Below are 72089 nucleotides of genomic sequence, written 5' to 3'. Positions count from 1 at the left end.
AATAAAAGGCTATCTATCTATCTAGGTTACAACCACTCGTGTAGCACTATCAAACCTGCCTGCCAGGATATTGCATCTCCTCCAGTTCAGATGATGGACAGACTTGGGTTATTTTCTCTGGAACACAGGAGGGGGAGTACTGATAGAAGTATATACAATTATGAGAGGCATAAATAGAATAGACAGTCATTACCTTTTTCCTGGGATGGAAAAATCAATACTAGAGGGCACTAGTTAAAGGTGAAATGAGCAAAGGTTTTTTTTAATATAAACACAGAGTGGGGCAAGTGTCTGGAATGCGTTGCTAGGGGTAGTGGTGGAGGCAGAGACCATAGTGGCACATGGATATGCAGGGAATGGAGGGATGTGAATGCATAAAACTTGGCATGATGGTCAGCTCAGACATTGTGGGCCAAATAGCCTGTTCTTGTGCTGTACTGTTCTGTCGTCTATGTCTAAGTGAAACCAGAAGTGTACGGTTAATGTCATATCCTTTAACAGCATTGTTGTACAGAGGGATCTTGCAGTCCAACTCCATAGCTCTTTAAAAGTGGCAACACCTAGATAGTGGCAAAGAAGGGGTATGGTCTGCTTACCTTCATTTGTCAGGGGTTTGAGTATAAGAGTCAGGAAATCAAGTTGTAGCTTTATTGGGCTTTGTACAGGCTGCATTTAGATATTGTGGAGAAAAAGGGAACTGCAGATGCTGGAATCATAAGCTAATTCAAAGTGCTGCAGGAACTCAATCCACTGAGTTCCTTCAGCACTTGTGTTTTGCTTTGGAATATTGTGTACAGTTCTGATCACTGTGTTACAAGACCTGGAGACTTTGGTGAGGATGTAGAAGTGTTTACCTGAATGCTGCCTTGGTTAGAGGGTATTATCCATAAGGAGAGATTGGACAGATGGATTGTTTTCTCTGGAACACCAGAGGTTGAGGGGAGACCTGATAGAAATATATTAAATTATGTGAGGAATAGGTAGGATAGGCAGTCAGAATCTTTTTTTTCATAGGGAGGAAATATCAAAGACTAGAGGGCAAGATATTTCAGATAGGTAAGAATGTGGAGAGAGATGGACTTCAGATCGCTAAGTGGTGCAGTTAGGCCAGTATTTCACTGAAGAATGAAGATGACTTGTAAGGCTGCAAGTCCATGAATCAAGAGTTTATTGTCATATGTACCGAAGTGGAACAATGAAATTCTTACTTGCAGCAGCACGACAGCTTTGTAAACACTCAATAGACATAAAACATAACAAATAAAAAAAAATCCCAATACAATGCCAAAAACATAAGCCCAAAATCCCCAGTAAAACCAAATCAATTTGCAGTATATTGGAAGTTTGTAGTGTTCAATAGCCTGATGGTCATTGGGAAGACATTCCTAAACCTGGGCATTATGATTCCGGGGCAGTGTGGGTCCTTGATCATGCTGGCCTTCAAAAGGGGCAGTCAGTACCTGTGATGGAGCGGGCAGTATTCACCACTTTTTGCAATATCCTTCATTCCTGGGCATTCAAGTTGCCGTACCAGGCCTGATGCAATCGGTCAGTATGCTCTCTCCCGTACACCTGTGGAAGTTCAAGAGAGTATTCATCAACTTACCAAATCTCCCCAATCTTGCAAGGATTAGAGGTACGGTTGGGCTTTCTTGATGATTGCATCATTGTGCTGGGTCCTGGACAGATCTACAGAGCTATGCGTGTCTAGAACATGAAGTTTTTGACTCTCTCCTCCACCACCAACCCATTGATGAAGATGGGTTTGTGGATCCTCAGCCTTCCTCTTCAAAAGTCAATACTCAATTTCTTGGTTTTACTGTCGTTGAGGTCAAGATTGACAAAAGTGCTGGAGAAACTCAGCGGGTGCAACAGCATCTATGGAACGAAGGAAATAGGAAGGGTTTCGGCCCGAAACGTTGCCTATTTCCTTCGTTTCATAGATGCTGTTGCACCCGCTGAGTTTCTCCAGCACTTTTGTCGACCTTCGATTTTCCAGCATCTGCAGGTCCTTCTTAAACCTTGAGGTCAAGGTTGGTGTAGCATCATTCAAACAGACGATCAATCTTCCTCCTACACTGACTCATCATTATCCATAATTCGTCTCACAAAAGTGGTGTAGTGGTAAATTTAAAATCGAGTTGGAACTGTGTCCAACTATGCAATCATTGGTATAGAGTGACTGGAGCAGGAGGCTGATGGTCATTGAGAAGGAAATGTTGTTGCTAACTCATACTGAATTGCATTTTGTTGAGGAAGTTGAGGGTCCAGTTGCAAAGGAATGCATGGAGGCCTAGTTCTCAGACCTTGGAAACAAGTTTGGAGAGGATGATGGTGTTATACGCCAAGCTGTATTGAATGAATAGCTTGATGTATGTTTTTTATTGTTTAAGTGATCCAGTGCAGGTGGAGTGCTAGCAAGATCACATCACCCGTTGATGATCCACAATGGCAGTAGGCAAATTGTAGAGGCTCTGGGTTCTTGCCGAGGCAGAAATTGATATACACCATAACCAAACTCTCAAAACGCTTCATCACAACAGATGTTATTGACACCGGCTTGTAGTCATTGAAACATTGAGACATTGAAAATGTCCGCGAAATCTCCAGCCAGTCGGTCCGCACCAGTTTTGAGAACACGATCAGCGCACATAATCAGGTAAAAAATACTTTCTGTAGATTCATCCTTCTGAAGTATCTTCTGACATCAGCATCGATGACTGAGACAGCAATACCATCAGAGGTATGGGGCCTGAGAAGGCAGGTCAGTGTTGTCCCTATCAGAGCGTGCATAGAATGCATTGAGCACATGTCAGTGGAGGCCAATTCACTGGATGTATTTAAGAGAAAGTTAGATACAGTTCTTTGGGCTAACAGAATCAAGGGATATGGGAAGAATGCAGGAACTGGGTACCGATTTTGGTTGATCAGCCATGATCATATTGAATGGCGGTGCTGGATTAAAGGGCCGAATGGCCTATTCTGCGCCTATTGTCTATGTTTCCATGAGAAAATTGAGGAGTGCCTTGCTATCACTTGAACTGCTCCCTGGTTTTGCCTTATGAAGTGATAGAGTACAAGCCGTACCTCAGCTGTCGAATGTCCAAATCATCCTTCAGTTTAGAGCAAGTGTCCCTTTTAACCTTTTTGATGGCCTTATTAAGGTCGTATCTGGACACTTTATATGAATCTGTGTTACCAGACTTGAATGTCCGAGATCTGCTGGTTGGACTGAGAGAAATGGAGCAATCGGCATCGGACTAGCAGTGGACAAATGTGTTTGATTCTCTGGTGCTGAAAGACACGAGCTGGTGGTGGTTTAGGTGGTTTAGGAGTGATTTCTTCAAGCTGGTCTTCTTATAGCCCCAGGCTGTGATATGAAAGGCATCGGGGTAGGCTGTCTGGTGCTTGACCATGGCGTGCAACTCCTCCAGTGGCAGATAGCCACCCTCTGTCTAGGATGGGATGTAGACCAGTCATGATGATAGACGTATAAGACGTTGGTGAGGGCTCATTTAGAGTATTGTGTTCAGTTCTAGGCACCGTGTTATAGGAAAGATGTTGTCAAGCTGGAAAGGATACAGAGAAGATTTATGAGGATATTGTCAGGACTAGAGGGTTTGAGGAAAAGGCAGAGGTTGAGTAGGCCGGGAGTCTATTTCTTGGAGTGCAAGAGGATGAGGAGTGATTTTATAGAGGTGTATAAGATCATGAGAGGAATAGATCGGGTAGATGCACAGAGCCTCTTGCCCAGAGTAGGTGAATCGAGGACCAAAGGACATTGATTTAAGGTCTATTTCTTGGAGTGCAAGAGGATGAGGGGTGATTTTATAGAGGTGTATATGATCATGAGAGGAATAGATCGGGTAGATGCACAGAGTCTCTTGCCCAGAGTAGGTGAATCGAGGACCAGAGGACATAGGTTTAAGGTGAAGGGGAAAAGATTTAATAGGAATCTGCGGGGTAATTGTTTCACACAAAGGGTGGTAGATGTATGGAACAAGCTTTCAGAGGATGTAGTTGAGACAGGGACTATCCCAACATTTAAGAAGCAGTGAGATAGGTACATGGCTAGGACAGGTTTGGAGGAATATGGACCAAATGCTGGCAGGTGGGTCTAATGTAGTTGGGACATGTTGGCCGGTGTGGGCAAGTTGGGTCGAGGGCCTGTTTCCACACTGTATCACTTTATGACTATGATAGAAGTGAATTCCCTCGGGAGGTAGCAGGGATGGCACTTCAACACTAGGTGTTCCAGGTGTGGAGAGCAGGAACTGGACCACTATGGCTGAGCACCACAAAGACATTACCATGAGGCAGATGCTACCACTTCTTTCTTTCCCCGATGTTTCTGCTCAGCCCATGCAATGAATGGAGAAACCCTTAGGCTGGGATGGATGGGTTTGGGGAGTTGGGAGTGAGTCATGTCTCTGTGAAACAGAGCACACAGCATTCCCTCGTCTTTCTTTGATAAAGCAGCTTTGCACTATTTTTAACAATAAAACATTTTTACTGTGGGCTTCCTGTGCTTCAAATTCTTAAATAAAGAACGTGGTACTGATTTATTATCAAATATTCCTGGAATACATTCAACCTGCAAAGAAAAAAAGTTGCTGTATAGTGAAAGAGATCAAGTTAAGTTTATTGTCATATGGACAAGCAATGTGAGGTACAGCTGCACTGTACATCTTGGAGACATGAGACTGAAAATGCTGGAACCTTGAGTAAAACAAGGTGCTGGAAGTACTCAATGGATTAGGCAGCACCAACAGTGTATATCACGAATGGACAGATGACATATCAGTTTGGGCACTTCTTCAAACTGGAGGTGAGATAGCTGGTAGAAAAAGGTGGAGGAAAGACGCAGAGTTAGTAAACAAGACTGGAGGTGATAAGTGGAGGACAAAAAAGGAAAACTCATGATCCTTCCTTTGGTTCGACATTTCACTCCCCACCTTCCTTTCTTATCGGATTCCACCATTTATACTCTTGTCTCTTCTCCGTTTCACACCTCTGCTCATGGTATCTATTTTAACGCATTTGCCAACCCCGACTCATTTGCCAACCCCTCCTTACCTGGATCCACCTATCTTACTCCCCGCTTCCCCTCCCCAGCTCTCCCACAGCCTACTGTCTCTGCCCCTTAGAAACATAGAAATTAGGTGCAGGAGTAGGCCATTCGGCCTTTCGAGCCTGCACCGCAATTCAATATGACCATGGCTGATCATCCAACTCAGTATTCCATACCTGCCTTCTCTCCATACCCTCTGATCCCTTTAGCCACAAGGGCCACATCTAACTCCCTCTTAAATATAGCCAATGAACTGGCCTCGACTACCCTCTGTGGCAGAGAGTTCCAGAGATTCGCCACTCTCTGTGTGAAAAAAGTTCTTCTCATCTCGGTTTTAAAGGATTTCCCCCTTATCCTTAAGCTGTGACCCCTTGTCCTGGACTTCCCCAACATCGGGAGCAATCTTCCTGCATCTAACCTGTCCAACCCCTTAAGAATTTTGTAAGTTTCTATAAGATCCCCTCTCAATCTCCGAAATTCTAGAGAGTATAAACCAAGTCTATCCAGTCTTTCTTCATAAGACAGTCATGACATCCCAGGAATCAGTCTGGTGAACCTTCTCTGCATTCCCTTTATGGCAATAATGTCCTTCCTCAGATTTGGAGACCAAAACTGTACGCAATACTCCAGGTGTGGTCTCACCAAGACCCTGTACAACTGCAGTAGAACCTCCCTGCTCCTATACTGAAATCCTTTTGCTATGAAAGCTAACATACCATTCGTTTTCTTCACTGCCTGCTGCACCTGCATGCCTAGAAGAAGGGTTTCGGCCCAAAACGTCGCCATTTCCTTCGCTCCATAGATGCTGCTGCACCCGCTGAGTTTCTCCAGCAATTTTGTGTACCTTTGCCTACTTTCAATGACTAGTGTACCATGACACCCAGGTCTCGCTGCATCTCCCCTTTTCCTAGTCGGCCACCATTTAGATAATAGTCTGCTTTCCTGTTTTTGCCACCAAAAACCTTTATTCCTTTATCCCCCCCCCCCACCCCATCAGTCTAAAGAAGGGTCAGCCTATTCCTTCGCTCCATAGATGCTGCCTCACCCGCTGAGTTTGTCCAACTTTTTTGACTACCTTCGATTTTTCCAGCATCTGCAGTTCTTTCTTAACCATGGGTTGTACAGTCACATCCAAATCATTAAATAAATGATGTACAACAATGGGCCCAACACACATCCCTGTGGCACAACACAAGTCACAGGACTCCAGTCTGTCACCCTTGGTTTCCTAGCATAAAGCCAATTATGTTGGAAATACCAAAACTTATTTTTTCAAATATATAAAGAGTAAAAGTGAGGCAAGAACTGAGATCAGACTGGTGGATAATGATGCTGGGGAAGGAGGAAATGGGGAGTAAAGAAATTGTGGATGAACTAAATAAGTCTTTGGCGTCAATCTTCACTGTGAAAGACACCAGCAACATGCTAGAAATTCAAGAGAGTCAAGGGGCAGAAGTGAGTGCAGTCGCTCTTACAGAGATGTTTGAGAACCTAATTGATCTGAAGGTCAATGTCTCCTGAACCAGATGGACTCTCTTCCAACCTGTCTTGTCCTCGGCCTCCTCCACTGACAGAGCGAGGCCACACTCAAACTGGAAGAATAGCCCATCATAAACTGCTATCTCACATAACTCACAGACCTACTCATAAGGTATAGCAGTAGAATTAGGCCATTCGGTCCATCAATTCTACTCCACCATTCAATCATGGCTAATCTATCTCTCCCTCTGAACCCCATTCTCCTGTCTTCTCCCCATAACCTCCGACACCCGTACTAAGCAAGAATCTATCCATCTCTACCTTAAAAATATCCAAATGACGGCCTCCACAGCCTTCTGTAGCAAAGAATTCCACAGATTCACCACCCTCTGACTAAATAATTTATTCTTCATTCTTTGAACTTCAATAGAGGTCATTGCAGAGAAACAAAATATTTTAAGCTGTTAATCATTGGGTAATTTCCCTTGAGGGATGATCTGATTGTGTGGAAATTTCACATTCAGTACCTTTCAGTCTTGCTGCAATTGTTTAATGTCCTAGTTCCAATCTGCAGAGCAACATCCAGGCAGCAAACCCAGAACAATCATTATTAACTTAAATGCTTCTGCAAATTATAGGCCATGTCATCTCTGTTTCAGAGTACTTTGGCAGTCAATGCTGTCATGATTAAGAAACAGTGAATTAAAATTAAAATATGGATACAAATCATCCAGTTTAAAAAAAGCAAGCAACTAATACTGCAAAAGCTGATAACAGCCTCTATCTTTATTTGCATCCTATAAAATTAATATCACAATGTGGAAACGAATGATACATTTTCATTTACTTTTGTCTCAAGTAATAGTCTGATCCTGAAGGCAGAGCACAATTTAGCGACCCTCACCCAAACATATTGTTAATAAGTAAAATCAACCGTTCATAAATGATAAAATTAACTAATAATTCTTCACCTGCTGTTACTCATTCACCATGGTATTTTGACCTAACGTTTATGAACCAGAGTAACTGATCTATGTAGGCAGAAGGAACTGAAGATGCTGGTTTATACAAAAAGACGCAAAATGGTAGAGTAATTCAGCTGTTTAGGCAGCATCTAACCCGATTAATTACTCCAGCACTTCAGTCAATCCTTGCTGAGACAGGGTTGCCCTCTGCTGCCCATTACAAAGCCTTCCGGAAAAATAACCCAAGTTAACTCCTGCTGTCGGAACCTGTGCGACAACATCAATGTCAGTAAGCACCGTGGCAGAAATAACCGCGACGGTAGTAAACTATCCTGTGTAAGAAGGAAAACTTCTTCAGATGTGTACACTTGCTGCAGTCAAGCAAGCGCTGCCCTCTGCTGCCCACCTTCACAAATCGCCTTCCTTCAAAAATTCTGCCATCCAACTTAACTACACCTGCCCTGTCGGCAACCCCCCTGTGCCCCAACCCTGCCCCCACAAGCACCCACCACCCCCTCACTAGCAGCCCACCCCTGGCAGAAATAACCGCACCCCACCCCCTGCGTAAACCATCCTGTGTACCAGAAGGACCAAACTGTCCCCTTTGCATGTGACCCCCACCCTAACCAGCATTGTCAAAGCACCCACCCCTTCAGACACCCACCCCGCCCACGCACCCCACCGATACCCACCTTCAACCAGCACCCACCGGGTCGATCCCCCCCCTTCAGCAACCCCCTCTGATTCTGCGCATCCAGCACTCCCCCACACCAGCCCTGACCAGCACCAGCACCCACCCCCCTCCCTAGCACCCCCCCCCTCACCAGCACCCCCCCCCCTTCACCAGCACCCACCCCCTCACCCCCCTTCACCAGCACCCACCCCCCTCACTAGCACCCCTGCCCCCCACCAGCACCCACCCCCCTGCCCACCCACCCCCCCTTCACCAGCACCCACCCCCCTTCACCCCCCACCCCCTCACCCACCCCCCTCACCAGCACCCACCCCCCCCCTCACCAGCACCCACCCCCCTTCACCAGCCCCCACCACCCCTTCACCAGCACCCCCCCCCCTCACTAGCACCCCCACCCCCCTCACCAGCACCCACCCCCCTCACTAGCACCCCACCCCCTTCACCCCACCCACCCCTTCACCCCCCACCCCCCTCACTAGCACCCACACCCCCAGCCCCCACCAGCACCCACCCCACCCCCACCCCCCTCACTAGCACCCCACCCCCCACCAGCACCCACCCCCCTCACCAGCACCCACCCCCCTCACCAGCACCCACCCCCCCTCACCAGCACCCCCCCCCCTTCACCAGCACCCAGCACCCCACCCCCCCCCTTCACCAGCACCCCCCCCCTTCACTAGCCCCACCCGACCAGCATCCCCCCCTGCCCTGCCTGGTCCCTGCTCGGTCCCATCCTCTGCCCCCACCAACACACCCCATCTCATGCCGCTCCTGTCCGCCCGGGGGGGGGGGGGGTGGTGACCGTCGGCCCGGGGCAAACACCTGGACCCGCCCCCGCCCCGCCCTCGGGACCGACCCACCGCAGAGCTCCGCCCCCGGGCCGCCGGCACCAGAAGCCGGGCAGGTGTCCCCGCCCGGGGGCAGTGTGTGTGTGGGAACCTATGGCCCGGGCGGGTGAATGGAGAGCGGAGTCCGGTTACCTTCTTCAGCGCCGCCATGGTGCAGGTGCACGTGCCGCCGTTCACCTGGACAGCGTCGCCTCGCCTCGACCAGCGCGCGCCCGCCCGCCCGCCGGCACCCGCGCCTCCCCAACTGTCACTGCGGCCGCTCGCGCATGCCCCGCTCGCGCCCCCCCCCCGCAACGGCCACGGCGGCCGGTGTCACACGTGCGCATGCGGGTTGCCGGCGGTGACGTCGACGGATTGCCGGCGGTGACGGTTGGGTGCCGGCGCGCTGCGCAGCGTTGGCTGAACTCCCGCCCACGGAGCGGGACAGCCAATCAGCTGATAGAGTGTGGTCACGGGACCGGCCTCAGTGTGACCCCGGGCCCGGAGCCGAGTAGAGCCGAGCGGGGCCGAGTGTCGTGGCCGAGCCCGGGGCCGGAACAGGAGCGGACTGGTCCAGCAGCGGGAGCGGCCTGCGATGGTGGACAGGGCGCGGGGTGAGTCGCTGGCTGTTCTCTGGGAGGAGGGTGGCCATGGGGGCTGGGGCTGGGCTGGGCGGGTCGGTTCTGTTCCGTTCCTGGACCGGGTGTGGGACAAGTTACAACGTTTCCTCCACAGTAATTCTCAACTCCTGTGCTCAGTCCCCCCCCCCTCCCCCTCCTTTAAACTCATCATTGTAGACAGTGTGGGGCCACGGTCAACTCTATTCCTATCTACAACTTTGCATGTGTCACCATCATTGTGTGCAGTTTTGGTCCCCTAATTTGAGGAAGGACATTCTTGCTATTGAGTGAGTGCAGCGTAGGTTTACAAGGTTAATTCCCGGGATGGCGGGACTGTCATATGCTGAGAGAATGGAGCAGCTGGGCTTGTACACTCTGGAGTTTAGAAGGATGAGAGGGAATCTTATTGAAACATATAAGATTGTTAAGGGCTAGAGGCAGGAAACATGTTCCCGATGTTGGGGGAGTCCAGAACCAGGGGCCACAGTTTAAGAATAAGGGGTAAGCCATTTAGAACGGAGACGAGGAAACACTTTTTCTCACAGAGAGTGGTGAGTCTGTGGAATTCTCTGCCTCAGAGTGTGGTGGAGGCCGGTTCTCTGGATGCTTTCAAGAGAGATCTAGATAGGGCTCTTAAAAATACGAAGTCAGGGGATATGGGGAGAAGACAGGAACGGGGTACTGATTGGGGATGATCAGCCATGATCACATTGAATGGCGGTGCTGGCTCGAAGGGCAGAATGGCCTACTCCTGCACCTATTATCACTGTACTGAGCTGAGTGGGAATGGTGACAAGACGGAGTATATGACAGATAGAGAACTCAGTGACATGGTGACAGGAGAAGTTTACTTTAGTTTATTGTCATGTGTACCAAGGTACAGTCAAAAAGCTTTTGTTGCATGCTAACCAGTCAGCAGAAAGACTACATTATTACAATCGAGTCATTTACAGTCTATAAATACATGATAAGAGAATAACGTCTAGTGCAAGGTAAAGCCAGCAAAGTCCGATCAAGGATAGTCCAAATAACATCTCCTTCAATGTCAACAGGATGAACAAGCTTGTTACTTTGCACTCACTTGTAATTTCCATCCTGCACCCAATTTCACAGACTATCTCCCACACCTCCCTCCCCTTTCTTGATCTCACAATCTCCATCACAGGAGACATAGACTATTGACTGACGTCTATTACAAACCCACTTACCCACTCCCACAACTATCTTGACTATACTTCTTCCCACCCTGCTTCCTGCAAAGACTCCATCACCTACTTCCAATTATTCTACGCCAAGATGAGGTGTTCCATACCAGGACGTCGAGATGTTATTCTTTAGGGAACGGAGGTTCCCCTCTCCCGTCATAAATGAGGCCCTCTCATGTGCTCCTTGCTCCCCCTCCCCTTAGTAGCAACAGAGACAGTCCCCCTTGTCCTTACCTTTCACCCTATCAGCCATCACGTGTAACACATAATCTCTGACATTTTCACCACCACTAGTCACATTTTCCCATCTCCAACCCTTTCCGCCTTCTTCAGAGACCGTTCCCTCTGCAACTCCCTGGTTAACTCATTCCTTACCTTCCAAACCAACCCCTCCCCAGGTACCTTCCCCTTCAACCGCATGAGATGCAACACCTGTCCCTGCACCTCCTCCCCAACAGTCCTTGCAGGTGAGGCAGAGGTTCACTTGCACCTTTTCCAACCTCATCTGCTGTATCCATTGTTCAAGATGTGGACTCTTATACATCGGTGAGATCAAACGTAGACTGAGCGATCGTTTCACTGGCCGGACTGGACCTACCTGATCTCCTGGTTGCTAAACACTTTAATTCTCCTTCACATTCCCACACTGACCTTTTTGTCACAGGTCTCCTCCATTATCAGAGTAAGGCTAAACGCAAATTGGAGGAACAGCATCTTATATTTCACTTGGGCAGCTTACAGCCCAGTGGTATGAATATTGATTTCTCTAACTTCAAGTAACCCCCACATTCCCTCTCTCTCCATCCCTCCCCCACCCAAGTTGCACCAGCTTCTCGTTTTCACCCAACAAACAGCTAACAATGGCATGTTTCCTTTATCATCATTACTTTTTTGAATATCTTTCATTCACTGTTCTATATCTCTCTACATCATAGTACATGTATCTCTTGTTTCCCTTTTCCATGACTTTCAGTCTGAAGAAGGGTCTGCAACGTCATCCATTCGGAGTAGAATTAGACCATTCGGCCCATCAAGTCTACACAATTCAAACATGACAGATGTATCTCTCTCCTAATCCCATTCTCCTGCCTTCTCCCCATAACCTTGAGAGGAATAGATCAGGTAGATGTAAAGAATCTCTTGCACAGAGTACGGGAATCGAGGATCAGAGGACGCAGGTTCAAGGTGAAGGGGGAATGATTTAATTGGAATCTGACGGGTAACTTTTGAACACATTGGGTGGTGGGTGTATGGAACAAATTGTCAGGGGAGGTAGTTGAGGCTGAGACTATCCCAACGTTTAAGAAACAGTTAGACAGGTAGATGGATTGGACAAATTTGGTGGAAATGGACGAAGCGCAGCAGGTGTGACTAGTGTAGTGGGACATTGTTGGCCAGAGTGGGCAAGTAGGACCGAAGGGCCTGTATCCAAACTGTATCACCCTTTAACTCTCTAACCTCTGATGCCTGTACTAATGAAAAATCTATCTCTGCCTTAAATCTCTAGAGATGCCTGTCTTGCCTGAACCTGCTGCTCCTTCAATGACTGGTGTACAATGACAGACTGTCTCGCTGCATCTCCCCCTTTCCCAATCGGCCACCGTTTAGATATGTTTCCAAATGTGCTGCTATCCCATCTTTAATAACTGACTCTAGCAGTTTCCCCACTACCGATGTTAGACTAACTGGTCTGTAATTCCCCGTTTTCTCTCTCCCTCCCTTCTTAAAAAGTGGGGTACGTTCAATGGTGTGGAGCTATTCCTGGGGAATAGTCGAATTTACCCAACACCCACTTCCCGACTAACCTGACCTCCTTTGACCCGCGGGCCCCTGCTTTCCGGCAGATCAGTTTTCTTGGCATTAATGTTACCAAAGATCTTCTGTGGAGCAACCACATTGATGCAATGCCAGTGCTCTAGTGACTCGTATAAACGTATATATGTACTGTAGAAAGCATTACTGTTTGATTGTATCACAGCCTGGTTGTGCAACAGTTCTGCCCAAGACCAGGCAGAGTGGCGCAGTAAAGAAGGCACCGTGGCTTAATGCTGCCTGACAGTGCCAGAGCCCGGGTTTGATCCTGACCTTGAGTGCTGTCTGTACGGAGTTTGTAGGTTCTCCCTCTGACTGCGTGGGTTTTCCTCCGGGTGCTCCGGTTTCCCCCAAAGACGTACAGGTTTTTTAGATTAATTGGCTTCAGTAAGTTGTAACATTGTCCCTAGTGTGTGTAGGTCAGTGTGTGGGGTGATCACTGGTCGGCTTGGACTTGGTGGGCCGAAGGGTCTGTTTTTCTTTAGTCAGATGTTGATGAATCTGTGGAATTCTGCCATAGAAGGCTGTGGAGGCCAACTCAGTGGATAATTTTAAGGCAAAGATAGATAGATTCTTGATTAGTACGGTTGTCAGAGGTTATGAGGAGAAGGCAGGAGAAAGGGGTTAGGAGGAAGAGATAGATTAGCCATGATTGAATGGCGGAGTAGACTTGATGGGCCAAATGGCCTAATTCTATCACGTATGACCTTAAGACCACAAGAATTTTCAGTGTTGTACATTTCCCCCTTGCTGCTGCTCGGGACTTGACTGGTCAGCACTCTTCTCTTTTGTCCTTCTCACTGAAGCCTCTCGAGTCAAAGCCTCAAGTGCACTTTTCCTCACCACGGCACTTCAACTCAACAGGCCCACCGCAACAGGCCGATCTGTTGCACCATGCCTTTTTATTTGCTACTCTGTCACATGCTAAAAAAAAACCGAGTGCTTGCGTCAATCCATGTCTCGCCTCCTCAATCATCAACACACTGACTGAGCAAAAACACTCCTGCTTCTTTCCGCCGATTCTGAAAGTTGATTTTTAAATGCTGAAAAAAGGATAAGAGTTTTAGGACCGAGATGAGAAAATCATTTTTTACACAGAGAGTGGTGAATCTGTGGAATTCTCTGCCACAGAAGGTAGTTGAGGCCAGTTCATTGGCTATATTTAAGAGGGAGTTAGATGTGGCCCTTGTGGCTAAAGGGATCAGGGGGTATGGAGAGAAGGCAGGTACAGGATACTAAGTTGGATGATCAGCCATGATCATATTACAGACCAGTTAGTCTAACATCGGTAGTGGGGAAACTGCTAGAGTCAGTTATTAAAGATGGGATAGCAGCACATTTGGAAAGTGGTGAAATCATTGGACAAAGTCAGCATGGATTTACGAAAGGTAAATCATGTCTGACGAATCTTATAGAATTTTTCGAGGATGTAACTAGTAGCGTGGATAGGGGAGAACCAGTGGATGTGGTGTATGTGGACTTCCAGAAGGCTTTCGACAAGGTCCCACATAAGAGATTAGTATACAAACTTAAAGTACACGGCATTGGGGGTTCAGTATTGATGTGGATAGGGAACTGGCTGGCAAACAGGAAGCAAAGAGTAGGAGTAAAACGGGTCCTTTTCACAAATGGCAGGCAGTGACTAGTGGGGTACCGCAAGGCTCAGTGCTGGGACCCCAGCTATTTACAATATATATTAATGATCTGGATGAGGGAATTGAAGGCAATATCTCCAAGTTTGCGGATGACACTAAGCTGGGGGGCAGTGTTAGCTGTGAGGAGGATGCTAGGAGACTGCAAGGTGACTTGGATAGGCTGGGTGAGTGGGCAAATGTTTGGCAGATGCAGTATAATGTGGATAAATGTGAGGTTATCCATTTTGGTGGCAAAAACAGGAAAGCAGACTATTATCTAAATGGTGGCCGACTAGGAAAAGGGGAGATGCAGCGAGACCTGGGTGTCATGGTACACCAGTCATTGAAAGTAGGCATGCAGGTGCAGCAGGCAGTGAAGAAAGCGAATGGTATGTTGGCTTTCATAGCAAAAGGATTTGAGTATAGGAGCACGGAGGTTCTACTGCAGTTGTACAGGGTCTTGGTGAGACCACACCTGGAGTATTGCGTACAGTTTTGATCTCCAAATCTGAGGAAGGACATTATTGCCATAGAGGGAGTGCAGAGAACGTTCACCAGACTGATTCCTGGGATGTCAGGACTGTCATGAAGAAAGACTGGATAGACTTGGTTTATACTCTCTAGAATTTAGGAGATTGAGAGGGGATCTTATAGAAACTTACAAAATTCTTAAGGGGTTGGACAGGCTAGATGCAGGAAGATTGTTCCCGATATTGGGGAAGTCCAGGACAAGGAGTTACAGCTTAAGGATAAGGGCGAAATCCTTTAAAACCGAGATGAGAAGAACTTTTTTCACACAGAGAGTGGTGAGTCTCTGGAACTCTGCCGCAGAGGGTAGTCGAGGCCCGTTCATTGGCTATATTTAAGAGGGAGTTAGATGTGGCCCTTGTGGCTAAGGGGATCAGAGGGTATGAAGAGAAGGCAGGTACGGGATACTGAGTTGGATGATCAGCCATGATCATATTGAATGGCGGTGCAGACTCGAAGGGCCGAATGGCCTACTCCTGCACCTAATTTCTATGTTTCTATATTGAATGGCGGTGCAGGCTCGAAGGGCCGAATGGCCTACTCCTGCACCTATTTTCTATGTTTCTATGTTACAGTGGCTTTGGAGTGTCGATTTTCTAATAATAGTACCTGGATTCTTTGAATAATTTCTGAATAATTGCCTCTGTTGTATATTTATTCATTGCTTTTCTTGAACTACAGCATTCAAGCGAAGGGTATTAAAGAAGTTATATTGTTCATCACTTGAAGAAAAGATAAAAGAATCAAGGGCAGAGCAGGAACAGAGAGAAGCGGAAAGAAAAACAACTAACAATGACGCAATAGGTAACAGTTGAACAATGTATCTATGTTGCAACAAATGAGTTCTGGTAGATATCTACTCAAATAACTTCATTTTACAAACTGATAATAATCTAATACTATTGCATTATCTTCTCTATATGTTGTCTATGCCCCTGCATTTATCCACTTTGTTTCTGTATATTATATCTTCCTGTTGGCTTTGTGTCTTACTAACTCGATCGAGATTTGTGAGGAAGAGGTCAAGGTAATTGATGAGAGTGCAGCAGTGAATGTTGCCTAGGTAATAAAGTTGATAACGTTCCACATGGTAGGCTGATCCGGAAGATGCATGGGATTCATAATGACTTGGTCAAATGGATACAGAACTTATTTACTGATAGAAGACAGAGGGGCATGGTGGAAGGATGTTACCCAGGCCGGATATCTAATCATTGGATTTCCACAGGGATCTCTGCTGTTTGTGATGTATGCAAATGATCTAGATGTAAACATTAGATTGGTTAGTTAGTAAGTTTTCAGACAACACCAAGATTGTTGGAATTGCAGATTCTAAGGAAACCTATCAAAAAGTGTACAGTGGGATTTAGTTCAGCTACAGAAATGTGCAGAAAAATGAGAGTCGAGTTTGATACAAGCAAATATGAGGTGTGCGTTTTGGGAAGTCAGATACAAGGAGAAGGTATATGGTCGATGGCAAGACTATGAACAGCAATAATGGGCAGAGGAATCTTGGGTCCAGGTTCATAGCTCCCAGAAAATGGCAACAGAGGTTGTTAGAGGGTTAAGAAGGCATATGGTATACTCATCTTTATTGGTCGGGGCATTAAGAGTCAATAAATCATGATACAACTCCATCAGGCTACACCTCAGCCCCCTGCTCTACCCACTCTAGACCCATGACTGTGTAGCCAGACACAGTTCCAACTCCATCTTTAGATTTGATGACAACATCACCGTTGTTGGACGAATTACAGCTAATAATGTGTCAGAGTACAGGTGGGAGATGGATCATATGATTGAATGGTGCCAGAATAACAACCTTTGTCTCAACGTCTGTAAAAACTAAAGAGCTGATTGTTGATTTCAGAAGAGGAAGGCTGGGGATCCACAAACCTCAAATAAAACCATCAATGGGACAGTGGTGGAGAGAATCAACAACTTCAAATTCCTGGACTTGCATCTTTTGTAGTTTTTTTCACAATCCGCAAGCATTGCCACTTTTCATTTCACTGCACATCTCAGAATCAGAATCAAATTTATTTGTCATTTGGACCCCTGGAGGTCCAAACGAAATGCCGTTTCTGCAGCCATACATAACACACACAAAGAGACCCCAGACACAACATAATTACATTTAACATAAACATCCATCACATAACTGGAGGCAAATAAACGTATCTCTCCACTGCACTTTCACCCCCGGCTGGCAATGGCGATTGTCCGCGCGGCCATTATAGCCACGCCGGGTGGTGCGAGGTCGCACACCGGGTCTTGGTGTTGGAGCCCCCGGTGCGCGCCTCGCAGCTCGCAAAGTCCGCAGACTTCCAGCCGCGCGGGGCAGTGGTGAAGAGCTCTGACCCGCAACTGGACCGCCGCCGCAGAAGCCCCGAAAAGCGATCTCCCCCTAGGGAGCCGTGGGCTCGGCGCCGTCGACCACAGACCCGTAGAGAGCCGCCAACTCTCCGGCAGCAACAGCACCAGCAGCAGCAACAGCAGCAACAGCAACAGCAGCAACAGCACCAGCAGCAGCAGCAGCAGCAGCAACAGCAACAGCAGCAGCGCTCCTCCACCGCTCCGGACCCGGCAGCCCCACGACGCTGACGGTGAGTCGACACCTGAGTCCCCGCCATATGTGTATGTGATGAATAAACTTGACTTGACTTCTGTGAAGATCTGTCCTGGACCCAGCACATTAATTCAATCATAAAGAAAGTCTATCAATGCCTCTACTTCTTTAGAAGATGGAGGAGATTCAGTATATCAACGAATACTCTCTTGAACTTCCATATGTGTATAGTAGAGAGCATATTGAATAGTTACATCACGGCCCGGTTCGGAAACTCGAATGCCCAGGAATGAAGAATGTTACAAAACGTGACTGACTGTCACGGGTACTGACCTCCCCAACATTGGAGGGATCTATAGGAGATGCTGCTTCAAAAAGGCAGCCAGAGACCCACACCTCCCTGGCCACGATTGCATTTCAGTACCACGATGTCCAGGTTCAGCACGGCTTCTTCCCAACATCTAGACTATTTAACACTACAAACTCGAACTAAACTTTTTACTACAATCAGTCTTGGTTGCACGAGGGACTTTGAGCTTTGGATGTTTTATTAATTGAGGTTTTTTTTGTTTTTTATGTTGTTTACTGAGCACTGTGTTTACAAATCTGTTGTTCTGCTGCAAGTAAGAATGACATTACTTCATTTCAGTACACGTGACAATTGAACACTTGACTCTCTTGAATCTTGACCAAGGCTTTGGCTAGACTGCATTTGGAATATTGCATGCAGTTATGGTTGTTCCATTATAGGAATGATGTGGAGGTTTTGGAGATAACCAAAATGCTGCCTGAATTAGGAGGGATTAGCTGCAAACAGAGGTTGGGCCAAACTTGATTTGTTTTCTCTGGAATGCTGGAGGTTTAAGGGGGGCATGATATAGGGATGTAAAATGATGAGGGAGACCTGACAGAAGCATACAAGTGGCATAAATTGGCTAGACAGTAGCAATCTTTATTCTAGGGTGAAATGTAAAAGATTAGAGGGCTTTAAGGTGAGAGAGACAAGGTGTAAAGGAGATGTGCGGGCCAAGTTTTTTTTTATACAGCTGGGTGTGAGCTTGGACCATGCCGTGAGGGTGATGGTGGAGGCAGATACAATCGGGTTGTTTAAGCGGCTCTAGATAGGCATGTGGATTTGTAGGGAATGGAGGATTATGTAACAGGTGCAGGCAGTTGAGGTTAGTTTATCTTGGCATCATGCTCGGCACAGACATTGTGGGCCAAAGGGCCTGTTCCTGTACTGTACTTTCCCATGTTCTGTGACTGATCCAAGTATATATTGGAATAATCACAAGTATAGAGGGGTTATACTCCAAGGAATGGTTATGGGGGTTGGGACTGTACTCATTGGAGCTGTAAAGAATGAGAGACGCATTTAGTGAAATGTAAGGGAATATTCAAAGGACTTGAGGAGAGGGTAATGCAAATATGTCCTCTTGTAGAAGAGTTCACAACTAGGTGAAGAGGCATTTGAAGAGAGGGACACCTATTTAAGATGAAGATGAATCTCTTCTTTCTGATGATTGTATGTCCTTGGAACTCTGCTGCAGGGAACTGTATGTGCAGTATCTTTCGATATATTTAAATATAGTGAATAAATTGTGGGTTATAGTGAAAGGACAGGAAAGTGGACGAACATTCCATCTGCACTGATCCTTCTGAATGGTGGAACAGGCTTGAGAATTAGAACGTGAACTTCCTTTCCCACATGGCCTTAAACTGCATTTATTTTGTATTTAATTGTTGACAACTTGAATCATGACAGTTTTATTTTTCAAGTAACTTGGAATAACAAGTAGAGAAAATACAAACAGAAAGTTCCAATCTTCCACAGGTGCTGCACAAATTGTTCCTGAAGGCAGAAAAGTCTATACCGTGAGCTTGCCCTCTGGATATGAAGTGTGTGCCACCAGACCCAGTGAAACGGATGAATCTGAAGAGTCAAGTGAACAATCAGAAGGTAGAAACAACTTACGTTTTTTTCTCCCAGTGCATTTCTATCGGTAAAGATAGGTTGAAATGAACAGTGCTTACCAAGTTTGTATCCTTCAAGCATGACAGTTTCCAAACTTTTGATGCAAATAATTTGTTTCCTTGGTTAATACATGCACTCTCCTTCAAATTCACTTGGAGTTATAGAGTAATACAGCAGGTTAACAGGCCCTTCGGCCCAATTTCTCCATGCCGACCAAGATGCCTGTACAAAACTAGCCCCAGTGATTAGAACCCAATGATATTAACAATGAATTCACCAATTTTAGGCAAATACATAGCCCTATCTCATTCCCATCATCCTCCAAATAACCCCCCCCCCCCAAATCTCTATTCCCTTGTCTCACACCTTTCGTCTTTTCATCTCTGGCCTTTGTCCAACCATTTGCCTATCAAGGAACCTTCCTCACTTTGTCAGTCTATTATCTGGAGTCCTACCCCTCCAGTTTTCCAGCTTTAAGTCTGAAGAAGGGTCCTGACCTCAATCATCACCTATCCATGTTCTCCTGCGATGCTGCCTGGTCTGCTGAGGTAATCCAGCATTTTGTGCCTTATGTAAACCACCTTCTGCAGTAGAAAAGGAAAATGCCATTTGGAATTTCTGCACTCAACTAGATTCTGTGCTTACTGATATTTACAGAATAATGATGGTGATTGATGATAGTTTTACTGTTGTTGAAACTACAAATTTCACGCTAATAACTTTGTAAACATTTGGTTCGAATTTGCAATTTATCATTGATCTAAATCATCTTCTTGTTACAACAAGTAAAAATCAAACTATATTTGGGAAATCCTTATTAGTTCACTTTTGGACTAAAAATGTTGGTTCCCCTCCTTTCGTTCTGCGTAGTACAGATGTAACAGAAATGGAATTTCATTGGCATCTTGAAGTTTTCAATTGGAGTTCTTAAAATGTCCTTGTCTCCAGGTTTTTATCTATAATTTGGTATAATAGTAAATTCATTTTAATTCCCAAGAGTGTTACTTGTATAAAGTTTACTTCTAGTGTTCATAGACTGCAGTTGACAAATGGGTGGATCCATAGAAATTGTAAGCATCCTATTACACAAATATTTGCTCAATATAGGAAGACATTCTACAAAAAACTTCCAGAGAAAGCGCAAGCGGCAGAGGAAATGCAAGAGCTCAGTGCACGAGGGCCTGAGTGAAAAGGCACAAACCGAATTCCAGCAGCCGCGGAGGGTGCAAACTGACAGTCTTCAAGCAGTGACATTGGATTCTGCAAAGCCTGAAGCTGAAATATTAACGAAAAACAGGAGAAGAAAACTAAAGAAGAAACGGCATAAAGAGAAGCTGAGGGCTGCTGGACTGGTGACCAAAGCCATAGCTGTTGAATTAATTTATCAACCAGATGAGAACAGTAATGATGATATTGCTGAAGGTGGGAAAATAGTTGGAGTCATGGACTCAAATGAAACCTAGGAATTGTGCCTCGCTGTTTACCAGCATTAATTTACTTTCCTTACACCCCCACCAAATCAGAGTGCAAGGCATACAGTGATTCCAGAATTGAAAAGTTTCATTTGTTATCATTTTGGTCAGAAAGTTTGGGGAAAAAGTAACTTTTTAAAAAGTAGATAAATTTATACTATTTAATGGAGAACCTTTTAATGACTTTCCCATCCTGCCTTCTAGCTTAAGCTGATGACTATTTTGCCACATTTACTGTCTTTCATAGAAACATAGATAATAGATGCAGGAGTAGGCCATTTAGCCCTTCGAGACCACAACTGGGGATGATCAGCCATGATCATATCGAATGGCGGTGCTGGCTCGAAGGGCCTACTCCTGCACCTAGTGTCTATTGAGACAACACCCTATTCAATATGACCATGGCTGATCATCCACAATCAGTACCCCGTTCCTGCTTTCTCCCCATATCCCTTGATTCCATTAGCCCTAAGAGCTAAATCTAACTCTTGAAAACATCCAGTGAATTGGCCTCCACTGTCTTCTGTGGCAGAGAATTTCACAGATTCACAACTCTCTGGGTGAAAAAGTTTTTCCTCATCTCAGCCCTAATTGGCCTATCCCTTATTCTCAAACTGTGACCCCTGGTTCGGGACTCCCCCAACATGCTTCTACCCTGTCCAATCCCTTAAGAATTTTATATGTTTCTATAAGATATCCTCTCATCCATCTAAATTCCAGGGAATACAAGCCCAGTCGATCCACTTTTTATTTGTCATATTAACTCTATTTAATTATTGGACATTTGTGTTTGTTTTGATTTATTCCATCAGGGCAAAACAAAGGATGTTTTTTTTGTTGGTAAATACTTTTATATCATTATGCAGTTGTCATTGTAAAATTAAATCTTTTGATTGCAACTTGTTTCTTCATATTTAGGTTGAGCATAAATGATTAAGAAGGAACTGCAGATGCTGGAAAATCAAAGGTACACAAAAATGCTGGAGAAACTCAGCGGGTGCAGCAGCATCTATGGAGCGAAGGAAATAGGTAACGTTTCGGCCCGAAACGTCGCCTATTTCCTTCGTTCCATAGATGCTGCTACACCCGCTGAGTTTCTCCAGCATTTTTGTGTACCCTCTGAGCATAAATGATGTTGCAATACACATTATAATTACTTCTGTGGTGCAAAACTGAATGTCATCTTGCTGCACCGTTTTCACCTGTCATACTTCAATATTTTTTTTAATGTTTGATCATTTGTTTTGTTTTTTGTTCAGTGAAAAGCTTTTGGTGCGTGTTGGCCTAGAGTGTACAGATGCATGATAAGGGAATAATGTTTAGTGCAAGTTGAAGCCAGTGAAGTCCGATCGAAGATAGTCCAGGGGACACGAGATAGATAGTAGTTCAGCACTGCTCTCCAGTTGTGGTTGGATGAATGGAATATCAGTGATGGTCAGTTGGACAGAGCGCCTCGGACTGTCGGCAATGTGGGCGGAGATTGTGGTCCGCGGGGGAGAGACTAGGGTTGAGGGATTGATACTCTGGGAATGAGCAAGTCAGTGGCCCCGAGAATACAGAGCAGACAGTCACAGCACTCTTCTATAGCCTGGTAGTGGGAGCTGAAGATCCAACGGTGAATGTATGGAACTGGTCCCAACACTGGACACACTGCAGCCACTTCTGGCGGGCGCTCGGGGCGTGTATTTACTAATGAGCTGAAGCACTGAGGCGAGTGGATATTTCATCACCATCTTAAATAACTGCAGTGTTAATTAATTGACTTTATTCTTGTGTAATGATCATCAGTTGGGAAGTTTGTAACGTGATCAGAATGAGGTAAACACGACTGATTGACCATATGGTGCCAGCACAACAACCTGGCTCTCAATGTCAGTAAGACCAAGGAACTGATAGTGGACTTTGGACAAGGAAGAATGAGGATCCACAATCCTGTTTATATCAATGGGACGATGGTGGAGAGAATCAAAAGCCTCAAATTCTTAGGAATACATGTGACTATACGATAGAACTTTATTCATCCCCGGTGGAAGTTGGTCTGCCAACAGTCACAACATACAAGGTACATGAAAACTTGAAATTACAATTAAATTACAAGTGAAAAAAAGACAAGCGACTGTTGTCTGGCTGCCGTGTGCACAAGGCCTTCTCCAGCATGAACAAACGAACAGACAAACACTGGCTTATCCCCTGGACAGAAGATTCTAAAACTAGAGTGCCCCCCCTCCCCTTTGTTCTCCCACTGTCCACCACGTTGGGTTCCCCCACGCCAGCTCTTCCATTGTTCTTCATGGCGGTCCCCCCACGGCGGGACCCCATTTCCGAAGATCTTTCCTGGACCCAGCACACTGATGCAATTATAAAGAAAGCACATCAATGCCTCTATTTCCTGAGAAGGTTACGGAGATTTGGTATGTCAGAGAGATTGAGCTTCTACACGTGTAGAGTAGGGAGCATATTGACAGGTTGTATCACGGCCTGGTTCGGCAACTTAAATGCCCAGGAGCAAAGAAGACTACAAAAAGTTGTGGACACTGTCCAGTCCATCACCGGCTCTGACCTCCCCACCATCGAAGGGATTTACCAGAGTCGCTGTCTCAAAAAGGCAGCCAGCATTATCAGAGACCCACACCACCCTGGCCACACACTCATTTCACCCTGCCATCGGGAAGAAGGAAAACTGTAACGTCCAGGTTCAGGAACAGCTTCTTCCCTGCAGCCGTTCGGTTACTAAACACGCCGACCTCAAATAAGCTCTGAACTACAGAGACTATTATTGTTATAATATACAGTAAACCATTAAGAATAAAACATTAAAACTAAAACATAGTTTAAATAAAATACCAGAGCAAAGGGAGGCTACAGATTTTTGGCTGTTGAGTAGAGCTACTACTTTTGGGGGAAAAAAGCTATTTTTATGTCTGGCTGTGGCAGCTTTGACAGTCCGGAGTCGCCTTCCAGAGGGAAGTGATTCAAAGAGTTTGTGGCCAGGATGAGAGGGGTCAGAGATGATCTTGCCCGCTCACTTCCTGGCCCTTGCGGTGTACAGTTCATCAATGGAGGGAAGGTTGCAGTCAATAACCTTCTCAGCTGATCGGACGATTCGCTGCAGCCTCCAGGTGTGGTGCTTGGTGGCTGAGCCAAACCAGACCACGATGGAGAAGGTGAGGACAGACTCTACGATGGCCGTGTAGAATTGGACCATCATTGTCTGTGGCAGATTGCTTTCCTCAGCTGCCGCAGGAAGTACATCCTCTGTTGTGCCTTTTGGACTGTGGAGTCGATGGTGGCCCCTGCATTTAAAGTCCTTGGAGGTAATGGTTCCCAGAAACTTAATGGACTCCACATATGTGACCGTTTATACATGCATATATACACCCAGTGATCTTTTTATTTCTCTTGTTATTATATTGTTTACAGTGTACAATACTTACATTCCAATTAAAACACAAACTCCAGGGTAAGTGCTCAACTAAGAAAACTAAGCCCAAAGCCAAAGTATTATCTAACTAAATACACCAACTTACAATAAATGACTCCATTGTAATTGTAATTGTAATTCAAATTTATTGTCATTGTCTCAATTTGAGACAACGAAATGAATTTCCCTTACAGGCAGTATCATTAAAAAAATCACATAAAAATAAATAATAAATAAATAATAAAACATATTAAAAATAAAATTGAAATTGAATTAAAATTTAAAAAAAAGCACAAACACAGAAAGTCCACGACACAACATAACATATATGGCACCAAGGTGAGGAAGGCACCATAGTCCAGCCAGCCTCTCATCCGTGGTTGGGGCCTTCCGAGCACCCGCAGTCGCCGCCCCGGGTGGCCCGATGTTCAGGCCCTCACGCCGGGCTGGTGGAACGCCGACGCCGAACCCCGACGGTGAGCATCTTCCTCCTCAGCGGCCCGGACCTCCTGATCAGCCGTCTCCCGCTGCCGGAGTCTGCAGCTCCTGAGTCCGCAGGCTGAGCCGGGCAGAGTCACAGGACCCCGCGCTGTCCGTCAGCGCCGCCCGCGTTGGGAGCTCCGCAAACCGCAGCTCCATGATGTTGGTGCAGCAGGTCCAGCACTCCGGGCTCCAGACGGCGACCCCCGGTAAGGCATCGCCAGCCCCGCGATGTTTCAGCGCTGTCCCGCCGCTGCTGGAGCTCCGGTCGATCCCGGCAGGAAAGGCCGCGCCAATCCAGGTAGGTAGGCCGCTGTGGGGGGAGGGGGGGGGGGGGCGAGGACGCGACTCGAATAATAGTCGCGTCCTCACCAGGAAGCGGCTGAAGGACGGTATCCCCCGCACCGTGCCCTCTTCCCCCCACATAAAAACACCAAAAAAACACAAAAAAATACACTTTTACATAACTAAATAAACAAAAAAACAAAAAGATACCGGGCTGTAGGTGGAGGCTGCTGGCACCAGCGCCACCGGAAGTACAATCCTTTTCCATGGCTACATACATATTAATTAACTCTTAAAAATAAAACCTATTTGTGTAGATGCCAGTATATCATTGGGGTTATCAAGTGGGCACCTCCATTTATTGATGTTTCATTGAGTTAGGCCCACGACCACTCGAGAAGGCTCAATAGTTGATTCTGGTGTCCCAGAACAACCCCCCTCAATACCTGCTTTCACAACCAATGCCACTAGTATATTCTATGAAGGAAGCTGTAACCAATTAACTCACTAACAAATGCTAGATATCTGCATCCTATCTTCCACTAACCCTAGCCCATCATTAAGCTTGTAACACCACCAATATCACCCTTGTGTAAGACCGGGATACACTTGTATAGACTTCAATTACAAAGAAATACACATGCATCATGTCATACATTTCCTTTCTGCCCCCAACTGACACTATTTCTACCCCAGCAAATCTTGCCTGCTGCCTTGCTCTGCTGCCTCTGACATCTCAAGTTCAAGTTACATTTATTGTCACATGCACCATTTGGTACAGTGAGATTTTACTTTGTGAGTGACTACGTGAAGAGACTCCGTCCAGGCGCACACGCGTCATATCGTCAGACACACAGCGACTGTGACTGCGTTGGGAGGAGCAGAGCCGTCCAAGCGGTGAGTGAAAGAAAAACCTGAAGGTATGTGTAGATCAGTGCATGTTCCTTTAACCATAGTGACCTCCCCATTACTAACCACTCCCCATTGTCTCCAGTATAATTGTAGTGTCCCCACCTCTAGCTCGCTCTCTAGCTCCAGTGATGACCACGGACAGCTACAGCCTGGTGTTAACTCTAAGTTAATAAACAGTTATAGTAAAAAGACTTGTGTGTGCAGTAAGTCATTTTACATGGTGCCAGAAGTTCGCTGCCCTCTGTGATATACCCACCAACAACATCATAGAACGCTTCAAATTCTTCCAGAGGCAGCAGCTGCCAGGCGAGCCTGTCGGCACTTATATTGCCGCCTTGCATCACCTGGCTCAGCGCTGCCGGCTTGACACAATCACCCCTGATGAATTAATTAGGGACGTCCTGGTTAATGGTCTCCGCAACGATAGACTGCGCGAGCAGCTCCTAGTGAAACCCGATCTCACACTGCGGGATGCTATGTATGCTGCCCGCATGTCCGAAGCCGTTAGTTCCGTGGCCAGACAGGCTCCCCAGGACATTAATTTCACCGGTCAAGCCGGTCGCCTGACTACACGACGCAACCCCGCAGCTCTCCCCATAAAGGTCGCCACCTCGACTGTCCCGCGCCGCTGCCCTAACTGTCATTTTGCAGCACATCCCTCAAACGTTTGCCCCGCACAGGGCAAGACCTGTCTTTCCTGTGGCAAACTAAACCACTTTTCTGCCGCCTGCCGTTCCCGTGGGAAGCCAGTGCCTGCTCCGAGAAGGAGTCTAAACAACCTAGCCGATCTAAACAACCTTGCACTCCCTGATAGCGCTCTGCTTCCTCAGTACGAGCTGGAGGAGCTCCCAGACTCTGATGCAGTCACCGTCCCATGAAGATCCAGCTATTTTTTCACTCTTGGGTGCACCTGCTCTGATTACGGATCCCTCTGTGCATGTTACTGTGAACGGCCATTCCTTTTCAGCCAAGGTCGATACTGGCGCTTTCGCCAATGTTATGTCAATAAGCCTTTTCAAGCAGATCAGATCTGGTGAGAAAGTTCTTCCTGGCGACACCTGCCTCCATGCCTACGGGGGGGGGCGTCCTGGTTCCCGTGGGAAAGGCAACTCTTATCTGCACAGTTCTAGAGACCTCTCGGCCCCTCACTTTCCACCTTCTGGACTCTGACAACGTCACCCTGCTGGGCGCCCGTGCGTGTCAGGACCTGGGGCTAGTCTCATTCCATCACAGCATTCATCTGGTGCAGGCCCCCATGGACCCCCTGGCCGAGTACCCCGACCGTTTTGATGACGTTCTGGGCAAGCTGCCCTGCGACTATAAGATTGTTGTCGACCCGAGCGTCGACCCGGTGATTCGGCCGGCACACCGCGTCTCCTTTGCCATGAAGGGCCGCGTGGAGTCTACTCTGCGCGATATGGTGACCATGGGCATCCTCAAGGAGGTGAGCGCTCCCACCAGGTGGGTCTCCACCATGGTCGTCGCCGCCAAGAAGGACAAAAGCGAGATCCGGATCTGCATCAACCCCAAGGACCTCAACCTTGCCATCAAGCGCCCCCACTACCCCATGCGGACGGTGGAGGACGTTGCTGCACAGGTCGGCCCTGCCACTGTCTTTTCTGTCCTAGACGCCAAGAGCTCCTTCTGGCAGATCCCTCTGGACGAACGCTCCTCATTCCTCACTACCTTCAGCACTCCCTTCGGCCGGTTCCGTTTCCTCCGCATGCCGTTTGGGATCAACTCTGCCAGCGAGGTTTTCCAGCGCACCATGGAACAGCTGTTTGCCGGCTTACCGTGCGCCATCATCGTGGATGACATTTTGGTGTACGGGAGGGACGTTGCTGAGCACGACCTGAACCTCCGCAAAGTCCTGGACAGGGCGCGGGTGATAAACCTCAAGCTGAACCCAAAGAAATGTCGATTCCGGGTCCCGGAAGTCACTTACGTTGGCCATGTCTTCACGGCAGGGGGTCTCAAGCCCGACCCCCAGAAAACGTCGGCGGTCACAGAAATGCCCGCTCCTACCGACGTCCCTGGCCTGCAGCGCTTCCTGGGCATGGTCAATTACCTGGGTAAGTTTATACCCGACCTCAGTGAACTGAGTGCCCCCCTGCGGGAGCTAATCAAAAAGGACTCCGCGTGGGTCTGGCTCTCGCACCATCAGTCGGCTTTCGTGACTCTGAAGTCGAAGCTTGCCGCTACCCCCACTTTGAAATTTTTCGATCTGCACCGACCTATCATCCTCACTTGCGATGCCTCCAAGTTTGGTCTCGGTGCCGCTTGTCTGCAGCTCTACGACGGCCTTCAGCTGCCCGTCTCATACGCTTCTCGCACCATGACCCCTGCCGAGCAGCGCTATGCCCAGATTGAAAAAGAACTGCTTGCCGTGGTCTTCGCTTGCTCCAAGTTTAAAGAGTACATCCTCACCCACTCTTTCACCATCGAGACTGACCACCAGCCGTTGGTGACAATCCTGAATAAACCTATCCATGTTGCTTCTTCCCGGTTGCAGCGCATGATGCTGCAGCTCCAGCGTTTCACGTTCCAGATCGTCTACCGTAAGGGCAAAGACATGTTTGTAGCTGACACCCTGTCCCGTGCTCCGCTGCCCTCCGTTGTCCGCCACCCGTACGAGTCCTCGGACCTTCTGGTACTAAACGTCAACATTGTTCCTTCACAGCAAATGCAGTCTCTGGTGCAACACACTGCTGCTGATCCTGCCCTGCAACAACTTGCGGATGTTATCCGCCGTGGTTGGCCTGACCGTCGCTCCGAGCTGCCTGCTGGCGCTGTGCCTTATTTCCTCGTTCGCGATGAACTGGTGCTTCACGCCGGCGTGGTGGTAAAGGGTCACAAAGTCGTGGTGCCTGCCGCACTGCGGGATCATTACTTCCAGTCTGCTCACAGCGGCCACCCTGGGGTGGAAGCTACTTTATCCCAGGCCCAGTGCCAATTCTACTGGCCAGGTATGGCTCAGGACATACGTGACAGGGTCTCCGCCTGCGCTGCCTGCAACACCCTGCACCCCCATCAGCAGCGCCAGCCTCTCCTGCAGCCGCCGGCTCCAGAGCTCCCATGGATGGCCGTTGCCACCGACCTCTTTGAGTGGCGCGGAAAGCACTTCCTGGTCCTGGTGGACTCCTATTCCAGCTGGTTCGAGGTCGATCAGCTGACCTCCATCACCTCTGCCGCTGTCATCGGGAAGCTTCGCCACCACTTCTCCACCTTCGGCTCCCCGGTGACCCTCCGGTCCGACAACAGCAGCCAATTCTCCAGCGACGAGTTTAAAACCTTTGCTGCCCGTTGGAACTTTCACCACATTACCAGCAGCCCCGAGTTTCCTCAGAGCAACGGACTTGCTGAACGGGCCGTACGTAGCGCCAAGGAGCTGCTGGAACACTGCCGCCTGTTCCGTGCCGATTTCCACCTTGCCCTGCTTAACCTCCGCAACATTTCCCGCGACCCCGCGCTCGGTTCCCCTGCCCAGCGCCTTATGTCACGCACCACCAGACCTCCCCTGCCGGTCTCCCAGCAGTCCCTCAAGCCCTCTGTACAGAATCCTGCCACTGTCACTGAGCGCATTGTCAAGAAACAAGTGATCCAGAAGCGCTCCTTCGACAAGTCCGCCCGGCCCCTTCCACGTCTGTTCCCGGGGCAGGTTGTCCGAATGCAGTCCCCCTCTGGCCACTACCGCCTGGCCGTTGTAGTCGGCAACGCCGGTTCTCCGCGCTCCTACTTCGTCGACTACGAGGGGGCTATCTACCGTCGCTCCCGCCAGCACCTGCTGCTTGTGAATGAGCCCGCTCCGCCTCCCGCGGATCCTTCCCACCCCCCCCCATTTCTTCTCGGACTCCCATTGCCTCTCACGCCCCGACTACTCCTCGCATGCCGCGCACCCTACCCTCACAGCCGTCCGCCCGTTCCCCTGCCTCGCCTGTCAAGTCGGCTTCGCCCGTCAAACCTGCCTCACCTGCCAAGCCTGTTTCTCCGCCCGGTGCCCCGCTCTCTCCTCCGCCCGCCTCTCCTGCCACTCCCCCGGCTGCTGTCCCTTCTGTTCCCAACGATGAGGAGGAGGGCGGCTTACGCACCCGCTCTGGCCGGCTGGTCAAGCCGCCTGTCCGTTACGGGGAGCTCGCATAGTTTTATACTGTTGCCGGTGCGATTAGTGTTCGTAGCGTATGAGCCGTGGTCACTCTGTATAGTACCTGCCATGCTTTTGTTTCTAAGAGGAAGGATGTAGATCAGTGCATGTTCCTTTAACCATAGTGACCTCCCCATTACTAACCACTCCCCATTGTCTCCAGTATAATTGTAGTGTCCCCACCTCTAGCTCGCTCTCTAGCTCCAGTGATGACCACGGACAGCTACAGCTTTTTCTTCCGTGGAGACCGTGCTGGAGAATCAGGCAAGTCTAATTATGGAGAAAAGTGGGAAAAGTAAAGGGAAGTGCATCGCAGTTAGAACTCAAGAGGACAGAGTGTCTGAGAGTAGCGGGCGCCCCGTTAAAAAGTCTGCTGTAGAAAAACCAGCGACTGCCAAAACGGGAGAGAAAAGTTCAGTTGAAACACCCACTGGGTGTAAAGAATTAGAATTAGGTTCCTTTATTGTCATTCAGACCTTTCGGTCTGAACAAAATTATGTTGCCTGCAGTCATACACAGAACCAATAAGAACAAAACATACAATAAACACAAATTAAACATCCACCACAGTGAGTTCACCAAGCACATCCTCACTGTGATGGAGGCAAAGTCTTAGTCTCCGTCTCTTCCCTCTTTGTTCTCCCTCTGCGCTGAGGCGATCGATCTAGGCGGGAGATGCAGCTCTCCAGTTCAGTGGACCTCCATGGTGATGTCGCTGCCACCGAAAGCCGGAACGCCGTCTCCGCTACAGCATCAGTTCCGGGCAGCCGCCCCAGCTCCAGGCCGCCGCCCCAGCCTAGGGTCCCGCAGTCTCAGCTCCGGGCCGCCGCCCCAGCTCCGGGTTCCGCAGTCTCGGCTCCAGGTCCCGCAGTCTCCGCTCCAGGCCACTGCCCCAGCTCCGGATCCCGCAGTCTCCGCTCCGGGCCGCCGCCCCAGCTCCGGCTCCCGCAGTCTCCGCTCCGGGCAGCCGCCCCAGCTCCAGGCAGCCGCCCCAACTCCGGGTCCTGCAGTCTCAGCTCCGAGCCCCACTGCATCAGCTCCAGGCCGCCGCCGAAAGCTGGAACGCTGCACCAGCAAGTCGGGCCACTGCTGCCCCAGCCCCGAAGACAGCCAGCCTCTTGTTGGTGAGTACTGGCTGGCTCTGCCTCCGGAGCCTCGGGGTCGGTTGCAGGCTGGAGGCCGCCAGCTCTGCCATTAGGCCTCAGCGCAGACGGAGGCAGAGAAGGGGGATACGACACGAAAAAGCCGCATTCTCCTGAAGGAAGAGACAGAGAACATGTTTCACCCCCTCTAACACAACCCAACAAACTAAAACTTAACCAAAACAAGACAAAAAAAACAACAACAGACGGACTGCAGACGAACCGCAGCTGTTAACAGCGCCACCACTTCCGGAAGCCAAAAAGAAAACAAACAGGACAGTGGACTCGGAACCGGAGGTCATGTCAGACCGGGTTTCACAGTTGGAATTCCTCATGGGGAGAATGATATATAAAGGCAAACTCCACAAGGAGTACAGTTACTGCGGGCCTACAGGAGAGGCCAGCGTATGGAACACCCAGGAGAGGTCCTGGGAAACGTTGGCCTACAAGCGAGCCAGCGCCAGAAATGCCTTATGAAGAAGAATATATGTGTTGGACTGGCAAAGAGTCAGCACCAGAAATGTCTGAAAGACAATACAGACGTTGGTCTACAGGAGAGCCAGTGTATGAAGCAGCATCCAAAAAAGGGCTGCCAGAATATGGTTCTATGGAAGAGCATGTAATACCCCAAAAAGGGTTGATTAAACATAGGCCTATCAGAGAGCCAGCGCGTGAAATACCTGAAGATTAAATACCAGGTAAAACCCAGTATGAGGAGGAATATCCAGAAGATTCTGACAATGAATCATATGAAGACCAGAGCCCAATAACACAGCTCAGAGTACCAGGTCTGGCCCAAAAATGCTCAAGTCCTAGACACAAGGGACAACCTCTGCCAGAGGAAATAGCAGAAAGTATGAATTACCTGCTTTCCCATCACTTGGAAGAACTAACGATGGATGAGACTATTGATAAATATGAAATCCTGCAGCATTGCACACTGCTAGCAGTCCCAGCACTAAACAGAGAAATGTGGAGTTACTTGGACACCACAGTATGCACATAAGAAATTAGGTTACAGGGTACTGAGATTAATGGGCTCAAGCATTACGGCATTTGCCAGAGACCTGGAAGATGGAAATGTGACACCGTCACAACAGGATGTTTAGGGACTAATGTGTAATGCACACTTTGAAATAAACTGTATTCGTAAAAGTGCGATAAGCCCTAACATACATCCTAAGTTTGCAGGGCTCTGTAAACCATCGAATATACAATTGCCGAACTTGCTCTTTGGAGAAGATCTAGCAAAAAAACTGAAAGTCCTGAATGAAGAGGCAAAAACCATGGGCATGATAAAACCCCCAATGTTTGGCAGATCAGTTCGAAGGCAATATCCATACCGAAGGGTGGCTGGAACTGGTGAAGGGACAAGTCGCTCGTACCCGTATACACGTTATTGGTGCGCTGCTCCAGGATGTGGAGGACATGGCATTCCCACAAGGCGCAAGGTACAAAAGGTGACACCAGCAAACCCTGAGGTAGGTGGCTCTGGTTCTGAAAGAAACATATCAGATGTTTCACACTCACAAATTGGGGGAAGGTTACAATTCTTCCTAAAAGAATGGCGGAAAATAACATCTGATGCATTTATACTGTGCAGTATTATGGGGTTCAGAATTGAATTCTACCCACATTTAAATCCTCCAAATCAACATGTTCCTAAAAGAATACATGTTTTCTCTCAAGAAGAGAATAGAAATATTCAAGCAGAACTTGACATTTAGAGTAAAAAAGGGGTTATTGAGAAAACCACCAATTTATATCTAGTATATTTTCTAGACCAAAAAAGGATGGTGGCTGTAGAATCATTCTAGATCTAACAAGTCTTAACCCTTTTGTACAGTGTTACGATTCCCGAATGCGGGTACTTCAGAGCTGCGTAACATAATTCAAAAACCAGGTTCAAGTTCAAAAATAGTTTTAATTATTCAATGCAACACAAAAACCCAAACCTGATTCAATCAACCCAGTCAGGGATATGGATGAACTGACAAACAATTTAACAATGCTCCAGCCAGCCACGTGATGGACCATCGAACCGGAGACTCTAAAACCTGCCTAAAGAGATATAGCCCTGAAACAAAATACACAAAAACACTAAGGTCAGCCCTTATCCGTCCCAATTCAATATTTGTTAACAAGTAATGGTGAAAGTACACAAAGTTCTATGCCATGTGGCCAGGCCTTCTGCAGCTCACACCAGCAGACTGCTCACAGGTCAGGGTCGATGAAAAAGAGAGAGAATCCTGGGAGCTTCTGGTATTTAAGCTCAGGTGAGTCACCTGACGCAGCTTGGCCAATCGGGTACAGGAGCCTTTAACCCCGTGATTCCTGACTCACAGCCACGCCTGCACTCAGGAGAAAACAGAAACAGGTGAGTACCCTATAACACCAGCAGAGGGAGCGCATAACACCCCCACCCTAAGATACTGAATAAGTTTCTGAAAATGAACTAAAAAACACCACCAAATTTCAGCAACTATTCAGTAGCACAGACATCACTGGCGCGACAATGCATCAGCCAAAACATTATCTTTGCCACGGATATGCCTGATCTCCAGGTTGTAGTCTTGCAGCTGCAAACTCCAGCTCATTAACCGCTGGTTCTTATTCTTCATTCTACTTCCCAAGATTGATCGTTAGGTTTGCCTCCGCTAGACGATGAAATACCTCCTTCAGATGACCGATGTGTTCGATCCACGACCTGGAGCACACAACCAAATCATCAAGGTATGCCTCACAGAAGGACAAACCAGACAATACAATGTTCAGAGAAGAGAGAGAATCCTGGGAGCTTCTGGTACTTAAGCTTCAGATGAGTCACCCGTCACCTGACGCAGCTTGGCCAATCGGGTACAGGAGCCTTTAACCTCATGATTGCTGACTCACAGCCACGCCTGCACTAAGGATAAAACAGAAGCAGGTGAGTACCTTATAACACCAGCAGAGGGAGCGCATAACATACAGTATAAACATTTCAAAATTGAGACATTTATTAATGCTTTGCAGCTAATTTCAACAGAATGCTATATGACAAGCATAGATCTGCAAGATGCATATTACTCTGTGGCTGTGCATTGTAATGATCGCAGATATTTGAAATTTAACCTGATGAATCAATTGTGGCAATTCAACGCATTGCCTTAATTTATTAACCTCAGCCCCTAGACTGCTACCAAAATTGCTAAAACCAATCTTAGCATTGTTAAGAGCCCAGGGCCATTTGATAATGGCTTATTTGGATGACATTTTAATTGTGGGGGACACTGAAGCTACAACAAAAGCATCAGTATCAGAAGTCAAACTCACATTTCAAAATTTGGGCTTTCTCATACATCCAGATAAATCTAGACTGTCTCCAAACAAAACAATTGATTACTTGGGGTTCACTATTAGTTTAGAACACAATGACAGTGACTTTACCCAAAGACAAAAAGCTGCAGCTAATTGAGGGTTGTATCAAACTAATTACAGAACATCAACCATCAATTAGGCAAGCAGCAAGCCTGCTTGGCAAACTGATTGCTTTCCAGCTGTACAGTTTGGTCCACTGCATTATCAGCAACTGCAGCGAGCAAAGGGCCAAGCATTTAAAAGACATTCAAGGCATTTTGATAGGCCGCCCTGCGAGGCTTGGAATGGCTGCGGGACTTTGCTAGTGCCCGCCGGGGGCTCCAACACCAAGACCGGGAGCGCAGCCTTGCATCACCCAGCGCAGTGTAAATGGCCGCGGGCCATTTACCATCGCCCACCGGGGGCTTTGACTTTGACTCTGACATCGGGAGGGGAATGGGAAGTGCAGGGGAGAGATAAGTCTTTGCCTTCCATCACAGTGAGGAGGAGATGCGCTGTGAGGGACGTTTGTGTAAATTGTGTTGTGTCTTGGTTCTTTTTTTATGTGTATGACTGCAGAAACAACATTTCGTTTGAACCCCAATGGGGTTCAAATGACAAATAAATTGTATTGTATTGTAACTATCAAAAACGGCAATTGATGATATACAATGGTGGATTAAGAGTGTTCCTTATGCTTCCAGAAAAAATCTGGTTGAATCACTAGCTATCGTTCTACAGACTGATGCAAGAGCGCTCGGTTGGGGCGCTGCTGATACCAATTCCAGCTGTCGAGGTAGTTGGAATGTGGAAGAGGAACCTTTGCTCGAAGCACATAGAATTAACTATCTAGAATTGTTAAGTACATTTCATCAAAAGCTTAAAGCTTTTTGCTCTAATGTGCAAAATCTGCATGTGCAGGTTCAGATTGACAAAATTACGGCAGGAACATATGTCAATCATATGAGTGGAATCAAGTCAGAAGCTTGTGACAGATTGGCAAACATGATCTGGCACTGGTGCATTATTAGAAACATTTGGCTTTCGGCAATTTACCTCCCAGGTAAATTCAATATAATTGCAGACAGTAGGTCACAGAAATTTAATGACAATACAGAACGGATGTTAAATCGTGACATTTTCAATAACATTGTTCAAAAATTTGGAAAGCCAGAAATGGACTTGTTTGCATCCAGACTGAACCATCAATTACCTCAATATGTTTCATGGGAACCAGATCCAGGTGCAACAGTGCTGGATGCATTCTTGCTAAATTGGGGTGGAATATTTTTATATGCATTTTCTCCCTTTTGTCTCATTAGTAGACGTCTACAAAAGATCAAGCAGGATGATGCTTCAGGATTGTTGGTGGTCCCAGATTGGCCTACACAACCATGGTATCCACTAGTGTTAAAAATTGTGACAGAACCTCTAATGCATATTCCAAGACAAGAAAACCTACTCGTGCATCCTGTAACTGGTTGATTTTCATCCTTTACATGATCGTATTGATTTGTTGATTTGCAGGTTCTAAAAAGGCCATATGTCGGAAGAGGACTATCAAATCGCACTATGGATGTAATTGCAGGAGCCTGGAGGGATAGTACTCCGAAGCAGTACATTTCTTACATTAAGAAATGGGAGGAGTTTTGCTCAAGACAAAACATTTCATACCACACTGCAGACATTTCAGATGTTTTAGAATTTCTGTCAACATTACATTTTGATGTAAATTTAAGTTATAGTGCGATCAACACTGCAAGGAGTGCCCTATCGACATATTTATGGAGAACATCTGAACAACAGGTTCTAGGATCACACCCCTTGGTCTGTAGATACATGAAGGGAATCTTCAATGCTATCCTCCCAGTCCCAGATATACAGAAATCTGGAATGTGAGGGATATACTCATGTTACTTCGGGAATGGAGTCCCATTTCAAATTTGTCTTTGGACAAAATTACCATGAAATTAGTCATGTTAATGGTATTAGTTTCAGCACAGAGTACAGACATTACACAAATTATGTATAGACAGGATGGGAATGACAACAGAGGAAATTACATTCTATGTCTATCTATCTATTATTATATAAAACTCTCGTGCCATCCGACCGGCTGCTGTCCGCTGCCTTTCTGCCTTTTGATTCATTCCATCGTGTGATGTCACAATGCCCAATGCTTGCAGATGTCCAATCGGAATGGCCGATGCTCGCAGATGTCCAATCAGAATGGATCCATTTACATGTACGGCTGTCGGCTGCCTTTCTTCCTTTGATTCTTTGCCACGCCGAATCCAGACGCACAATCGCTGACATCTTTTCCATTTCGGGAGAGATTTCACTTTTCTTTCTGAGTATCCACTCCTCATTACATTTCGTCGTGTTTAAGTACACGTTTTTAATCAAATCCTTCTTCCCCCCCCCCCCTCCCCCCACCCCACCCTTCCACCCCCCAATATTTCAAAAATAAACTGGCTTCTCACCCATAGAAGCAGCCATTTGGGTACACATTTCACTTTTCATTCCAACTATCCACTCCTCATTAGATTTCGATATGTTTATGTCCACATTTTTCATTAAATCCTTCTCCCCCCCCCCCCCCCCCCCCCCCGCCCCTCACTCATTTTTGTTGCCTCCTGCTGGCCAGCGACCATAACGGCTGCTGGCGCCCGCATCTCAACCTCAAAGACGCCATTTAAAACCAGCCGCACTGCTCATTCCTGAGCCGCTTGAGTTGGAGGACCACGTCTCCCTTGGGGGCTACGGGTAGGGAACGGCTGCGTTGGGGGAGCAGACCCAACGGGTCTGCCCTTGGTCTAGTGATTTACTAACACAGAGACCAGGAGTGGGCAGGAGGTTGAGTAGGCTAGGACTCTATTTCTTGGAGCGTAGGAGGATGAGGGTGATCTTATGGAAGTGTATAAGATCATGAGAGGAATGGATCTGGTAGATGCACAGAGTCTTGCCCAGAGTCTTGTCCAGCACCCGACTGGAGACCGCCAGATGAGTCGCGGGGTTGGAGACCGCCATCCGACCCGCGGAGCCCAACCGACCCTCGGCCCTCACCCGACCCTCGGCCCTCACCCGACCCCCGGTCCTCACCCGACCCCCGGCCCTCACCCGACCCTCGGCCCTCACCCGACCCCCGGCCCTCACCCGACCCCCGGCCCTCACCCGACCCTCGGCCCTCACCCGACCCTCGGACCTCACCAGACCCTCGGAGCCCAACCGTCCCGCGGAGCTGGAGAACGCCACCCGACCTGTGCAGCTGGAGAACGCCACCCGACCCATGGAGCTGGAGACCGCCACCCGACCCGCTGGGCTGGAGACCATCAGCAGAGCCGCAGGGCTGAAGACCGCCTGCGGAATAACGCAGACGCGGAGCAATGGAGCGGCAGAACACCAGCCGCACCAAGCCAGCTCGGCCCACCAGAAGCACCAACAGACGGCGACGCGTACGAAAACACCGCCGGGGACGCAGAGGTGGGTTAAAGGCCAGGTTAGAGCTAGCCCCACACAGGGCAGCGATTCCTAGCCTTTTCCTCGCCAATGTGCGCTCACTGGCAAACAAAATGGATGAACTACGGCTAAGGATCACCTCCCACAACTGGATCAAGGACTCCAACATCCTGATCTTCACGGAAACTTGACTCAACACTGACGTTCCTGACAGCGCCATCCAGCTATCGGGGCGTCATTTACTCCGAGCGGACAGGACATCAGACTCCGGTAAGACCATGGGTGGGGGTCTGTGCATTTATGTAAATAAAGTATGGTGCACGGACTCCACCATCATCAAGAGTCACTGCTCAGCTAACCTTGAGTTCCTCTTGGTTAGATGCAGACCGTTCTATCTGCCCAGAGAGTTCACCTCCACTGTTGTGACTGCAGCCTATATCCCTCCTGATGCTAATGCCAAGCTTGCAATGAAAGAGCTGCATACTGCCATTAGCAATCAACAGACGCACAACTCCGAGGCAGCCTTCATTGTTGTGGGTGACTTCAATCACTCTAACCTGAAGACTGTACTCCCCAAATTCCACCAACATGTATCCTTCCCCACTAGAGTAGACACTGGACAAAGTCTACACCAACATGGCTGAAGCTTACAAAGCTATCCCCCTCCCCCACCTTGGTCAGTCTGATCACGTCTCATTGTTCCTGCTCCCTAAGTACTCCCCACTCATCAGACGGGTTAAACCAACTGTGAGGACAGTTAAAGTCTGGTCAGAGGAAGCGGACTTCACACTTCAGCAGTGTTTTGGAAACACTGACTGGAAGGCGTTTGCAGCCCAGGCCACCCTTGACTCCCACACGGACATTGATTCCTACACATCCTCTGTTCTGGACTTTATAAACTCCACCATCAATAGTGTCACCTCCCTCAAACAGGTGACCATATACCCAAATCAGAAGCCATGGATGAACAGCGAGGTCAGGCTACTGCTGAAAGCACGGGACACCGCTTTCAGGTAACGCGATGCTCGAGCCTACAGTTCATCCAGGGCTAACCTGAAGAGGGGCATCAGGAAGGCCAAGCACTGCCATAAGCTCAGGATTGAAGAGCACTTCAACAACAACTCCGACCCCCGACGCATGTGGCAAGGCATCCAGGCCATCACGGACTACAGACCCTCCAACACCACCCCCACATCCAGCGACGCCTCCTTCCTTGAGGAGCTTAATCACTTCTATGGCCGCTTCGACAGGGACAATCTAGAGACAGCCATCAAGGCTGTGCTACCTGCCGATCACCAACCCCTCACACTCACCCCCTACGACGTATACGTGGCACTAAGTAGGACTAATGCTCGTAAAGCTGCTGGCCCTGACGGCATCCCCGGGCGCGTGCTCAGGGCCTGTGCTGCGCAGCTGACAGACGTCTGGACTGACATCTTCAGCCTGTCACTTGCCCAAGCAGTTGCCCCCACTTGCCTTAAAACCACCTCCATCGTGCCAGTGCCAAAACACTCCACTGCGGCAAGCCTCAACGACTTCCGCCCAGTTGCACTTACCCCCATCATCACCAAGTGCTTCGAGAGGCTGGTCCTGGCACACCTCAAAAAGCTGCCTACCCCCCAAACTGGATCCCTATCAGTTTGCCTACCGCAAGAACAGGAGTACGGAGAATGCTATCTCAACGGCACTTCAGTCCGCCCTCTCCCACCTCGACAACAGAAACACTTACGTAAGAATGCTGTTCATCAATTACAGCTCAGCATTCAACACCATTATACCATCAAAACTGATCACCAAACTCGGTAACCTGGGCATCAACCCCTCCCTCTGCAACTGGATACTGGACTTTCTAACCAACAGACCCCAGTCTGTGAGGTTAGACAAGCACACCTCTTCAACCCTCACCCTGAACACCGGCGTTCCACAGGGCTGTGTGCTGAGCCCCCTCCTCTACTCCCTCTTCATCTATGACTGCACACCTGTACATGGTACTAACACCATCATCAAGTATGCAGATGATACAATGGTGATTGGCCTCATCAGCAACAACGATGAGCTGGCCTACAGGGAGGAGGTCCAGCACTTAGCAGCATGGTGCGCTGACAACAACCTGGCCCTTAACTCCAAGAAGACCAAGGAGCTCATTGTAGACTTCAGGAAGTCCAGAGGTGGCACGCACACCCCCATCCCACATTAACGGGACGGAGGTGGAACGTGTTTCTAGCTTCAGGTTCCTGGGAGTCAACATCTCCGATGACCTCTCTTGGACCCACAATACCTCTATTCTGATTAAGGAGGCTCATCAGCGTCTCTTCTTCCTGAGGAGACTGAAGAAGGTCCATCTGTCTCCTCAGATCCTGGTGAACTTCTACCGCTGCACCATCGAGAGCATCCTTACCAACTGCATCACAGTATGGTATGGCAACTGCTCTGTCTCCGACCGGAAGGCATTGCAGAGGGTGGTGAAAATTGCCCAACGCATCACCGGTTCCTCGCTCCCCTCCATTGAGTCTCTCCAAAGCAAGCGTTGTCTGCGGAGGGCGCTCAGCATCGCCAAGGACTGCTCTCACCCCAACCATGGACTGTTTACCCTCCTACCATCCGGGAGGCGCTACAGGTCTCTCCGTTGCCGAACCAGCAGGTCGAGGAACAGCTTCTTCCCGGCGGCTGTCACTCTACTCAACAACGTACCTCGGTGACTGCCAATCACCACCCCCCTCCGGACACTTATTATTATTTATTCAAATCATTTGCTATGTCGCTCTTCCAGGGAGATGCTAAATGCATTTTGTTGTCTCTGTACTGTACACTGACAATGACAATTAAAATTGAATCTGAATCTGAATCTGAGTAGAAGAATCGAGGACCACAGGACTAGGATTTAAGGTGAAGGGGATTTAAAGGAATCTGAGGGGTAACTTTTTCACACAAAGTGGTGGATGTATGAAACAAGCTGCCAGAGGAGGTAGTTGAGGCTGGGACTATCATAACATTTAACAAACAGTTGGACAGGTACATGCATAGAACAGGTTTGGATAGATATGGACCAAATGCGGGCAGGTGGGACTAGTGTAGTGTAGCTGGGCATGTTGGCCGTGTGGGCAAGTTGGGTCACAGGGCCTGTTTCTACACTATCACTGTATGACTATATCACCTACAGCCTGCAATCTCCTGGCACATTTGCTCTTCTATTTGGGGGCCTGCAGTACATTCCCAACAAGGTGATCATCCCTTTCTTAGTCCTCAGCTTCACCCATGTAGCCTCACTGAACCAACTGTCCGTCATTTCACCTCTGGCCACTGCCATGACATCACTAGGTCTTGCCCCTGCCAATTTTCCCATCTTTTACCCAGAGCACCCAGTCTAACCCCCACCCATATACTAATCCTTACCCCCCCTCCTCACTGAACCCCCACCATCCATCCACAGTACCTTGCCTAATGCTCCGTACGCCCCCCTGCTTCCTGACCCCAACCATCATCCTTGTCATGTTTTTACCATCTCTCCTGACCTCCTCCATTCCAATGCAGAACAGTCTGCCCTCAACGTAGGCCTCACCTTCGCTCCCCTCCGCCCCCAGCTCAATGAGTTCCGGGTCCACCATGACATAGAGCTTTTCTTCTCACATCACCACCTCTGGGCCGTTTTCTAAGGGACAGAGTCCTCACCACCCAGTGGTGACCTCTTCTCCCTGATCCACGAGTGCCCCTTCTCTTGGACTCCCCCGGATGGCCTTCCATCCTCTCTAGATCTTTTCATTTCTAACTGCCAGCATGTTGTCAACCATATTAACTTTTCCACTCCCTTCAACTACTCTAACCTCACCCCCTCTGAACATACAGCCCTCCGCTCACTCTGTAGGGATGCCGTAGTTATAATCAAACGCGCCAACAAGGGAGATGCCGTGATAGTCTGGCGCGCTGATCACTACCGGGCTGAGGCCAGGTGACAACTCTCAGACACCTCCTCCTCCTTACCCTTGGGCCGTGATCACACAGATGAGCACCAGGCCTTGATCTCTTTGACCATTTTTGATTTTATCACTTCCGGATGTCTGCCCTCCAAAGCCTCCAACAATATCGTCCCCCAGCCCCACACGGCCCAGTTTTATCTTCTCTCCAAAATCCATAAACTGCCCTGGCAGACCCATTGTTTCTGTCTGCTCCTGCCCCACTGAAATCATTTCCACAGACCTCAACTCCATCCTATCCAATCCTTTCCATCTATGTTTAAGTTCACATTATCCACCCTTCGTTTCTTGAATGACTTGTGTTTTCCAGGCTCCCACTCCCTCATCTTTACTTTGGAGGTTCAGTCACTCTGCACTTTCATCCCCCATCAGGAAGGCCTTCAAGCCCTTTGTTTCTTACCTGCAAAGCCAGCCAATTTTGCTCTACTAACACTCTCCATAGTTACGCATTTGATTTGAAAGTCCTCACCATTGACAACTTCTCCTTTGAATCCTCCCACTTCCAAATCAAATGCGTAGCTATTGGCACTCGCATGGGCCCCAGCTATACCTGCCACCTTGTAGGGTTCGTCGAACAATCCCTGTTCCAGGCGTACACTGGCCCTATCCCGAACTCTACCTGCGCTATATTGACGTCTGCACCCATGCAGAACTCATGGACTCCATCATCTTCACCACCAATTTTCATCCTTCACTCAAATTCACCTGGACCATCGCAGACACCTCCCACCCCTTTCTTGATATCACCGTCTCCATCACAGGAGACAGACTATTGACCAACACCTATTACAAGGAACATGGATTGAACAGGTTGGGAGGGATATGGACCAAGCACAGGCAGGTGGGACTACTGTAGCAGGGAGATGTTGACTGGTGTGGGCAAGTTGGGCCAATGGGCCTGTTTCCATGCTGTATCACTAGATGACTAGTGTAGCTGGGACATGTTGGCCGGTGTGGGCGTTGGGTTGAAGGGCCTGTTTCCACACTATCACTCTATAACAATGAGCCATTATGTGCTCCACCCTTCATTGGTCATCCATATAACCATATAATAATTACAGCACGGAAATAGGCCATCTCAGCCCTACAAGTCCATGCCGAACAATTATTCTCCCCTAGTCCCATCTACCTTCACTCCGACCATAACCCTCCATTCCTTTCCCATCCATATACATATTTATTTTTAAATGTTAAAATCGAACCTGCCTCCACCACTTCCACAGGAAGCTCATTCCACACCGCTACCACTCTCTGAGTAAAGACGTTCCCCCTCATGTTACCCCTAAACATCTGTCCCTTAATTCTGAAGTCATGTCCTCTTGTTTGAATCTTCCCTACTCTCAATGGGAAAAGCTTGTCCACGTCAACTCTGTCTATCCCTTTCATCATTTTAAAGACCTCTATCAAGTCCCCCCTTAACCTTCTGCGCTCCAGAGAATAAAGACCTAACTTATTCAACCTTTCTCCGTAACTTAGTTGCTGAAACCCAGGCAACATTCTAGTAAATCTCCTCTGTACTCTCTCTATTTTGTTGACATCCTTCCTATAATAGGGTGGCCAAAATTGTACACCATACTGCAGAATTGGTCTCACCAATGCCTTGTACAATTTTAACATTACATCCCAACTTCTATACTCAATTCTCTGATTTATAAAGGCTAGCATACCAAAATCTTTCTTTACCACCCTATCTACATGAGATTCCACCATCAGGGAACTATGCACAGTTATTCCTAGATCCCTCTGTTCACCTGCATTCCTCACCACCATTTACCATGTTCATCCTATTTTGATTTGTCCTGCCGAGATGTAGCACCTCACACTTATCAGCATTAAACTCCATCTGCCATCTTTCAGCCCATTCTTCCAAATGGCCTAAATCTCTCTGTAGACTTTGGAAATCTACTTCATTATCCACAACACCACCTGTCTTAGTATCATCTGCATACTTACTAATCCAATTGACCACACCATCATCCAGATCATTGATATATATGACAAACCATTAATCTCTGGCGTCTCCCATTCAGCCACTGTTGAATCCATCTTGCTACTACTGCATTTATACCCAACAATTGAACCTTCTTAACCAACCTTCCATGAGGAACCTTGTCAAAGGCCTTACTAAAGTCCATATAGACAACATCCACTGCTTTACCCTCATCAATTTCCCTAGTAACCTCTTCAAAAAATTCAAGAAGATTAGTCAAACATGACCTTCCAGGCACAAATCCATGTTGACTGTTCCTAATCAGACCCTGTTTATCCAGATGCTTATATATATTATCTCTAAGTAAGTCTTTTCCATTAATTTGCCCACCACTGAAGTCAAACTAACAGGTCTATAATTGCTAGGTTTACTCTTAGAACCCTTTTTAAACAATGGAACAACATGTGCAGTACGCCAATCCTCGGGCACTATTCCCCTTTCTAATGACATTTGAAATGTTTCTGTCATAGCCCCGGCTATTTCTACACTAACTTCCCTCAATGTCCTAGGGAATATCTTGTCATGACCTGGAGACTTATCCACTTTTATGTTTTTCAAAAGTGTCAGTACTTCTTTTTCTTTGAATCTCATAGTACCCATAGCTACTCTACTAGTTTCCCTTACCTCACATAATTCAATATCCTTCTCCTTGGTGAATACCGAAGAAAATAAATAGTTCAATATCTCCCCCATCTCTTTTGGCTCTGCAGATATCTGTCCACTCTGTCTCTCCAATGGACCAATGTTATCCCTCATTATCCTTTTGCTACTAATATAGCTGTAGAAACCCTTTGGATTTACTTTCACCTTACTTGCCAAAGCAACCTCATCCTTTGCCAGGCTGCTTTGTTCGGCCTTTTCTTACCTCCAGTCCCCTCCCCTCTACTTTCAGTCTAAAGAATGGTCATGATCCAAAATGTCACCCATCCATTTTCTCCAGAGATACTGCGTGTCCCGCTGAGTTACTCCAGCACTTTGTGTCCATCTTCGTTATAAATTAGCATCTGCCGTTCCTTTCTACTCATTACATTATTTCCAGATTTATTCCCAGACAATGGAGAAACAAAGACTGCCCTGAACATACGGATCAAATGCTCGCTGTTCATAAGGTCAAGTGTAAGGAGCAGAATTAGGCCATTCGGCCCATCACGTTTACTCCGCCATTCAATGATGGCTGATCTATCTCTCCCTCCTAGCCCCATCCTCCTGCCTTCTACCCATATCCTCTGACATTGGTACTAATCAAGAGTCTGTCAATCTCTGCCTTAAAAATATCCACTGACTTGGCCCCCACAGCCTTCTGTTGCTAATAATTCCACAGATTCACCACCCACTGATTAAATAAATCTCTCCCCATCTCCTTCCTTTAATTCTGAGGCTATGACCTCTGATCCTAGACTTTCCCACTAGTAGAAACATCTTCGCCACATCCACTCAATCAAAGCCTTTCACTATTCTGTATCTTTCAATGAGCTCCCCTTCGGAACACCGGCGAGTACAGACCCGGGTGCCGACAGACCAGTCTCTGTTTAACCCGCTTCTCTCAGTGAGCAGTCTGCGTTCATGGAGACACCATGAACGGTACGTGTTGAATTCTGGGAGGTTCTACTGAAGTTGTACAGGGTCTTGGTGAGACCACAACTGGAGTATTGCGTACAGTTTTGGTCTCCAAATCTGAGAAAGGACATTATTGCCATAGAGGGAGTGCAGAGAAGGTTCACCAGACTGATTCCTGGCATGTCAGGACTGTCTTATGAAGAAAGACTGGATAGACTTGGTTTATACTCTCTTGAATTTAGGAGATTGAGAGGGGGTCTTATAGAAACTTACAAAATTCTTAAGGGGTTGGACAGGCTAGATGCAGGAAGATTGATGTGCAAGACTGGGGGGAGTCAGCACAAGGGGTCCATCTTAAGGATATTCAGAAATCAGCAGCCGTCTCGAGGAATGATTTTTTCACGTTTCAGTCGTGAATCTCTGGAACTCGCACGTTTCACAGGTAGTTGAGGCCAGTTTTTGCAACGTTAAAGTGTGGGAGTTAGATGTGGCCCTTGTGGTTCAGCCCAGAGGGTATGGGCCCCAACTTGCCCACACTGGCGACTGAGCTTGGATCGTCACCATATCATATTCCATGAGATGCTGTCTCGACCCGCTGTTACCCCTGCACCTAATTTCTATGTTTCTATGTTGCTAACAGGCCCCTTATTCTTGCTGAACACCGGCGAGTACAGCCCCGGGTGCCGCCAGACCGGCCCAGTCTCTGTTTAACCCTATTCCTCTGAGCAGTCTGCGTTCCATGGAGACACCATGTCCGGTAAATGTGTTGAATTCTGAATAAAAGAAGGAACTTATTGCCATTTGTGGAGGGAAACGTGCATTCTGAGACGGTTCACCGAGGTGATTGTGGGATGTCAGGACTGTCTTATGAAGAAGATGCAGGTCCGGATATACTTGGAAGCTACTCTCTAGAGTTTAGAAGATTGAGCCAGAGGATCTTATAGAAACTTACAAAAACTGAGATAAGGGGTTGGAGACAGCTAGATGCAGGAAGATGGGCTTCCCGATGTTAGGGAAGTCCATCGGTACAATGGGTCAACGCTTAAGGGATAAAGGGGAAATCCTTTAAAACGAGATGAGAAGAACATTTTTTCAACACAGAGAGTTTCACAATAGGTTCAGAACTCTCTCACACGTTAAAGTGTGAGTGAGGGTCAACCCTTGAGGCCCATACTTTGCCCACACTGGCGACGTCGCTTATCGTGGCATATCCTTGTGGCTAAGATGCTGATCAGGGGTATGGAGAAAAGGCAGGTACGGGATACTGAGTTGGATGATCAGCCATGATCATATTGAATGGCGGTGCAGGCTCGAAGGGCCGAATGGCCTACTCCTGCACCTAATTTCTATGTTTCTATGTTTCTATGTTTACCTGTCTAACTGTTTCTTAAAGTCGACCTGGTTGGATAGCAACTGATTCATGTTTTTAGCAATCAATTAATTTAAAAAACAAACTATTTTCCTCAGTTCTGGCCGCCCAAATCGTTCAAGTGGAGGATTTGATAACTGGAACCGCTGGGGATGAGGTCAGGCTGCCGTGTTACTTGTCCTACAACGCGGGGAACGTAAGGTTGGTGCAGGTGACCTGGTTGAAGCGAGCTGAGCAGGGCAACGTGAACTTGGCCGTTTACAACCCGCGACTCGGCACCAGTTACCCCGCTGCCATCGACAGGGTGACGCTCACCAACGTAACGGCTCCTAACTACACGCTGAGCATCAAGCCCTTACAGCTGCCCGACCAAGGTGTTTACAGCTGTGAGGTGAACATGTTCCCCAGCGGAAAGCACGAGTCCCAAACACGGCTGACGGTTCTGGGTAAGGACCAGCGTCACCGGAGCTCGGTCACCGCACTGACTGGGCTCACGGGACAGAGAATACAGTGGGCTCCGGGCTTTCACTTCTCCAAAACTAACTCGATCCGGGGAACTCCATTATAATGCAACATTGACTCCTCAATATCAAACCACTCCTTTGTTTCCAACACGGTGGGGGTGTTGGTGGGGTGTGGAGGCGTTGGTGGGGTGTGTGTGCGTTGGTGGGGTGTGGGGGCGTTGGTGGGGTGTGGAGGCGTTGGTGGGATGTGGGGGCGTTGGTGGGATGTGGGGGCGTTGGTGGGATGTGGAGGCGTTGGTGGGGTGTGGGGGCGTTGGTGGGGTGTGTGGTGCGTTGGTGGGGTGTGGAGGCGGTGGTGGGGTGTGTGTGCGTTGGTGGGGTGTGTGTGTGTGTTGGTGGGGTGTGTGTGGTTGGTGGGGTGTGGGTGCGTTGGTGGGGTGTGGAGGCGTTGGTGGGGGTGGGGGTGCGTTGGTGGGGTGTGGGGGCGTTGGTGGGGTGTGGAGGCGTTGGTGGGATGTGGAGGCGTGGTGGGGGGTGTGGGGGCGTTGGTGGGGTGTGTGTGCGTTGGTGGGGTGTGTGGGGTGGGGGGGGTGTGGGTGTGGGAGTGTGGGGGGGTGTGTGGGGTGGGGGGGGGGTGGTGAGTGGGTGAGGTGTGGGTGAGGTGTGCATGGGCGTGGGTGGGTGGTGTGTGGGTGAGGTGTGCGTAGGGCGGGGGTGGGTGGGGTGTGGGTGGAAGTGTGGGTGGTGAGGGGTGCGGTGTGTGTGTAGGTGGGGGGGGGTGGTGAGTGGATGAGGTGTGGGTGGGGTGTGGGTGCGTTGGTGGGATGTGGGGGCGACTGCTGTGGATGGGTGGATGATGGCTGTCCAGAGGCCGTGCTGTGTTATTCTAGCAATGCTCACTCACATCGGCCATGTATAAACGCACAGACCGCTTCCCTTCATGGTCCATCTTTTAACAGGAAGGGAACTTTACAAAAATGTCGAATCCACTGTGGATTGGCTGGTTTGACGAAATGTTGCAGAAAGTGCAAGTATTCCTCAACCTCATCAGCGCTCATGAGCATTTACATAGAACATAGACAAGTACAGGTCATGCACTGGCCCTTCGGCCCTCAACATGATGCCAAGACCAACTCATATCTGCCTGAATATAATCACATCCCTGCACTTCCCACAAGTCCATGTGTCTATCCAACAGGCTCATCAACCACTATGATCTCAGCCTTCACCACCACCAGTTCCAGGCACTTGCTATCGTCTGCATTAAACAAAATATTGCCCGGACATCTCTTTTACACTTTTCCTTTCGCACCTTAATTATACCATCTAGTCTTTGACATTTCCATCGTGGCCGTGGCTATCCCTGGAGGTAGAGGGTGATGGTCTGCGTGCTGTTGTTTGTATGGACTCTCAGGTGGGTTATGAGTCCAATCCTGGCTTTGATAGCTCTTCGACATTCAGGACATGTAATTCCAGATGGCAGATCGGCCTATGGTTGTTGCTGCCTCACTTTCCGTTTTCTTCTCTTCTAATTCTAATTCTATCTAATGACCTTTGATGTTCCCATTCTGGGGAAAGATATAAGATATACAGGTGGAAGGTTCACAAAGGTGCCCTGAAGGGAAGCGGAGAATTTACATGGTAGTTGCAGAGTGGGTTAAACTGCTCAGTTAGTTACTCGATGCCATTCTTCTGTCCTAGCGAGGCCTTTGACTGAGGCGATCTCGGTCCCAGTGGACGCCTCGTTGTCAGAAGTTCCCGTCGCTAACTGTACAGCGGCCAGTGGCAAACCGGCAGCACAGGTGGCTTGGAGTGGGAGCGATGCAGGAAAAGTCACCGTCACGGAGACTGGACATGCGGACGGGACGGTAACTGTAGTCAGCCAATACAGACTGCGACCCACCAGTGTGGACGATGGCAAGAACGTCACCTGCCTTGTCACGCACAAAACCTTCACGGATGTGATCAACTTGACTGTGACATTATCTGTTCGCTGTAAGTCTTGCCGCGAAATATACCGTGAAACATCACTGTTTGAGAACAGAGCTGTCCCACACGGGAGCACCTACAGAAAGCAGCGGAAAAGGCAGCTGGGGTTTAGTCTGAGCAAGTGCGAGGTGTTACACTTTGGGAGGTCAGGTGCAAGGGAAATGAAAGATCCCTTCAAAACCACAGTGTCTGTACCAAATATTGTGTTGTGAAACCAATCACTTCTGCCTGCACGTGATCCATATCCCTCCATTCCCTCCACGTCCATGTGCCGATCTAAAAGCCGCCTAAACGCCACTATGGTGTCTGCCTCCACCGCCACCCCTGGCAATGCGTTCCATGCACACACAACCCTTTGTGTAAATAAACTTGCCCCACTCATCTCATTTAAACTTGCATTAAAGTTTCCATTAAGTCTTTGACTTTTCCATTCTGAAACAAATGTTCTGACTGTCTACTCTATCTTTTCCTCTGGGGATTTGACGTCAGGTCTCCACTCAATCTCCTGGGTTCTAAAGAAAACACTGGAAGTTTGTCCAACCTTTCTGTGTAGCTCCTTCTTGCGTGTGGCGTGCACAGCCTAAAGGTGTAGGACAACTTGTTCTATTTGATCTTATTTGATTGTGCGCTCCAGGTTGACTGCATTCGTTGATACAGGGCGGACCACGTAAAGGTTGCAATCTCCCACCTCTCCGTGTAGCTAATAGCCCCTAATCCAGGCAATAATTCGGGTAAACGTCCTCTGCCCCGTCTCCAAACCCTCCACACCCTTTATGTAATGGGGCGACCACAACTGCACGCTCTACCCCAAATACGGCCTGGCCAAGTGCCATAAAGGTGCGTCATGACTTCCGGACTCTTACACTCAATGTCCCATTGTGTATTTCTTGTGCATTAGAGAAGCGTGATGCCTAGTTCTGACCCTTGCATTGTGCACCAGGACATGTTGCTGTTGTCAATGGGACGTTAACAAAAACATTTCATGCTGTCAGTACATTAGAAGTTCCCGATGTTAGGGAAGTTGCTTACGGAGATGCCAGAGACTCTGGAACTCTTTGAGTCAGGGACAGAGAAGGCAGGTACGGGGATACTGTTGCTGATCAGCCATGATCAGGGGTGCCGCTGTTTCATTTATGTATTGACGGAGGCCAGGACTTCTTGAGTCAGGGACTGCGAGGCCGGTATTTATTGAGTGGGAGACTGCGGACTAGTATAAACTTGCCCATCAGGAGAAGCTGGGAGCATGGAGTGAGGCGAGGGTGTCGGAAGGAGGTCAGGGTGTCAGGCCGCCGGTCTCTCTCACCCCCCTGTCACTAGAGCATAGGACATCACTGGACCCGGCCCACATTGTCCGTGCCGAGCATGGTGCCTACTTAACCTGATCCCATCTGCCTGTACATGGTCCATGTCCCTTCATCCCCTGTACTTCCATGTGCCGATCCAAAAGCTTGTTAATCGACGCTGTGGTATCTGCCTCCACCACCACCCCTGGCAATGTGTTCCAGACCCCACCACGAGTGTAAACAATACTTGCCCCATCTACACATCTTCATTAAACTTCCCAGCTCTCACCTTATAACTGTGCTCTCTAGTGTGGGGCATCTCCACCATGAGGGATAGGCTCTGAATGTCTACCCTGCCTATGCCCCTCGTAATTTAGAAACATAGAAACATAGAAAATAGGTGCAGGAATTAGGCCATTCGGCCCTTCGAGCTTGCACCGCCATTCAATATGATCATGGCTGATTTAATATACTTCTATCTAGTGTCCGCTCAACGATATTCCATGGAAAACACCCCAAGCCTGTCCAACCTCTACCTGTAACTGAAAGGCTCTAGTCCAGGCATTGGTCAGGATGGCGGCCGATAGCGCCTCACCCCTCCATTCCCTTCACATCCAGGGACATGTTCTTCCAAGTCGGCAGATTTACCTACAAATTCTCACCTTTACGGTGGGCACTTAAAATTCTCAAACATTCGTCTGAAGATATCTATTCGTGTCCCTCAAATGAGATCGTGGGTAAAATGTCGGGTTCTTCTCCGTATTCGCAGGAATAAATGTGGGGAACTCTCTCTGTCACAAGTCTACTTCCGGCCGGTAGGGACTTCAGACCTAAACTCCACGCAGAGTTAGACAATAGATAGTAGGTGCAGGAGTAGGCCATTCGGCCCTTCGAGCCAGCACCGCCATTCAATGTGATCATGGCAGATCATCCCCAATCAGTACCCCGTTCCTGCCTTCTCCTGTCTTCCTGCCTTCATTGGCTATATTTAAGAGGGAGTTAGATGCGGCCCTTGTGGCTAAAGGGATCAGGGGGTATGGAGAGAAGGCAGGTACAGGATACTGTGTTGGATGATCAGCCATTATCATATTGAATGGCGGTGCAGGCTCGAAGGGCCGAATGGCCTACTCCTGCACCTATTTTCTATGTTTCTATGTTTCTATGTTTCTCCCCATATCCCCTGACTCCGCTATTTTTAAGAGCCCTATCTAGCTCTCTCTCTTGAAAGTATCCAGCGAACCGGCCTCCATCGCCCTCTGAGGCAGATAATTCCACAGACTCACCACTCTCTGTGAGAAAAAGTGTTTCCTCGTCTCCGTTCTAAATGGCGTATCCCTTATTCTTAAACTGTGGCCCCTGGTTCTGGACTCCCCCAACATCGGGAACATATTTCCGGCCTCTAGCGTGTCCAAACCCTTAACAATCTTATATGTTTCAATGAGATCTCCTCTCATCCTTCTAAACTCCAGAGTGTACAAGCCCAGCTGCTCCATTCTCTCAGCATATGACAGTCCCGCCATCCCGGGAATTAACCTTGTAAACCTACGCTGCACTCCCTCAATAGCAAGAATGGGTGAGCTCTATCGCGCCTAAGTCACCCCGCATTAAACACATCCCCCTAACTGCCTGCGTCACCTACACATTAACATGCAGGCATCCTGATATAATGGGCATGAACACTAATGCCGGTTTCCTTCTGCTGTTTAGAACATTCAATGCCTGTCAACTGACCGCACACACACACTGTCACATTCTGCGGGTAGCTTGACCACGTCCCCATGACACACCTCTGCAGACTCAGCATTGACCACAGAGTCGCCAAGCTAACACAGCCAGCGAATGTCGCCATAACTGCTGATAGAGATTAAATATCACTTCCCAGCTCGCATGTGCTCTCCCCGAGTCAACGATAAAATGGCGCGTTGTTCACCACCCATGCTTCCTTCCGTCTGTCCCATAATCCAGACCAGTACATTATCCCCAAACAGTGGAGCCCGCTATCCTGGTTCAACCCTCTGCTTCCGCCCCAATATAATTCTCATATTCCGGCCACGACTGGCAAGATTTACGAGGATGTTGCCAGGACTCGAGGGAGAGGTAGAGTAGGCGAGGACTTTATTCCTTGGAGCGCAGGAGTCTGAGCGGTGATCTTATAGAGGTGTATAAAATCACGAGAGGAATTGATCGTGTGGACGCACCGTGTCTGTTGTCCAGAGTAGGGGAATCGAGAATCAGAGGACATGGGTTTAAGGTGAGAGCGGGAAGATTTAATAGGAACCCGAGATACAACGTTTTTCACCCAGAGGATGGCGAGTGAATGGAACGAGCTGCCAGGGGAGATGGTTGAGGTTGGGACGATGCAACAATTAAGGGACGTTTGAAGATATATATTGATAGGACAGGTTTAGAGGGATACTGGCAAACGGATAGATGTGAGCTCAGGAACGAATCTTGGCCGGCATGCATGGCCTCTATCCGCGCTGTATAACTTTATGACTCTTATGGCTTTTATCTTTGTCTTCACAATATTCCCATGTTTGTTGCTTTATAAACAAACTACAAACTCTGGTGGACAGTTTCCCCCCGGCTGAATCAACCTGTCGCTTATCTACCAATTGCAGTATTTTGCATTTTTTATAATTTGTTAGTACCGACTTCTCGACGTTAACTCATTGTGTGGTTTTTGTTATCAGACCCACCAGAAGTCACCATTGCCGGATATGATGGGAATTGGTACGTGGGCAGTTCCGGACATCGCTTAGCCTGCCTTGCCAAGGCGAGCCCTCCCGTTACCAGCTGCCGCTGGACATTGTAGGTGACTGGTCTTTGTTCCACCAACTAATCTATACAATTACACACCTGACGAAGGGTATAATAAACAGCAAAACATCAATTATCATTTAGCAATCTCCATCAACACGGAACAAAACAAAAAGCGACATTTTCTTCCTGTTTCTGTGTTTCTCCTTTTATTTCTTAGGTAGATACAAATGCTGGAGAAACTCAGCGGGTGCAACAGCATCAGACTGAAGAAGGGTCTCGACCCGAAACGTCACCTATTTCTTCGCTCCATAGATGCTGCCTCACCCGCTGAGTTCCTCCAGCATTTTTGTCTACCTTCGATTTTTCCAGCATCTGCAGTTCTTTCTTAAACATTTCGTTCTATTTCTTTATCATATCCTGCTTGGCTCGTTTCCGAGAGGCGGGGAGTGACCCCCTGTAGTTAGCCAGTGATTTGGAGACCGTGCAATGACAGACAGGTTTTCGGAGAGTCCACAGTTACAGCGAGTGATTGGGAGTCTGCATTTACAGCAAACGATTCACAGTCTGAAATTTCAGGCAGCCATTCGGAGCGCCTGTGGGTACAGCCAGCTGTACAGGTTTGTAACTGCAGGCAGCAATTTGGAGCGCCTGGAACCAGAGCCAGCGATTCAGAGAGTCTGTGGTCACAGACAGCTATTTGGAGGGAGCGCGGTTTGTAGTCCTCAGGTCAGATTGCTGGATGCATGTTTTGTAAGCATCATGTGTACATATGCACTGGTACAATGTTTTGAAGAAGGAACTGCAGATGCTGGAAAATCGAAGTTACACAAAAATGCTGGAGAAACTCAGCGGGTGCAGCAGCATCTATGGAGCGAAGGAAATAGGCAACGATTCGGGCAGAAACCCTTCTTCAGACAATGTTCAGACACTGGTACAATGTTTACCTGGAGTTGTGGCATGGTACACTCAAGGACACACGGTGCTGGAGTAACTCAGCGGGTCAGGCAGCATCTGTGGAAAAAATGGACAGGTGACGTTTCGGGTCGGGACCCTTGTGAAGAATCCCAATCTGTCTGAAGAAGGGTCCTGACCTGAAACGTCCCCTATCCATGTTTTTTTGCGGATGCTGCCTGACCCGCTGAGTTACTGATGAAATTTGTAGCCTTTTGTGTAACCAACCTCTTTAGTCCCTTGTTTCTACCAGCGTGTGCTTGTTTGATTTTGTGTACAGCTCTGGTCGCCACATTGTAGGAAGGACGTGGCGCGATAGACTAGAGTACAGTTTACTTGGAGAACTTCAGTTGTGAGGAGTGATTTAAGAGGCTGGCCTTATATTTCCAAGAATGAAGGAAGTTGGTGAGCGACTGTATCCAGTCACAGTGGTTTCCCTGTTATGGGGATGAGAGGAACAAGAAGGACCATGTCTAACCTGAGAGTGATGTACTTTCAAAAGAGATTTGCGAGTTTATATTTAACACAGAGGAAGCTTGATATCTGTGCGCGCTGCCAGAGGAGGTTAGAATCCGGTACAATCACCACCTTTAGGAGCATTTAAAAACTCATTTAAGTAAGCAAGGCATCGAAGGATGCGAGCATAAGCGAGCCTGTGGGATAAGTGCTGCTGCCCAACAAGAAGGCGCCGATGGGGCTGTTTCTGTACACAACCCTTGAACTGTGTGCAGTTGTGAGCGCCGCACTATAGGAAGGATGTGATTACACGTGATGTAAACGGAGATGAATCTGTCATTCGTCAGGTGCCAGGCTTTGACATCAAAGTGATTTGTCGCTTTGAATGCAGGTCCACAGGCCCGTTGCCGCCGAATGTGGAAACCAAAGGCGACTGTTTGTTGATAACACACGTCGACTATTCCCTCAATGGCACGTGGGTGTGCGAAGCAACTAATGCCCTTGGCAAAGGAAGCGGAAAAGTCACAGTTGTGGTCAAAGAAGCAGTTTCAACCAGTGCAGGTACATCGGCGCACAAATCATCACCTACAGTGCGGGGAGTATCCACATGATTCTTGCTGGGTGTTGAGAATATCTGTGTGTTGCCATCTGCTTAGGGGGACTTGTGGTGGTGATGAAAACCGTGTGTGTGTGTGTGTGTGTGTGTGTGTGTGTGTGTGCGTGTGCGTGCGTGTGTGTGTGTGTGTGTGTGTGTGTGTGTGTGTGTGTGTATGCGTGTGTGTGTGTGTGTGTGTGTGTGTGTGTGTGTGTGCGCGTGTGTATGTATATGTGTGTGTGTGTGTGTGTGTTTATGTATATGTGTGTGTGTGTGCGTGTGTGTGCGCGTGTGTGTGTGCGTGTGTGTGTGCGTGTGCGTGTGCGTGTGAGTGTGCGTGTGAGTGTGTGAGTGCGTATATGTGCGTGTGTGTGCGTGTGTGATAGAGCCATACTATGTGGAACGTGACTTTCTGCCCACTTGGACCATGCATCCCTAGATGCCATCTGGAGCCAGTCCCATTGCCAGCGTTTGGCGCGTATCCCTCTAAAACATTCCTCTTTGTGATCCTGCCTTCTAATTATTGCAATTATCACCGTCTCTCCCATTTCTTTCGGCAGCTTGTTTCATAAACCCACCCTATCCGATGTCCCAGGCACTAATAGGTTATCTCTGATCTGGCCTTTGCCTTTTCAGTTCGATGCTGTCCCGCAGGATCCCCTCAGTAACTTCCCACCAACCATGTCCATCTAACCGGCCTCTAATTCCCTGGCTTGCCCTTCATGCACTTCTTAAACAAAAGCTCATTAGTCCCGCTCCGTATCTCACACGTGGTCTAGTCAGTGCAGACGTGTATGTTACCTTGTCTATGCCTCTAATTCCCCAACCCTCTGGGTCATTTGCAGGAGCTGCTTTTGCGACCACTGTGATCTACATTACTGTAGGGGCACTGGTGTCAGTCCTGCTCGTGGTGGTCGCCGTCACTATAGCGATGATGAAGAGAAGCAGGCGGCGGGTTGACGGTAAGTGAGCGGCGTCGGCTGCACGTGAATTGTTGCAGATCTGCGGGAATAGTTTGTTTTATACTTTCATGGAGTGATACAGTGTGGAAACAGGCCCTTCAGCCCAACTTGCCCACACCGGCCAACATGTCCCAGCTACACTAGTCCCACCTGCCCGCGCTTGGTCCATATCCCTCCAAACCTGTCCTATTCAAGTACCTGTCTAACTCTTTCTTAAACAATGGGACAGTCCCAGCCTCAACTATCCCCTCTGGCAGCTTGTTCCATACACCCACCACCCTTTGTGTGAAAAAGTTACCCCTTTCTTCCCTTTCATTCTCCTCCTTCCTCCCACCCTATGTCTACCCTATGTGGCATTGGTGAGGCCAATTCTGGAGTATGGTGTACAATTTTGGTCGCCTAATTATAGGAAGGATGTCAACAAAATAGAGAGAGTACAGAGGAGATTTACTAGAATGTTGCCTGGGTTTCAGCAACTAAGTTACAGAGACAGGTTGAACAAGTTAGGGCTTTATTCTTTGGAGCGCAGAAGGTTAAGGGGGGACTTGATAGAGGTCTTTAAAATGATGAGAGGGATAGACAGAGTTGATGTGGACAAGCTTTTCCCACTGAGAGTAGGGAAGATTCAAACAAGGGGACATGACATGAGAATTAAGGGACTGAAGTTTAGGGGTAACATGAGGGGGAACTTCTTTACTCAGAGAGTGGTAGCTGTGTGGAATGAGCTTCCAGTGAAGGTGGTGGAGGCAGGTTCGTTTTTATCATTTAAAAATAAATTGGATAGTTATATGGATGGGAAGGGAATGGAGGGTTATGGTCTGAGCGCAGGTATATGGGCCTAGGGGAGATTATGTGTTCGGCACGGACTAGAAGGGTCGAGATGGCCTGTTTCCGTGCTGTAATTGTTATATGGTTATATGGTTACCTGTATCTTTCTCCCTCCTTCTCGGTCTGTGTGTATGTGAGTTACAGCTTCGCTCGCCATGTCTGTGTCTGTGATTCTATCTCGTTCTGTCACACTCTGCCCCTCTCTCGCTCGCACACTCTCTCTCACACTCTCTCTCACACACTCTCTCACACACTCTCACACACTCTCTCTGACACATACTCGCTCACACTATCACTCACACTCTTACACTCTCACTCACACTGTCACACGCATTCTCTTACACACGCTCTCTCCCCTCTATCTCCCTCTTCCCCACTCTTACCCCCCCCCCCCCCCCCCCCCCCCCCCCCCCCCCCCATCCCCCCGGTCCCCCTCCTTCTCCTGAACCGCTGGACAGATTGTTTTTCGGGTTCAGGGGCCTTTGAGCCACAGAATGGAATGTGAATCGACAAACATTTATTTTCCTCTTGGATTCAACAACTATCTCCAGGGTTTCCTTCACCGAGAGATATTTCCGGATTGGCCGTATTTCGAAGCTTCAACAGTAGTAAAGGCTCCTTGTCAATTCAATCAGATGCTGCCGAGTGCGCAGATATCCAAGGAATTAGTAATACTTTCCGATGGGCCTTGTGGCCTCAAAGACCGAAGCGCGTAACGTGATGGAAATATCCACGTCGTGAGGTGAATGATGATTCTGATTCCTCGCTCATCTTGGTGTCCGGAGCGAAACATGGAGATAGTTGCTTGTTGATTCTTGTTCATTCATTTCCTGACCAGTTGATGTCCACCCTCAGGAAACAGGTGATATCAGCTTTCACTGGCGAGGATGGAGCATTTGCAGCCACTGAAAGATTGAAGGCCCTGTAGACACGCCCCATTATTTCTATATTTGATAGATGAGGCCATTTCAGCCCATCATCTCCGCTGGGTCACAGAACTATCCCATCACAACTATCCCTGATCGGAAACGTCACCCACCCACGTTCTCCAGAGATACTGCCAGACCCGCTGAGTTACTCCAGCACACCGTGTCTTGTTTTGTAAACCGGCACCTGCAGTTCTTTGTTTCTACTATCTATCCCCCCACCCCCGACCCACTTTGCCCACTCAGATCTATGCTTACCTTCCTGGTGAACCCCACCCCGCATTTCTGCCTCTCACCCACGCAGTCAGCGGCAATTTACACCTGGCCACCCGGAGAGCTGCGCATCCGCGGTAAACCAACGGGAACACGCAGACTCCACACAGACAGGCGCGCTGGAGGCCGGGGTTGTAGCCGGTGTCTCTGGTTAGGGTTTGAGGCTGATGGACGGCAGCCACTACCCTGTACAGTTATTTGGACATTATCTTTTATGAGTTTCTGAAAATAACAAATATCCGCTTTGCTCAAGATATTTACAATATGTCTAAGAATTGGGTGTTTATGTGGATTGGAATGAAAGGCACCAACTTGACACTTACTCTCATTTATTTTTGTAAATTCAGGCACAAAGGAAAAAGCGAACTCTTGCCCAGAGAAGGTATGTTGGGATGTATAATGAAGCGCCCGGTCGCGATATACTGTATATATCAATTAGACTTCAAAGCAGAAATATCTGTAGATGTTATTAGGGGGTGTGGACTTCGCAGGCGGCATCAACAATATATGTACAAGTCAGGATGGTGTGTGGCTTAGAGGGTGCTGTTAAGTATAGACCGCTGTTATGTTTCCGCTGTACAGGACGTTGGCGAGGTCACATTTGGAATATTGTGTTCAGCCATGGTCACCCTGTTGTAGGAAGAAAGTCGGCAGAGAAGATTCACCTGACCAGACTCGAGGTCCTGAGCTACAGGGAGGGTGGACACGTTTGGACTTTATTCCTTGGAGCGCATGAGGAATAGGGGTGATCTTAGTGAGGTGTATATGATGATGAGGGGAACAGAGTCTTTTATACAGAGATCAATAATGGGGTGACATAGGTTTAAGGTCCGAAGGGAAATATTGAATAAGAACCCGGCAGACAGGCTTTCCACAGAGGGTGATGGGTGAGTGGAACGAGCTGCCAGAGGAGGTAGTCGAGGCTGGTACAATAACAACATTTAAAAGGGGAGACCTCGTTGAAACATACAGAACAGTGAAAGGCTTGGATAGTGGATGTGGAGAGGATGTTTCCACTAGTGGGAGAGTCTAGGACCAGAGGGCACAGCCTCAGAATGAAAGGACGTTCCTTTAGGAAAGCGATGAGGAGGAATTTCTTTAGTCAGCGGGTGGTGAATCTGTGGAATTCTTTGCCACAGACGGCTGTGGAGGCCAAGTCAGTGGATATTTTTACGGCCGAGATCGATAGATTCTTGATCAGTATGGGTGTCAGAGGTTATGGGGAGAGGGCAGGAGAATGGGGTTAGGAGGGAGAGATAGATCAGGCATGATTGAATGGCGGAGTAGATGGGCCGAATTGCCTAATTCTACTATTTGTATGACCCTATGACCTTTGACATTTGGACAGGCACATGGGTATGAAAGCTTTAGCGGGATATGGACCAAAAGCGGCAAGTGTCACTCGGCTGACCAATGCTTGCTGCTAGCGACGTTTGTCTCCTGCCTGGGGCATCTTGTCACCTCACCAATGGGTTCACTCTCTCTGGGCTGAGCTCGGCGCTGCCCCTGGCATCTCCTCCCGCAATCCTCATGGACCCAGGGTTCATCCTGTGGGCCCTTACGATGGCAGAGCGAGGGATATGCCGGGCCATGATAATGCAGGTTGGGGTTGGGTGTGGTTCTGATGCTCAGCGCCTCGTACATGCTCAGTCCGGGGTTAGAGCACAGAACACACTGTGGAGATGAGAGGGGATCTTATTGAAACATGTAGGATTATTAAAGGTTTGGACACGCTAGAGGCAGGAAACATGTTCCCGATGTAGGGGGAGTCCAGAACCAGGGGCCACAGTTTAAGAATAAGGGGTAAGCCATTTAGAACGGAGACGAGGAAACATTTTTTCTCACAGAGAGTTGTGAGTCTGTGGAATTCTCTGCCTCAGAGGGCGGTGGAGGCCGGTTCACTGGATGCTTTCAAGAGAGAGCTAGATAGGGCTCTTAAAGATAGCGGAGTCAGGGGATATGGGGAGAAGGCAGGAACGGGATACTGATTGGGGATGATCAGCCATGATCACATTGAATGGTGTTGCTGGCTCGAAGGGCCGAATGGCCTACTCCTGCACATATTGTCTAACACGGAACATAGAAAAATACAGCACAGGAACAGGCACTTCGGCCCACAATATCTGTCCTGAACATGATGCCTAGATCAACTGGTATCTGCCTGTATATAATCCATACACAATACCTCCAGTCCATTCCATCCATCAGCCTGTGCAAGAGTCTCTTAAACACCGCTATCATATCTACCTCAAACAGCACTCCTGGTAGCGTTACCGGCATCTGTGTAAATAGCACCGCGAACATATCATGTCAACGTTCCCTGTCACCTTAGACATATTGGTCTTCCTGGAAATAAGGTTCTAACTTTGTCCTATTTATGCCTTTCATAATTTTATATCCTTATATCATGTTTCCCCGCAACGTCCAATGTTCCAAAAACACCCAATCCAAATCTGTCCAATCTCTCCCTGTAGCAAACACCCCTTGCTCCAGGCATCGCCCCTATCTGCACCCACATCGCTCCTGTATTGGGGCGACCAGAACTGCTCCAACTGCGGCCTAACTGAAGTATTGTAGTTGCATCATGACTTGCTGACTCTACATTCAATTCCCCAACCTATGACAAGCAAGTATACCCCACGTGTCTCCTTAGCTTTGCCAGCGTAGGCTGAAGAAAGTAATCAGTATTCACATTGTTCATTTTCTCAACAGAGCGGTGAATTTGTCATCCACGCAACCCTAAACTTTAAGGTTTCAGACTGTGCCCGTCCTTCAAGCAGGGAGAACAATAATCATGAGGCAACAGTCTATGCTGATGTACACATTGACTAGACTCAGCCCTTATTGACAATGTGGTTTCATGCGATCGGATATCTATCAGTTCAAGACTTGCAACGTTTCAACAACATGGATCATCGCCGCGAATAAACCCACAACTATAAAGACACAAGTGCAGCAGTAATTCCTTGGTCTCCACAGATGCTGCCTGACCCGCTGAGTTACTCCAGCACTCTGTGAAACGTCACCTATCCATGTTCTCCACAGATGCTGCCTGACCCGCTGAGTTACTCCAGCACTCTGTGAAACGTCACCTTTCCATGTTCTCCACAGATGCTGCCTGACCCGCTGAGTTACTCCAGCACTCTGTGTCTCTCTGTGTCAAACAGCATCTGCAGTTCCTCCTGAATAAATCCACAACCATCGCGCCAAGCGCCTCGGATGGGAATTGGGCTTCAGCTGAGACAACCCTGTCCTCACCTTCAGCTACAAATCGATGTCTGGTACATCAGTACATTCGCTTGTGCAGCCTTCAGTAATTTGTTTGTATATTTTCATTCCTTCGTCAATAAATGAACTCTGTCGCAGCTTCGAGTTGTTGGTGAGGTCCATCTACTCCTGGTAGAGGATAGTGATTCCCGCTTCTGTGCACAGGGCTGGGTGCGAAGGGACCGGGATACGGGATACGGGATACTTGGAGCTGTCCCGGAGATTGTTGAAATCTGTGCTGCCACAAGCGAGATACGAGGCGCCACTCTTTGCGCCCGTGGTCGGGATCGAACCCGTGTCTCTGGCGTTGTAAGGCAACAACTTTACCGTGTCGCCCCTGGTGGTGGGGGCTGGGAACGCGCTGCCAGGGGGTGGTGTTAGAGGCAGAGACGATAGTGGTGTTTGAGACACTTTAGACAGACAGAGGAGATTAGACAATAGACATTAGAAGTAGGCCATTCGGCCCTTCAAGCCAGCACCACCATTCACTGTGATCATGGCTGATCGTCCCCAATCAGTACCCCGTTCCTGCCTTCTCCCCATATCCCCTGACTCCGCTATCTTTAAAATCCTTATCTAGCCCTCTCTTGAAAGCATCCAGAGAACCGGCCTCCACCGCCCTCTGAGGCAGAGAATTCCACAGATTCACAACTCTCTGTGTGAAAAAGTGTTTCCTCATCTCCATTCTAAATGGCTTACCCCTTATTCTTAAACTGTGGACCCTGGTTCTGGACTCCCCCAACATCGGGAACATGATTCCTGCCTCTGGCATGTCCAAACCCTTAATAATCTTATATGTTTCAATAAGATACCCTCTCATCCTTCTAAATTCCAGAGTATACAAGCCCAGCTGCTCCATTCTCTCAACATATGACAGTCCCACCATCCCCGGTATTAACCTTGTCTGCAGACAATACTCCAGGTGTGGTCTCACTAGGGCCCTGTATAACTGCATAAGGACCTCTTTGCTCCGTTACACAACTCCTATTGTTATAACCATATAACAATTACAGCACGGAAACAGGCCATCTCGGCCCTACAAGTCCGTGCCGAACAACTTTTTTCCCCTTAGTCCCACCTGCCTGCACTAATACCATAACCCTCCATTCCCTTCTCATCCATATGCCTATCCAATTTATTTTTAAATGATACCAATGAACCTGCTTCCACCACTTCCACTGGAAGCTCATTCCACACCGCTACCACTCTCTGAGTTCCCCCTCATGTTACCCCTAAACTTCTGTCCCTTAATTCTGGTCATGTCCTCTTGTTTGAATCTTCCCTATTCTCAAAGGGAAAAGCTTGTCCACATCAATTCTATCTATCCCTCTCATCATTTTAAAGACCTCTATCAAGTCCCCCCTTAACCTTATGCGCTCCAGAGAATAAAGACCTAACTTATTCAACCTTTCTCTGTAACTTAGTTGTTGAAACCCAGGCACCATTCTAGTAAATCTCCTCTGTACTCTCTCTATTTTGTTGACATCCTTCCTATAATTGGGCGACCAAAATTGTACACCATACTCCAGATTTGGTCTCACCAATGCCTTGTACAATTTTAACATTACATCCCAGCTTCTATACTCAATGCTCTGATTTATAAAGGCTAGCATACCAAAAGCTTTCTTTACCACCCTATCTATATGAGATTCCACCTTCAAGGAACTATGCACGGTTATTCCCAGATCCCTCTGTTCAACTGTATCTTCAATTCCCTACCATTTACCATGTACGTCCTATTTTAATTTGTCCTGCCAAGGTGTAGCACCTCACATTTATCAGCATTAAACTCCATCTGCCATCTTTCAGCCCATTCTTCCAAATGTCCTAAATCGCTCTGTAGACTTTGGAAATCCTCTTCATTATCCACAACACCCCCTATCTTGGTATCATCTGCATACTTACTAATCCAATTTACCACACCCTTCATCCAGATCATTGATGTACATTACAAACAACAAAGGACCCAACACAGATCCCCGAGGCACCCCACTAGTCACCTGTCTCCAACCCGACAAACAACCATCCACCATTACCCTCTGGCTTCTCCCATTCAGCCACTGTTGAATCCATCTTGCTACTCCTGCATTTATACCCAACAGTTGAACCTTCTTAACCAACCTTCCATGAGGAACCTTGTCAAAGGCCTTACCAAAGTCCATATAGACAACATCCACTGCTTTACCCTCATCAATTTCCCTAGTAACCTCTTCAAAAAATTCAAGAAGATTAGTCAAACATGACCTTCCAGGCACAAATCCATGCTGACTGTTCCTAATCAGACCGTGTTTTATTCAGATGCTTATATATATTATCTCTAAGTATCTTTTCCATTAATTTACCCACCACTGAAGTCAAACTAACAGGTCTATAATTGCTAGGTTTACTCTTAGAACCCTTTTTAAACAATGGAACAACATGCGCAGTACGCCAATCCTCGGGGACTATTCGCCTTTCTAATGACATTTGAAATATTTCTGTCATAGCCCCGGCTATTTCTACACAAACTTCCCTCAATGTCCTAGGGAATATTCTGTCAGGACCTGGAGACTTATCCACTTTTATATTTTTCAAAAGTGTCCGTACTTCTTTTACTTTGAAACTCATAGTATCCATAGCTACTTTACTAGTTTCCCTTACCTCACATAATTCAATATCCTTCTCCTTGGTGAATACCGAAGAAAAAACATTGTTCAATCTCTCCCATCTCTTTTGGCTCTGCAGATAGCTGTCCACTCTGTCTCTCCAATGGACCAATGTTATCCCTCGTTATCCTTTTGCTATTAATATAAGCTGTAGAAACCCTTTGGATTTACTTTCACCTTACCAAAGCAATCTCATATCTTCTTTTAGCTTTTCTAATTTATTTCATAAGATTCTTTTTACATTCTTTGAAATCTAATGAAATGATAATAATCATACAGATGGAAAGGATACGCTTCTACAACTCCAAGGTACCAAACAACTTTTTAAGTGTTTGGGGACCATTTATCAACCATCTCAAAGTACAATAATTTCATAATTTCATATTATCTGCAGTGATGTAGTCCTGTGACCTTTACTTCTGCTTTTGCAATGCATGACTGTGTAGCACCATGTGGATTGTACCAATACTGTTATGTCTGGCGGCTTTGTTTTATTATTATTATTTTTTTTAATTATAATTTTTTTTTCCTTCCTTTTTTTTTCCTGTTGTCTTGTTCAGTTTTTATTTATTTTTTTGTTTGTTTTGTTCTGTTTTGTTAAAAAATTGTATAAAATAATAAAAAATATTTAAAAAGAAAAAATATATAGCTGTAGAAACCCTTTGGATTTACTTTCGCCTTACTTGCCAAAGCAACCCCATGTCTTCTTTTAGCTTTTCTAATTTCTTTCTTAAGATTCTTTTTACATTCCTTATACTCCTCAAGCACCTCATTTACTTCATGCTGCCTATAATTATTGTAGATCTCCCTCTTTTTTTTTTTTCCGAACAAGATGTCCAATTTCCCTTGAAAACCAGGGCTCTTTCCATTTTTTTACTGTTTCCATTCAACCGAACAGGAACATTAAGATTCTGTACTCTTAAAATTTCCCCTTTAAATGTCTTCCATTTCTCTTCTACACCCTTCCCATTAAACAGAATGTCCCAGTTAACTCCTTTTAAATCATTTCGCATCTCATCAAAGTTAGCCTTTCTTCAATCAAAAATCTCAACCCTAGGTCCAGTTCTGACCCTCTTCATAATTATATTGAAACTAATGGTATTGTGATCACTGGACCCGAAGTGCTCCCCAACGCATACCTCCGCCACCTGTCCTGTCTCATTTCTTAACAGGAGGTCCAGCACTGCCTCTCCTCTAGCAGGTACCTCTATGTATTGCTGCAAAAAACTATCCTGCACACATTTTACAAACTCCAACCCATCCAGCCCATTTACAGAATGTGTTTCCCAGACTATGTGTGGAAAGTTGAAATCTCCCACAATCACTACCATGTGCTTACTACTAATATCTGCTATCTCCTTACATATTTGCTCTTCCAATTCTCGATCCCCATTTGGCGGTCTATAATACACCCCAATAAGTGTTGCTACACCTTTCCCACTTCTCAGTTCCACCCAAATAGCCTCCCTAGATGAGCCCTCCAATCTATCCTGCCAAAGCACTGCTGTAATATCTTCCCTGACTAGCAATGCAACACCTCCACCTCTTGCCCCTCCAATTCTATCACACCTGAAGCAACGAAATCCTGGAATATTTAGTTTCCAATCACAGCCCTCCTGCAACCATGTTTCATTGATCGCCACAACATCATACTTCCAGGTGTCTATCCAGGCTCTAAGCTCATCCACCTTTCTTACAATGCTCCTAGCATTAATATATGCACATTTAAGAAAACCCCCGCCTCTTATTCTCTGTTTATTTCTTTTTTTTTCTTTCTCCTCTTGTGTCCGAGTGCTTCCCTTTTCTGCTTCCTGCCTCCCATTCTGTCTACTAGCTTTCTCTATTTGAGTCCCTCGCCCCAACCATTCTAGTTTAAAATCTCCCCAGCTGCCTTTGCAAATTTCCCCGCCAGGATATTGGTCCCCCTCGGGTTCAAGTGCAACCCATCCTTTCTGTACAGGTCCCACCTTCCCCAAAAGAAGTCCCAATGATCCAGAAACTTGAATCCCTGCCCTTTGCACCAGTCTTTCAGCCACGCATTTATCCTCCACCTCGCTCCATTCCTACTCTCACTCTCGCGTGGTACAGGCAGTAATCCTGAGATTGTTACCTTTTTGGTCCTTTTCCTTAACTCTCCTCCCAACTCCCTAAATCCTCCCTTCAGGACCTCTTCCACTTTTTTTTCCTATGTCATTGGTACCTATATGTACCACGACCTCAGGCTCCTCTCCCTCTGATTTCTGGATATCTTGGACGTGTTGAGAACGTCCGAGACCTTGGCACCAGGGAGGCAGACCACCATCCTGGTCTCCCGACTGCGTCCACAGAATCGCCTATCCGACCCCCTAACAATAGAGTCCCCAATTACTATTGCCCTCTTCTTTTTGTCCCTACCTTTCGGAGCAACAGGGCCGGTCTCTGTGCTGGAGGCCCGTCCGCTGTCACTACCCCCGGGTAGGCTGTCACCCCCATCCGTACTCAAACAGGAGTACTTATTTGCGAGGTGTACCGACATTGGAGTACTCACTCGTTCCTGTCTCTGCCCCTTGCCCTTCCTTAGCGTGACCCACATGTCTCTCTCCCGTGGTTTTGGAGTGACCACCTCCCTATAACTCCCCTCTATGACCTCCTCACTCTCCCTGATCAGAGCGAGGTCATCGAGCTGCTGCTCCAAGATCCTAATACGGTCCCTTAGGAGCCCCATCTCGCTGCACCTGGTGCAGATGTGGATGTCTGGAGGGCCATCCGACACCATGACCTCCCACATCTGACATCCAGAACAGTATACTGCTCTGACTGTCATTCTCCCGCCTTACCCTGGATCTGATACCAGTATAATACAGTAGAAACTGCTGGGAGAAATCAGCAGGTATCTGACTCACAACAGCTGCTCCCTCTTGACCTTTAAACTGTACCTTTATTATATAAACAAGAAGCACTGTACATTTAGCCCACTGTACCTTTAGCCCACTGTACCCTTGGCTCACTGTACCTTTACTAAAGCACTGTACCTTTAGCCCACTGTACCCTTGGCTCACTGTACCTTTACTAAAGCACTGTACCTTTAACCAGAAAGCAGAAATACTAACCTGAGGTTGCACCAAATCAGCTGCTTCCTCTAGTCTGCTTCCACCAATCAGCGGCTTCCACCAGAATCCTCCCTATCAAGTGTGAAACGTTACAGATTTTGGTAAAAAAATCATGACCCTCCTCCACTCGCTCCAACGGTCCCGGGCCTCTGTAAAAGCAAGCCCCGCGCTCGATTTATATACTCACAGCCCTGACCCTCCTCCACTCGCTCCAACGGTTCATGGGACATGCTGTTCGCTTTCTTCACTGCCTGCTGTACCTGCATGCTTACTTTCATTGACTGATGAACAAAGATCCCCAGATCCCGTTGTACTTCCCCTTTTCCAAAGTTGAAACAATTTAGATAATAATCTACCTTCCTGTTTTTGCCACCTCACATTTATCCACATTAAACTGCATCTGCCCACTCACCCAACCTGTCCAATCCACCCTGCATCCTCATAGCATCCTCCTCACAGTTCACACTGCCACCCAGCTTTGTGACATCTGCAAATTTGCTAATGTTACTTTGAATCCCTTCATCTAAATCATTGATGTATATTGTAAATAGCTGCGGTCCCAGCACTGAGCCTTGCGGTACCCCACTAGTCACTGCCTGCCATTCTGAAAGGGACCCGTTAATCCCTACTCCTTGTTTCCTGTCTGCCAACCACTTCTCTATCCATGTCAGCACCCTACCCCCAATACCATGTACCCTAATTTTGCCCACTAATCTCCTATGTGGGACCTTATCAAATGCTTTCTGAAAGTCCAGGTACACTACATCCACTAGCTCTCCCTTGTCCATTTTCCTTGTTACATCCTCAAAAAATTCCAGAAGATTAGATTCTTTAGATTCTGGAGTAGTTCCTGGAGATTGGCAGGTAGCAAACGTAACCCCACTTTTTAAGAAAGGAGGGAGAGAGAAAATGGGGAATTACAGACCAGTTAGTCTAACATCGGTAGTGGGGAAACTGCTAGAGTCGGTTATTAAAGATGGGATAGCAGCACATTTGGAAAGTGGTGAAATCATTGGACAAAGTCAGCATGGATTTACGAAAGGTAAATCATGTCTGACGAATCTTATAGAATTTTTCGAGGATGTAACTAGTAGCGTGGATAGGGGAGAACCAGTGGATGTGGTGTATCTGGACTTCCAGAAGGCTTTCGACAAGGTCCCACATAAGAGATTAGTATAGAAACTTAAAGCACATGGCATTGGGGGTTCAGTATTGATGTGGATAGAGAACTGGCTGGCAAACAGGAAGCAAAGACTAGGAGTAAACGGGTCCTTTTCACAATGGCAGGCAGTGACTAGTGGGGTACCGCAAGGCTCAGTACTGGGACCCCAGCTATTTACAATATATATTAATGATCTGGATGAGGGAATTGAAGGCAATATCTCCAAGTTTGCGGATGACACTAAGCTGGGGGGCAGTGTTAGGTGTGAGGAGGATGCTAGGAGACTGCAAGGTGACTTGGATAGGCTGGGTGAGTGGGCAAGTGTTTGGCAGATGCAGTTTAATGTGGATAAATGTGAGGTTATCCATTTTGGTGGCAAAAACGGGAAAGCAGATTATTATCTAAGCGGTGGCCGATTGGGAAAGGGGGAGATGCAGCGAGACCTGGGTGTCATGGTACACCAGTCATTGAAGGTAGGCATGCAGGTGCAGCAGGCAGTAAAGAAAGCGAATGGTATGTTAGCTTTCATCGCAAAAGGATTTGAGTATAGGAGCAGGGAGGTTCTACTGCAGTTTGTACAGGGTCTTGGTGAGACCACACCTGGAGTATTGCGTACAGTTTTGGTCTCCAAATCTGAGGAAGGACATTATTGCCATAGAGGGAGTGCAGAGACGGTTCACCAGACTGATTCCTGGGATGTCAGGACTGTCTTATGAAGAAAGACTGGATAGACTTGGTTTATACTCTCTAGAATTTAGGAGATTGAGAGGGATCTTATAGAAACTTACAAAATTCTTGGGTTGGACAGGCTAGATGCAGGAAGATTGTTCCCAATGTTAGGGAAGTCCAGGACAAGGGGTCACAGCTTAAGGATAAGGGGGAAATCCTTTAAAACCGAGATGAGAATAACTTTTTTCACACAGAGAGTGGTGAATCTCTGGAACTCTCTGCCACAGAGGGTAGTTGAGGCCAGTTCATTGGCTATATTTAAGAGGGAGTTAGATGTGGCCCTTGTGGCTAAGGGGATCAGGGGGTATGGAGAGAAGGCAGGTACGGGATACTGAGTTGGATGATCAGCCATGATCATATTGAATGGCGGTGCAGGCTCGAAGGGCGGAATGGCCTACTCCTGCACCTAATTTCTATGTTTCTATGTCTATGTTTCTATTAGTCAAGCATGATTTCCCCTTCGTAAATCCATGCTGACTCGGACCGATCCTGTTACTGCTATCCAAATGTGCAGCTATCTCATCTTTTATTATTGACTCCAGCATCTTCCCCACCACTGATGTCAGGCTAACTGGTCTATAATTCCCTGTTTTCTCTCTCCCGCCTTTCTTAAAAAGTGGGATAACATTAGCTACCCTCCAATCCACATGAACTGATCCTGAATCTATAGAACATTGGAAAATGATCACCAATGCATCCACGATTTCTAGAGCGACTTCCTTAAGTACCCTGGGATGTAGACCATCAGGCCCTGGGAATTTATCAGCCTTCAGTCCCATCAGTCTATCCAACACCATTTCCTGCCTAATGTGGATTTCCTTCAGTTCCTCTGTCACCCCAGATCCTCTGGCCACAAGTATATCAGGGAGATTATTTGTGTCGACGGATCCAAAGTACCTGTTCAACTCAACTGCCATTTCCTTGTTCCCCATAATAAATTCACCTGTTTCTGTCTTCAAGGGTCCAACTTTGGTCTCAACTAACTTTTTCCTGCTCACATACCTAAAGAAGCTTTTACTCTCGTCCTTTATATTCTTTGCTATCTTACCTTCGTACCTCGTCTTTAACTTGGATTACCTTTAGAATAACTTGGCATCATGGTCGGCAGCGATTGGGCCGAAGGGTCTGTTCCTGTTCTATGTTCTATTGGTGTCAGTTCTGACCTGATCCGGTTTGAATCTGTGCGGGTGCTGCCAGGATAATTTTAGTGTTATGTTTTATAACAGAAATCTCTCGGTCTGCCTTTATCAATCTTTAGCTTTGAAAACTGTCACATAAACTGTTAGTTTAGTTTATTGTCATCACGTGAACCGCGGTACATTGAACATCTGTTGTTGCGTGTTGTCCATTTAGCAAATGTGTTTACAATCAAGCCGCCCACAGTGTACAGTACACAGATAAATAATGAAATGTACACCGTCTGATTAAAGATAATTACATGTCTCCACGCACCCATATACACAATGCACATATGGTCTCTCCACCTCCACCCCTCCCTCAACCACCCACCCACCCACTCCCCTCCCTCGTCAACCCCACACCCCCCCCTCCCTCGCCCACTTCCTCTCCTTCCCCCCCCCCCTCTCACCCCTCCCCCCCCCTCACTCCCCCACCCACCACCCCTGTCTGCAATGTGAAGCAGTCCTTATATTCCAACTTCAAGTTCTGAACATGTTTGGATTTACAGCACCTAATGATCTGGCAAACTATTCTTATGTTGAAACAAAGCGGAGGGACTTTCCACGTTGCACTTCCCAAGAGTGTAGCGCTTCCTCAAATCTGCAGCAGAAGTTCACGTCAGGGTTGTGGCTTTCGGATCTGTACGTGATGTTACTTTCTCTCCCGCCCGAGCTCCAGATCCCAGCTTGTTCGCAATTCAATCGTCGTTTAGTACGGCTATAGTAAAACAAACTTTAAATTAATGCTGCATTGAAAATAATGAAACTACAATTATGAACGGGTGGTCACGGTGGCGCAGCGGTAGAGTTGCTGCATTACAGCGCCAGAGACCCGAGTTCGATCCCGACTACGGGTGTTGTCTTGCAGAGTTTGTACCTTCCCCCCGTGACTTCAGCTTCATCGGCGGCTCTCTCCCATCGGCGGTTTCCAAGTTAATTTCAGACCCCCATCCATCCATCCATCCATCCATCCATCCATCCATCCATCCATCCATCCATCCATCCATCCATCCATCCATCCATCCATCCATCCATCCATCCAATTTCCATTAAAATCTTCAACATTTCACTTCTGGCACAGGCCAAACTGTAGTCTCAAGAGTCACTACGGTAAACTCACGGGCCACTACGATCTTACAACGAGTTTAAATGTTTCAGATTTTAACTTCAAGATTAAATTTGACTCGTGGAAATCTTTAAACATGTTTAAAATCTTTCGAGAGTTAACAAGTTTCCCGGGTACCTGCCGTTAGCGCCACGAGTCGCTAAGTTGCGTCCACGAGTTCCGACGTTCCTGCTACGTTATTTGTACGTGATTACCACGAGTTTAATTTGGTTTAAACTCGGGATACCTCGTGGGTCAACTCGCACCGTGAGACAGGGGTTTAAAGACGTGCAGGTTTGCAGGTTAATTGGCTTGATGTAAATGTAAAATTGTCCACAGTGGGTGTCGGATAGTGTTAATGTGAGGGGATCGCTGGTCGGCGCAGACCCGGTGGGCCGAAGGGCCTGTTTCCGCGCTGTATCTCTAAACTAAACTAAACTCCAAGAAAAGGGAATGAAGCCACAATTGGAATCACATGATTACACAAACTAATTTAGCAGAAGTTTGCGG

The 72089-nt window shown here is 47.7% G+C and overlaps 2 protein-coding genes and 1 long non-coding RNA gene across 4 annotated transcripts; 2 read left to right on the top strand and 1 right to left on the bottom strand.

Moving 5' to 3' along the window:
* Nucleotides 1-1151: 1151 nt before the first annotated feature.
* On the bottom strand, nt 1152-9328 carry LOC129694152 (uncharacterized). Of its 2 annotated transcripts, XR_008722969.1 has the most exons (3): nt 9190-9328; nt 1986-3569; nt 1152-1858 (listed from the first exon to the last, which is right to left on the bottom strand). It is a non-coding gene; the product is annotated as an uncharacterized LOC129694152 (long non-coding RNA). The 2 variants fall into 2 exon arrangements; XR_008722968.1 differs by having other exon boundaries at nt 1152-3569.
* A 165-nt stretch (nt 9329-9493) lies between these two features.
* Nucleotides 9494-21750, top strand: LOC129694153 (glutamate-rich protein 1). The gene is made up of 4 exons (XM_055630870.1): nt 9494-9650; nt 15517-15639; nt 19239-19364; nt 20487-21750. The coding sequence occupies exons 1-4, from the start codon at nt 9632-9634 to the stop codon at nt 20840-20842; spliced, it is 624 nt and encodes a 207-aa protein (XP_055486845.1). The 5' UTR covers nt 9494-9631; the 3' UTR covers nt 20843-21750.
* A 24534-nt stretch (nt 21751-46284) lies between these two features.
* Nucleotides 46285-64483, top strand: LOC129694155 (nectin-1-like). Its single transcript, XM_055630871.1, has 8 exons — nt 46285-46302; nt 46976-47360; nt 49080-49373; nt 53344-53461; nt 55212-55381; nt 56261-56377; nt 58752-58786; nt 61117-64483. The coding sequence occupies exons 1-8, from the start codon at nt 46285-46287 to the stop codon at nt 61234-61236; spliced, it is 1257 nt and encodes a 418-aa protein (XP_055486846.1). The 3' UTR covers nt 61237-64483.
* Nucleotides 64484-72089: the final 7606 nt, after the last annotated feature.

Source organism: Leucoraja erinacea, unplaced genomic scaffold, assembly GCF_028641065.1.
Source record: "Leucoraja erinacea ecotype New England unplaced genomic scaffold, Leri_hhj_1 Leri_55S, whole genome shotgun sequence".
In the NCBI taxonomy this organism is placed as follows: domain Eukaryota; kingdom Metazoa; phylum Chordata; class Chondrichthyes; order Rajiformes; family Rajidae; genus Leucoraja; species Leucoraja erinaceus.
The sequence above is the reverse complement of the archived record's forward strand: the minus strand, read 5'-3'. Positions and strand labels throughout refer to the sequence as shown.

What these genes read in the sequence shown, in the direction of transcription:
- LOC129694153 (XM_055630870.1), top strand. An exon ending in AACTAACAATGACGCAATAG is followed by an intron (nt 15,640 to 19,238) that starts GTAACAGTTGAA and finishes AATCTTCCACAG; the next exon opens with GTGCTGCACAAATTGTTCCT. An exon ending in GTCAAGTGAACAATCAGAAG is followed by an intron (nt 19,365 to 20,486) that starts GTAGAAACAACT and finishes TGCTCAATATAG; the next exon opens with GAAGACATTCTACAAAAAAC.
- LOC129694155 (XM_055630871.1), top strand. An exon ending in ACCAGCTGCCGCTGGACATT is followed by an intron (nt 53,462 to 55,211) that starts GTAGGTGACTGG and finishes CTTTGAATGCAG; the next exon opens with GTCCACAGGCCCGTTGCCGC. An exon ending in AAGCAGGCGGCGGGTTGACG is followed by an intron (nt 56,378 to 58,751) that starts GTAAGTGAGCGG and finishes TTGTAAATTCAG; the next exon opens with GCACAAAGGAAAAAGCGAAC.